Genomic DNA, 60,948 nt, shown 5'->3' with positions numbered 1-60,948 from the left:
TGTTATGTGTTTCTCTTCATACACTGTAAAACTTATAAAATCAAAGAAAAAAACGTCAACAAACAGTCAATCATTCATTAAAAATAAACTCTAAATACAACAAATAACTAAGACTGACAACAACAACAACAATAGCTTTATAAAAGAGAATTTAAAACAGCAATTCTTTTATGAACCACATCAGTTTACAAGCTGCTGGGAACTTTAAATATTACCTTTAATTGTTTGGACAAACATTTAACATAATATTCTTTGTAAGCAACCTATTACGGACTAGCCTAATATTATTCTTAACACATATCAACTATTCCTACTAATAAAACATTGCTCAATTTAATTTTGGAGTTAGATTTATTTCACAGTGAGCGCGCACGCGCAGTGCGAGCACAGACTCCAAGAACTCTGAACAGCGCGTTCTGGTGATGAGCACAGACTCGTGAGCGCGCAGCGGAGCAGCAGGATTAACGGGAATGATCATGCGCGTGGGAAAACTGGTAAGATTTTTATTATAACGCATATTACTGCGATGTGACATGTCACGAGGCCAGCGGTGACGGTGTGCGGTCAGTTTTGCGCTTTTAGTAGTTTTATTTAGTAATAAATGTTCATGTTTGCTCTTTGTGGGTCGCTTTGCTTGTCAGATTTCGCAAGATGCTGTGTAAATACAAACTATTGAACTGTTAGTGGAGAAACACACGATAGAGAACAGAAAACATGAAATATAGCTCAGTATTCAAATGTAAGGTCTGGTTTAATGTATGTGTAAAATAAGTGTTAAGTTAAATTGTGTAATAATAAGAATATCATTCATAATTTATTAATAATCCAGTTTATGGAAGCCAGTTTATAATAATAAAACACACAGCTGTGATCTGAATCTCCTGTAAACAACTGAGAGAAAACTACACAGAGTTTAGAGAGCACAGTTGTTTATTTAATTGTGTGTGTGTGTGTTTTTCAGATGGTGTGTGTAGTAGCACTGTGTGTGTGTGAAGGTTATGTGTTTCAGGCAGGTCAGTCATCAGCAGAGGACACCAGCCAACCTGAACCCATCCGAGGTCTGATCATCTTCATACAGTATATACAGATCAGATAAGTGTGTCAGAGATCAGATCAGCAGCTCTCATGTGTTCTCAGATTTTTCAGGCTCATGTAAGGGGCGTTGCTTTGAGCTAAAGGAGGCGGAGCCACCCAACTGCAGGTGTGATAATCTGTGTAAGACGTACCTGAGCTGCTGCTCGGATTTTGATGAACAGTGTCTCAAAACAGGTGACGCACTTACACACAGATGTAACAAAATGTGTGTGTCTCTGTTGTGTGTGATGTTGTGTGTTGTTATATGTTTGTTTGTGTGTGTGTTCAGCTGGAGGGTTTGAGTGCAGTAAGGAACGCTGTGGAGAACCCAGAAATGAAGATCAGGCCTGTCAATGCTCTGAAGACTGTCTAGAGAGAGGAGACTGCTGCACTAACTACAGATCTCTCTGTAAAGGTCAGACGCACAAACACAAATACACACAATGTCCAGAGAGAGAAGACTGACACACATGTAACATACTGCAGAAAATGTTTTGTACAAACATGAGATACAAACTGATCCTCAGAGGTCTAACTAGACACTATAACTGTGTGTGTGTGTGTGTGTGTGTGTGTGTGTGTGTGTGTGTTTGTGCGTGCGTGCGTGAGTGTTTGCGTGAGTGTTTGCGTGTGTGCGTGTGTGTGATACATCAAACGCTTCTTCAATACATTAATTGATCTATATTTTTATATTATGTGCCTAGTTAACCAGTTACGTTTTTAATAACTTACATATGCAACCAAAATATATCTCATGAACATTAATTAAAACCTTTTGAAAATGACACAATCTCTGTCCCAATTAGGACATTTACAACAACAAACTAAGAAACAAATACACTTTTTTAAATAAAGAAAAATAAATAATGAGGAAAATGTCGCACGAAATCAAGCTTATGATGGCAACAGCCAAAGTCTTTCAGTATTTAGTGCCAAAATGTGCAATAGTGACAAACACTCAGGTAATTAAAAAAATAAACTTTGCTCACTTGCTGACCCAAATATAAACGAAAATGTGCGCTTTGGCAGAAATGTGTATGGAAGTCACGTCAAGGAATGAAAACGCGGAGAGTGTCAAAATAAAAGTACCTCATCCATATTTTATGTCTGGCATTGATGCATCGTTTGTTAGAAATGTAATCGATGCATTAATCATATCCATGTATTTTTACACACCTTGTCTTTATCCGTCTCTTTCATTAACACCTGACCCTGCTGCAATACTAGCACTTACTTCTCTTTCTCCTAATCTTTCCTTTCCTACTCTTTCAATATATATATTATATATAAATATAAAAAAGTGTTTATGGGTTTGTTTACTGTGTTAGGAGACATTTATGCACCGCTGCTCTTTTATTGATTTGATTTGATTTCATTAGCTCATTTAGAAGTGGCTTTGAATAAAAGTATCTGCTAAATGTAAATGTAATGTTTTAGGAGACACTTCATGGTTGGAGGGTCCGTGTGAGGAGATTCAGAGTCCTGAGTGTCCTGCAGGGTGAGTGATGTAATCTTCAGATATTTAATTTAAACATCTATGACGCTGGCACTGATTTGATGTTTTATTCTTGCAGGTTTGTTCGTCCTCCCCTCATCATTCTGTCTTTGGATGGCTTTCGTGCATCTTACTTGAAGAAAGGAGAAAGTGTCTTACCCAACATTCACAAACTGAGTATGCAAAATAATGTCTAGACACACACAGACACATATACAGATGAAGCAGAATGGTAAACATACTGTTACTCAAACAGGACAGTGTCAGAACAGTAATAGGGCAACAAATGCAAAGTGTCAAAAAAGCGTTTGGACATGTAACATGGTATTTCTGTGCCGAATGCACTTCACCAGGATTCGTACAAGTTTCTGAAAGGGGTACACATTTCAGGGGTAAGCCATATGTATCACTTCTTTTTATGGGCACTTCCCCCAGAAAACCACAGCCACGCGTCCATCAGCGGGAGAGCGAGAACTGAGGACGCTAGAAATCACAGGCATCACTTCACGCGACTTTGTTTTATATCAAAACTCAACAATGGCATGAAAGCAGCAGTGTGTTTTTGTATGTAAGGATTAGAAAGACAGCCTTATGGAAACAATGGATATAGTTCAAGTTCAAAGTTTAATTTGCCATTTGCAGTGCACAAAGAAATGTACACATACATAAGAGTTGTACTGCATCACCCTTAGATACACAAAATAGGATATAGTTTGTTTATTCTGCGGTAGGAGTTTGTTTGTTTAACAATGGATTTTATTGAAAAGTCCCAACTGGGTCAAGAGTTGCATGTGGTCAGATTTCTGTGTTATGTTGGAAATAGGCCCATCAGTGCATATTATATAAACAACACAAACATGTAGTGAATCATGTAAAGTGTTGCATGACTCTGATTTGCTCCTTCTGCAACTCGTAACTCCTTCTTCTGATTATTATTCTCACACGATTTCTCAAAAAAGTGAATATGAAAATAATATGATGGGGAACTTGTGGCAGTGATACTGAGAGATTTCCTCGCATTTTTTCTGAACAAATATTATTGCATCGTCACTTTCTCCACCCCCATCAGTGATTATTTTATCTCTCTTTTGTGTGAAAATTGCCGCTTCAAATCCACCAAGTAAATGGACTGTGTTTAGGTCTGCACAGTATATATATTTCTGCCAAACTGAGCAAGTTTGACTGATGTAGCATCTTGGATTATTGTAATGTAAATATGTGAATGCAGGGAAATACTGTACATGCAAGTGAATCGCTGTGATTTAGAAAGAAGATCTTTTCATTTATGAATAGTGATTCTTTTTTTCGAGTAATCATGCAGCCCTCGTATGACATCATACTGAGAAAAAAACCTGACATGAAATGTTTAGTAGCTTGGTTTCAGTACAATCTGTTCTTGGACTGAATTGATTTTTCTGAGTTTATGACCCCTTAACTTTAAGACGGGACATTAATGCTAACAGAGACTCTACGAGCTCCAGCTCGCTCGAATTATCTCACATTAAATATCTGCTGTTTCTTTTAAAGGCGTTTGAGTGTTTTCTGTCTCTTTCAGAGTTTTAAGCTGTTTTGTTTTGTGTAGGATCGTGTGGAACTCATTCCCCTCATATGAGACCCATGTACCCATCCAAAACCTTCCCAAACCTCTACACACTCGCCACGGTATCACACACACGCAGACAGACTGAGTTTACACCTCAGTGTGTTGGATTGTGTCTCATTCTTTGTGTTCTTCATCAGGGTTTGTATCCAGAGTCTCATGGGATTGTGTGTAACTCCATGTATGATCCCGTCTTTAAAGCTCATTTCAAACTGAGAGGCCGAGAAAAACTCAATCATCGCTGGTGGGGTGGGCAACCTGTGAGTCCTGACTCCTCCCACACACGGCTCTGAGCCAATCAAAGAGCAACATTATTTACATACAAAATATGACCTGCACATGTTTTTACCTAATGAAAAATTGTGCTCAGTTTTTCTTCACATACAGTAACAGAACTGAAGGATCTGACAACCGTTTCATATTTGAATTTTGTCTTCTCAGATTTGGATCACAGCAGAAAAACAGGACGTAAAAGCTGGAACATTTTTCTGGCCGTGGTGAGCAATAATGTTTGAGATGAATTTCTGATTATATCTGACGGGACAAACCTCATATGAACCTCATTTATTCTCCAGTTGAGTTTAGAGTAAAGCTCAGAGTGTCACAGCATCACATCTCATGACATCATCAACATGTGATTTAAACAAAGACATTACACACAGACACACACACAAACACACACACAGATCGAGTAAACACAAACACTGACATCTTTTTGTGTGAAAAGAGCCATTGTCTCTAGATGACTGACATTCTCTCTCTCTCTCTCTCTCTCTCTCTCTCTCTCTCTCTCTCTCTCTCTCTCTCTCTCTCTCTCTCTCTCTGTCTGTAGGGTGATCCCATTGGAGAGGAGGATTTTGACTATTCTTCAGTGGCTTCATCTGTCTGATGACGAGAGGTCCTTTATTTACTCTTAGTGAAATCAGATTTATTTTTTATCTCATTAATGATGTTCAGGTCACAGACGGTGTTGTGATTCAGGGCCTGTTTACACGAGAACGCTCGAGGGTGAAAAGTAAAAATATTTTATCAGATGTGCCTTTTGTTTACACAGTGACGGCGTTTTTGGGGCTTAAAAAGGCAAAAAAGTGAAACCACCTTCAGAGTGGAAATTTGAAAAACGATCTACCCTCGCGTTCCCGTCTAAAGGGTAAAAATGCAAAAGTCTGCTTGTTTTGCGTACGCGTTTACATCAAAGGCACACGCCAGTTCAAGAAAATATGTCGGATTATTTCCATACGTTGGACCTTCAAGTTGCCATTGCAGCTGTGATAAATAAACAAGAGTCTTTCCAGCAATTGTACGAAATATTCACAGCTAGAGAAGGTGCATTAATTACCTCCATCAAACTGTTGATGCGCAAACTCGTCGGAGGCAAACCAGACGGCTTTGGACGAGACCTGGGAGAACAAGGAAGAGGGTTGTACGCAGGTTCGCCGACTTGGTGGTGTTGTGTGTCAGTGCTTCACATTGCCGTCTGGAGTGCATACTACATTGAATATCACACACTTTTGCGTCACCATATGCACACAGATTTCCTCGTATAAACACAGAATAAAAAGTGATAATGCCACACCACTTTACCATTTTCTTTTCAGATCGTTTCCGTGTAAACATAGCATCAGTGATGTGTTTGTGTGTTTTTCAGGCCGTACGTTTATGCTGTACATTCTGAGCAGCCTGATGCCTATGGACATGTGCTGGGTCCTCTGAGCAATGAGGTGAAACACACGAAACACATTCACAATGTCTGATCTCTCACATAATGAAATTAGCAGTTAACATTAACCGTATATATTTGGTTATAACAGTGATTAATAAACGTGTGTGTGTGTATTTGGACAGCTGGATAACACTTTAAAGAAGATTGATAACATCATCGGTCAGCTGATGAATGGACTGAAGCAGATGAATCTTCATCGCTGTGTGAATTTGATTCTGGTTGGGGATCACGGTGAGTTGTCATCTTTAGGGGCGTTGATTCCGCCCTCTTCCTTTCCATCACGCATTCGACGTGTCATTCTGAAAAGTATTTTCAACAGTGCGCTTGCTGCCTGGCTACATTTAAAATAACAAAGTGAAATATGAATCGCCTCTTACACCTCATTATGAGAGAAGCAGACAGACAGAAGTGTTTGACATCAGTGAATGAGTGCAGAATAATGAAGTTTGGTTCTGATCTCTGATCTGTCTGTGTGTTCAGGTATGGAGGAGTCTCACTGTGAACGCACAGAGTATTTGGGCTCTTATGACCTTAATGTGAATGATCTCAGACTCATTCCAGGATCCTCGGGGAGAATCGGACCCAAAAACAACACCACACCATGTGAGTACGCACACACAAGTTAACACTCTCTGAAATAATAATACATGATTGAAATGAATAACGCTACTGTAGGAGTATAATAATGAGGAGTAATTTCATAAAACATAAAAAATTAAAGATGACAAACTATTTTCTGTATATAGATGATGTTTTATTTTCTCGTGTCTTTATGTTTCAGATGATTCTAAAGAGATTGTAGCTAATTTAACAGTAAGTACACAACACAACTTCATTACCCAAATCTTTCAGATGAATGATTGTTGAGTTTGTAGAAATCACGTGTGTATAAATGAAGGTCTGTGTAAAATTAAAGGTTACAATGTTATTACATATGACCTTTGACCTTTCACAGTGTAAGAAGCGAAATCAACACTTTAAACCGTACCTGAAACAACATCTACCGAAACGACTTCATTACGTTAACAACAGACGCATTGAGGACGTGCACCTGCTGTTGGAGAGAAAGTGGCATGTAGCCATGTGTGTAACTCAAGTCTTTCATCCTATAAGCCTATAGTCATATTGTGTTGTCATTATAAATATAAAGTTTATATAAATGATTACTGCTGCTGATCACTGGCACACACACACACACACACAATATAATAACACAAGAATCATGTCTGAATATAAACCACAGATCACCTGCCACATGTGGGTTCTTTGGGGATCATGGATTTGACAACAAGATGAACAGCATGCAGGTAAATAAATAAAGCTGTCTGTCTCTTTATCTGTCTGTTAGTGTACCTGTCTGTCTTTCTGTCTGTCCGTCTTACTGTTGTATTTTTGTCTTACTGTTGTTTTTTGTTTTACTGTGGTTTTTGTCTTAGACAATCTTTCTGGGATTTGGCCCGAGTTTCAAATTCAAGACACAAGTGCCTGTCTTTGAAAACATTGAGCTTTATAACCTCATGTGTGGTGAGATTAAATCCTGTTTATATTTCTTACAATTAACTGTGGTAACAAGAATCAGATTTAATCTGAGGTGTGTGTGTGTGTCTCTGTTTGTGTGTGTGTTGTATAGATCTGTTGGGTTTGACTCCAGCCCCTAATAACGGGACTCACGGCAGTCTAAACAGCATGTTGAAAAACCCCTCATACACCCCTACACAACCAGAGGAAGTGACATCACCTAAACCTTTAACCCCACCCACTGAAGTCACCCAAGACTTGGACTGTAACTGTGATGATGAGGTCAGAAACACACACAGACTTACACACAGAGACTCGCACACACACATGCATGCATACACACACATACACACACACACACACACACACACACACACACACACACACACACATTTTCTTCCTTTATTTGGATCCATATCACCAACAACAAAATACAGAATCCAAGATGAAATCAGTTTGCAGAATGCCAGGCACTCATTTGTGCCTACATTTATATATATATACACACACACACACACACACACACACACATTTACAAGTCTTTATATTTACAACATTTAACACTCAAGTATAGACAAAACATCTTTATTTCCATATTTGCATTCTCCCTGTAATGTCTGAAACTGAACAGAATTTTGCAAGGTTTTTTTGTATTGCAGTCCTTTAATCCCATTCTTGTGTTCATGACCTAAACTTTCAAATACTAAAGTTGTTAACTTACAGTCATTATCAAGTTAATGGATGGCTTCAACCAATGGTTGATACTTGAACAGTATAATGTGCTGGATAAACATTTATACCACAGGTCTGTTGAATGCTTTATTCTGATTGGTTGAGAAATATTTCATGGGTGTTGATTATTTTACTTTAAACCGCACACCTGAGCTGTCAAAAGAGTAACGTTTGGTAACCGTGGCATAAGATGAATAATATTGACTCCGGTATATTTGACAATAATGCACAATAATGCTGAATACACACCAAAAGATTTTTTACATCTTATAAGATTTTTAAAATGAGATAGACCACAAACATGAGGATAAAAATCCTAGATTTAACCATTTTTGTTCCTATAGTGTGTGGTGTGCCATGATTTGTCAAAGACAGCACACCACACACAAACAACCAGAGTCTTGACTGTGAACACAGAAAATCGCATGAGACTTCAATAAGCATGGCGGACAATATGCAAGAAATTTCAATGATAGTGTTTCTAAAGATTTTCACAGATAATTCAAGGAAATAAAAGAAAAAGGTTTGGGTCTCTGCTGTCCAAATCAACTTCACTTTGTGCTGCGCCATGACTGCTTCTGTCCTCCATCATCTTGCTTTCTGATTGGATATTGTTACGTTTTACGTTATAATCTCAAGAGCGTGCGTGTGTTTGTCCACACATCAGGAAAATCTGATAAGATAATCTTTAGAACCATTAAGATAATTGGGACACAGCTAGGATTGTCAGAAGGGGGGAAATTGACATAAGATCAGCCCAATTATCTTTTGGTGTGTATCCAGCATAACATAAGTCTGCTTCAAAACGTGCCGCATTGGGTGTGCATTGTTTTAAATAATTCAACGGCCTGTCGTCAATTATTCCTTACATTATGTGCTGTATGTTTAAATAAATGTGTTTTCATGTGTTTTCAGAATAAGATTGAAGAAAATTCAGAGAGGTTTTCTCCAGACGTGGATGAGCAGTTGAACAGTTAAGCTGTCTTCATATCAATAACAACACTATACACATACATAACCTGTCAATCAAATCTCTTTATATTATAGACACATATATTACTGTATGTATATATATATATATATGACCACAGATACATTAAACACTTTTGATTATATAATGCTTGATGTGTCTGTGTGTGTGTGTAGATGTAACACACCTGCCGTTTGGTCGTCCAGCTGTTTTGTTCCACACATCATACACACTGTTGTGTAACTCACATTACTGCAGCGGTTACAGTCATCACATCAACATGCCACTGTGGACATCATTTACCCTAACATCACAGGTAAACACACTTTAATTATCATTTCATTTGTGTTTTTACTTCAGTTAGTGTGTAACGTTGCTGTTTGAGTAGAAACAATTCAGTGCAACAGGAGAATATTTGCTTTAACAGAAAACGCTTCTGAAAAACTACAGTGAACGTCTGGATCGCATACATCTCAGCTTCTTTTTGGTGTTGTGACATCACAATGCCCAAAATTGCACAAACCATACAACCTGGAAACACACTACAAAGGGGTTGAAGCCATGTTGGGCTTCTTTTTATGTTGTACCAAAGATGTAAACAAAGGTCTCTGCTAGCCAGTTAGCTTATGTTAATTCATACTTATATGACACATGCCGAGTCCCACCAGTGAAGTTGTAATGTTGGTGTTTGTGTGTTCAGTGTAAATGATTCATTGATTAGATGATTTAAGTAGTGTTTACTCACACGCTGGAGTAAAGCCACTGGATTGTTTTCATAATGAACTCATAGTTCTGGCCACAGATATTTGGCTACACCAAGACATAACTAATGGTGATATACATTCAGTAGTGACCAACACCTACAAATAATTACAGCGTATCTATAAAGTATGAGATAACTACAAACAAACAACATCATCTTTTGAAATATCTTCCTGTAGGATCTGTGCTTGCACCACACAATCTGTTGACTCAAGAATCGACTAAAAACCCATCTCTTCTCACTTACTAATTCAGAGCTTAATATCTTTCTCGATTTTCCTTCTTATCTGTACATTTCCCGTGAAAAAAAAAACTAACTAACCCTTTGCTATATATACTGTGTTAGACTTGATGAGATGAGATTAGTTCTAGTTATGTATTGCTGGTCTTGTGTTGTTAACTCATTTGTAAGTCGCTTGGGACAAAAGCATCTGCTAAATGACTAAATGTTTACAATACACCAGCACAGACAACTACTCAAGCCAATCACAATACACAGGGACAGCTAACCAATCAGAGCATATTGAGAATTTCTGAGGGAGGGGCTTCATAAACCAGAAACTCAACAGCCTGTTTTTAGGAGAATGGAAACAGCGGTGTAGTGTGAAAAATAATGCATGAACACAACCAAAACAAGATTTAATGTATTCAGTTTTACTTTCCTTGACCCTGGGTTGTTTTTAAATGTGCTTTATACAACATATACATAAATAAAATATAGAAGTGTTTTCCAACCAGGGGCATCAGCAGATTTCCAAGGGGTCCTCAAGATGACTTAAAATTATTAAAAATAAGCTAAAACAAGCAAAAATCAAGATGTTACTCTTTTGGCCATTTTAGTAGATAATATACATCTGTCTAGTCCAGGGGTCTCCAAACTTTTTGTGGGCAAGAGCTACCACAATGGATAAAACAATCTAAAGGGCTACTTTTTGATATAGTCTAACCAAAACCTTTTTGTTTTATTTGTTGATTTTATTTTATTATTTTACTTGTTGATATGTTTTAGTATTGTTTAAAATGTTAACATACATAAACCAAACCAAGCTAATATCAAAATTTGTAATAAATAAATATTACAATTGCTTTGGAGGGCACCTGACAGACTGTGTGCATGCAACCTAGTGCCCGTGGGTACCACGTTGGAGACCCCTGGTCTAGTCATTTCAAGCTTTAATTAATTTTATTTTTTGGAAAAAAATTGAGAGAGCGGAGGGCCTTCAAATATTGCCTTGAAGTGAAAATGGTTGGGAACCACTGAAATGTAGTATAATGTGGGATGAAATGAATACATGCAACTTATATCATTGTGCGTGTGTGTGTGTGTGTGTGTGTGTGTGTGTGTAGGTTGATGTACCGGTGGTGTCATCCAGCAAGTGTTTGAGAGCAGATCCTCGACTTGAATACACACACATGTGCAAGACCTACAGCCAAGAATCTGATGTTACACACGCTTTCCTCTACCCACCCGGTCTGTAACACACACACACACACACACACAGACACACACAGTTGTTGTTGATTTTATCAGGTATGTTATAATTGATTGTGATGTGTTTGTCTCTGCACAGATTTCTCAGTCAGTGATGCTTCATTCATAACAAACACAGTTCCCATGTATCCTGCTTTTAAAAGTGAGTATAAATGACACAAATCACCACTGCTGTCATACAACATTAGATAATAACACAAACACAATCATCCATCACTTATCTGTTTACTGTGAATATAGTGTATAGTGTGATGTAAAGGTCCCTTCAGGAGTTTAGATGATTGTTTGAAGCCTCATACATCAGCGCTTTACTCTTCAATCACAACTGAGCCGGGCCAGAAGCTAACAAACGCAGACCACACTCGTTGCTTTATGGAGTGTGTAACAAAAACTTGTTTATATTAAACAGATTACACTTTTATAAACAAATGTTTTTGTTAGAAGCAGTTAAGTCTTTTATCATCTGTCAATCATCACATCTCCTCTCCCGCTGCTGACTTTTGTTGCTGACGCATCACTGCAAGTTTCCTAAAGCGGAGTAATGAATCGTGTATTTGTATTTAGTGTGAGAATATAAAATGGGATTAATATCTGTTAAGTCGCGACTCATTTATGTGTCCGAGTGTTAATGAAACAAAGTGGATCAGATATCTGATCAGAGAAAGTGTGTTTGTGTGTTTGTGTAGGGGTGTGGAGATATCTGCAGCGGGAGGTTTTCCACAGGTTCAGTCTACAGAATAATGAAGTGAATGTGATCGTCGGTCCTGTGTTTGATTACGACCACAATGGACTGAGAGACACACATGACAAGATCAAAGAGTGAGTGACATCTAACACACACACACACACACACACACACACACACACACACACCATGTTAATGAACAGTTTAATCCTGTAAATCAACACAATAACAAAGCCTCAGTATCATTTATTCATGTGGACTATATTAGTGAATACATGTAGGGAATAGTGAATGAGGGTATAGAGGGATAATAGTCACTAATAATGTCATGCACTTGTGTTGTTGTTGTGTTTGTGTGTTTGTGTTTGTGTGTTTAGGCATGCGCGGGGATCTGTCTATGTTCCTACTCATTTCTACAGCATCATAACCAGCTGTACAGAAGTGAATCAGACGCTGGACAACTGTGATGAAGATCTGAGCATCACCTGCTTTATTTTACCACACCGACCAGACAACTCGGAGAGCTGCAATGTTAGTAGACACACACACACACACACACACACACACACACACACACACACACACACACACACACACACACACACACACACACACAGAACACAAACAGACAGACAGACAGAAAGACAGACAGACAGGTACTCAGATGTAGCCCAGCAACCACCGACTGCTTTAATTTCTTAATGTTTAATTCTTATTAAACTCTATAGTATAGTATTTAATATATAGGGTTTTTTTTGTATTTAGTACCTAATATATGTTATTTATAATATACATTAACATTTAGTCATTTAGCAGATGCTTTTGTCCAAAGTGACTTACAAATTAGTTAAAAATAGAAGCAATTAGAGCAGATATATATATATAGTATTTGATTGATATAATATATAGTATTTGATATATATAGTATATTGTATTTTTTAATATATAGTATTTTTAACAACCACCCACTTACTTTAATTTTTTATTAATTTTTTCTTATTTTTGAATTCTTATATAATTTTCAACATATCATTTAATATATAGTATATCTTCTATAGGATCAGCTAAGTTTTTTCCCCACAGTTTTTCTCCTTTGAGTTTTTTCCACCTCTCAGGAGTCAGCTGACATTAACTTAACTTTGCTCTTTCTTCTATAAGTTACATTATTTAATCTGAGCCGCTATACTTTGTTGATGTTTTCTTTTGTTTTTATTAATGTAAAGCTGCTTTGGAAGAATTAACCAATGGTGAAGAGCGCTATATAAATCTCATTGAATTGAGTGTAAGATAATGCTAGTGTTTCAGACTCACACCAGCAGATGGAGATATAAAACCACTTTAGTTTCTTAAACATCTGCAATCCCTCACAGCACAGGTTTTTATTTTCTCAGTCAGGTGTTTTATGAGCAGATCTGATATATTAATACTTCAATATTACATGAGATCTGTCAGAATCTAACAGTGATTTATATCTCATCTTCAGTCTTTCACTCGCAATCTCATTATATTTTATATGAGCACTTCAGCCCCATTAGATTTAATGTTGATCTCTAATAAAGCAAGAAAGAGACCGGATATAATTCAGTTTAACTCTGATTGTGTTCACTTAAAAAAATAAAGACATTAACATCTCAGATGAAATGAAGGTAAGTAAATATTCACTACTACTAGTTTCATTTTGGGGCTGAACTACTGTTTTAAAACTTGTTTGACGCTTTTTCTAACAGTTTTTTGTTGTTATATTTTTTATCATTTTTGGCGATGGGTAGCTGTACGTCACATGTCATTTAAAGAGATATGATTTTCTCTGGGACACAAACGTGTTGACAGAATAGTTTTTCAATTATTATGTTAAAGGAACCGTGTGTAGGATTGTGGCTAAAACTGGTACTGCAATCACACAGTTGAGGGCTGCAACTCCACTTTTTAAATGACAATATCCTGGCCAGACCACTGTTGTGAGTGATAAAAGTATTTAAAATGAAAATGATTTCTTAATGTCTAGTCACATATCAGGGCCATTTTGTGATTAATTGATATACATTTCTTACATACTGTTCCTTTAAATATTAAGACAAATAAAAATTATAAATCTACACCTGTATATGTCCCCATTTCTCTTTCCCTAGGGAAAAATGCTAATGTGGCATTAGTGAGATCTGTCAGGTGTACATGCACACAAACACACAGTCTGAGGTCAGCTATGAGTCAGTTTACCAGAGTAAATGAAGTAATGTGTCATCTGTGTTGGGAATAATTTAACATTCACATCATATGAGATGAGTCAACACGTCAGTGTGTTAAAACTTCATCTGACAATATGAGCAAATCAAATATTCTCCTGCTATATAACCAGGTGACCTTTCACCCTTTCTGATAATCTCACGTGTCTCTCTCTCTCTCTGCTGTAACCTTTGATTGACAGAACTCTGATGATGAATCTCATTGGGTGGAGGATCTGCTGAAGTTACATACAGCACGTGTGAGAGATGTTGAGATCCTGACGGGTCTGGACTTCTACCGGTCCACAGCGCTGTCTTACACGCGTGTGCTGGCGCTCAAAACACACATGCAGACGTTTGAGGACGACGCCTGACGCACCTGAAGCTTTGACTGTATGCTTTTATGAGCCGTCATATTTATTACTCACCTTCAAACTAATAAACATCAAACTGTCACACGGTCAACTCATGCTCAGCTTAGATTTATCTGTGTGTGTGTGTGTGTGTGTGTGTGTGTGTGTGTGTGTGTGTGTGTGTGTGTGTGTGTGTGTGTGTGTGTGTGTGTGTGTGTCCGTCTTCTGTGTGCATTCATGTTCATGTGACGCATGTGACCACGCATGCAAAAGCAATAGTGAATAAGTGTTTAATGCTAAATGTCTGTCTTCCCAGATATGACAAAAGATTTGGGTCGAGTTTATGTTCTGTCAGAATTCTTGTTGTCATAACGTTTACAATAATTCTGCTGTCATGTGAATGTACAGTAAGAGCGCAGGAAGTGATGTCATCTTACTAACAGGTCTCTGTTCAATAAATCTCCTGTTTACTGTCAGTGTGTCTGTCTGTGTGTTTACATACAACTACACAACTAAAATCACTTTCATCTGGAGTTTATGGCTGGCTGAAAAATAGGTACGTACTCATGTTATAGCTCAAATGTACGAGGACTATGTTAGCCACACAAAGGTCATGGGTTTGATTCCAGAAAAACTGCACATCTGACAAATGTGTAAATGTAAAAGTAAACAGTATTAAACCGTATAGTAGTCAGTGATATGTGTTATATATGGTGTGTATACGTCAAATAAAACACTAAAGTCTTATTCATTGTCTCTGATCTAATGACAGAAGTCAAGTTGATTTAGTTTTTGACTCTTGATCTGGTTTATTAGCAGATAATGGGTTTGATAATAAAGTGCAAAGTAAAACATTAACAGTGAGATTACTTGAGGACATTCAGCTAATGATTCATTGTCATATAAATCTGATTAATTCATCATTATTATGATTGTCAGTCTGCTTCATTCATTAAATAATTAACACAAATGATTGTGATTTCATCATTGTTTTGTTATTTTCCATTGGCAGTATAAAATCTGATGAAGAGATGTTATATGAGGATGACAGAGAGTGATGGTGTATGGACACGTCCACAATATAGTGGTACCAAAGACATAATGAGATATATTATCTTTAATTTTACTAATCACGACTCATAGTCTCGTCTCAAGGCTTTAGGCCACTGACACAGGCCAAAACCCAAAAAATATCCATCTAATATAATTTTATATGTGCAGTTTTTAAGGTTTTATAATAAATGAGAAATAAAAGCACCACAGAACCATTTCAAATCTTAACCTCTTTACTGTCACCTCCCCTTTTTAAGTGCAGGGTGAAAAGTTGATGTCTTGTTTTAAAGAAGACACTTCAGTATTTTTCAATGAAGTGTCTGGAGGTGAAAATAATAAACAGAAAATACTTATAGCAGTTTAAATGTATTTAAAAATCATAAAAATGAAAATGTTTTAGATGCTAAAGACATAAAGCCATAAGTCTCAACTAGCTCTGATCCAAATTTGAAGTTAAAGGTGGGGTGCATGATCTCTGAAAGCAAATGTTGACATTTGAAATCACCTTAACAAACACGCCCCTACCCCAACAGAACCTGGACCTTTTTTTTGATAGACACGCCCCACACATACACAACGCAGGCAACAATGTTGGCATTGGTTCTCAAACGGGGGGCTGCGAATTGGCACTGGGGGCCCCAGTTTTATGACATTTAATAAAATACATTAATTTATTATGAATTCTGTGTAATTAAATCTAAAAAAGAATACGGCTAATAACCAAAAGCACTACTTTGTATAATTTTTTAATTAAAATGTTGAGTTTAAGAACTGTTTTTTGTCATAAATTTTCTTTGGGGGGGGGGCGAAGGAATGCACCGTACACAAGGGGGCTGCACGCTGAAAAGGTTTGAAAACCACTGGGTTAGTAGACACACCCCTTACTGCTGATTGGCTACAAGTGTTTTGATAGGTGGCCCGACTCCCTTTTTCAAAGTGTTTTTTCTAAAATCATGCACCCCGCCTTTAAAATAAAATAAAATTTTCTGTTTCTTTTACCAACAACAGCCATTAGGTGTCATTGGTTTGCTGCATACTCTATAAACATTTAGGAAATTAATCTATGACTTTTTTTTTTTACAAAATGCTGAAGTATTTGTAGGCGTCCTGCTGGCGAGATAGTGACATTTAACAGGATTATCAATATTTTGAGGCACACGCTTTTTATAAATGAATCGCTTACTCTCCCTACATCATTTATTTTATAAAACACTGTTGAAATATTAATTTTAGAGGCTTAGACCGGTCCAACAATATATAGTTTATCATGACTCCATTCAAATTTACATCAAAATGATCGAAGTAAACTTGGTGTCCCGTATACATGAAGGTGACATTTAAATGGTTAATAACTTTTAGACAAAACACTATTTTTAAATTCAGCAATAAACTTCAAAGTGTCTTCTTTTAAATGAGACCAACCTTATGTTTTTATTCCAAAGCATTCATGAGTACACTTATTTAAGGTTGTATAATGCATTTATATGAAAAAGGAGCATAAGGGGTTAAATCTTGTTTAAGTTATTTGTTAACCGCCCTGTTAATGTCGAGGTTGTAAAGTGTGAGAACTCTGATCTGTTGTGGACTTTATGAGAATTGTGTTAGAGTTTACACACAGACACACCTGAGACTGAGTGTCTGTCTGTTCCTCTGGACATCAGCATGGATTTAAAGAAGAGAAAGAAAGTTGTGCTGGTGAGTTCAGACTCTTCTTCATCCAAAGATCACAAATCAAAACAATGACAAAGACTCGGTTAGATTCATCTGATCACATTTAAGAGTGAAAACCTTTAAAGGTTATTTACTAAAGTAAACTTGTGTTTGGTATCAGATCAATCCATATGTCTTTACAATAATGCACAGATATTGATCATTTAAACTCTTATTATGCATCATTTCATTCACATGGATTCATTCTGGATCTTTCAACTGTAGTTGGATATATGCTGGAGATATCCACACACACACACACAAATGCACGCACGCACACACACACACACACACATTCTGGTTTCCATGTTTTGTGATGACATTCAATAGATGTAATGGTTTTTATACTGTACAAACTTTATATTCTATTCCCTTTCTCTAACGTATGTCAAGTATTTGATGTGTGTGCATTTGTGTGTGTAGATTTCAGTGCTGTTGTCCGTCTCTGTGGTCACAATCATATTAGGTTTGGGTTTGGGTCTCGGCCTACAGCTACAGAACTGCAAGAATAAAGGTGATACACACATCAAATACACACAAACATCTCCATCTACACAAACACTGACCTAATGTTTAACTCTGTGTGTGTGTGTGTGTGTCAGATGTGTTGATGTCATGTAGAAACCGCTGTTATGAACCATTGAATGAGAAGTCAGTCTGTCGATGTGATGCTCAGTGTGTGACCAGTAACAACTGTTGCTATGACTACCAGGAGATTTGTCTCCAGCCCAGTAAGTGACGTCTACACCGCAGTACACACACAGGTCTTATAAATCCAATACTTCATCTCTGATGATCTTTCACTGTTTTTAATCAACATTCTGGGTTTAATATCAAAGAGGAACTGAAGGTGATCTGATCAGTCAGTCTGAGTAATGATGCACTAACATCAGACCTTAAACAACTCTAATCTATTAACATGTTGTCTTAAATACAAACTAAAAACAAACAAATATTCAGTTCCTGGACAAAAAGTGATCTTGATATGATTGAGATGATGATGATGATGATGATGATGATGTGATATCTTTTCTCATAGCTCAGAGCTGGGAATGTTCATCTATCCGATGTGGAGAAAGTCGTCTGTCTAACAGTAAATGTCACTGCTCTCATGACTGCATCACTGCTGGAGACTGCTGCTTTAACTATAACATCATCTGTAAAGGTGACTTCATCTCTCAATACACAATACATCTCTCTCTGTTTCTCATCATCTGTAAAGGTGACTTCATCTCTCTTTCTCTCTCTGTATCTCATCATCTGTGATGACAGTGCTTCTCTGTATGTATGTGCTGTAGATTTAACATGATGTGATTGGTCAGTTAAAGAAAAGTCTGAAATAATATCAGATCATAAAACTTGCCTGTATGATCGTGAAATATCTGATGTTTGATCTTTACTGCAGGAGACACAGAATGGGTTCAAGATGAATGTGTTAATATGATCTCACCTCAATGTCCAGCCAGGTAACACACACACACACACACACACACACACACACACACACACACACACACACACACACACACACACACACACACACACACAAGCATACAGAGCACTTCTAACCCTATATATCCATCAGAATATGTGAATAATCAGATGATTTGCCTAAAGAACAGTCTTCATGTTGTAGTTGATATGGTCGTTGTCATCTTTCATTAAAATAATGGTCGTGTGATATGGGGTTGAGAAATAAGAGAAGGACACAATATGATCCAGATTAAAGGGTTACTTCACTCCAAAATGACAATTTGATCATAAGTCACTTATGTGTCGATCTTTTGATTGTCTTTACAACTTATTTCTAGATATTTTTGATGAAAACTGGTAGGCTTGTGTCTGTCCTGAAGACTGCAGTTTAATTTACACAATCAAGCCCAGAAAAGAATGAAAGACATCACCAGAAAGGTCCTTGTGCCATCAGTCAATGGATTATAATATTATGAAGTGATGAAAACACTTTTGTGTGCAAAAAAAAGGACAATTTATTTCAACTATTTGTTCTCCTCCTTCATCGTTCAGTGCGCGTTCACGAGCCGACTACAACGCGTGCCACTGACGTCACCTGATGATGTAGTTGCCCACGTTTTTGTTTTTCCACCTTTTTTATTTAAGCCATTATACAAACATTGTAAACAATACTTAAACAAGCTGTATAAATGCACAAATCACAGTGTATTCTGTGTCTGTATGCTGGCAACTCCGTGAAATCCTCATTTCTGTAGAAGTTTAGCCCAGACTTGTCTCCTTGTCGGGAAGTGCATTTCATTGCACAACTATTCAGTATTTTGGTTAAACCTGTTGATAACAGCAGGTATTTCTCTCCAGCGGGCGTTTTCTCTTAAGTATGTGATGATGACACATGAACCATATCAACACTGCAACCACAGAGTTTCCAAACTAAAACTTCATCTGAAGTCTTTAGAAAAGCATCTGTTTCTAGTGTGAAAGAGTCAAAAACATCAAGAAATCATTGTGATGATTCAAGACTGAGCCACAGTTACTGTACACCACACACACAAACACATCATCTGTTCTTCTTCCTGACGGATGGTTTAAAGGATCAGTACTAGTACTGGGATTTATCCAATAAAACACGCCCAAATCACCAACTCAACTCATATATCTGTCTGTCTGTCTGTCTGTCTGTCTGTCTGTCTGTCTGTCTGTCTGTGGTTTATAATGACATGTTTAGGAAGTGTCCCTGTAAACTGAACATCATAATAATCACACGAAATTATAGTTTATGAAAGATTGTGTGTGTGTGTGTGTGTGTGTGTGTGTGTGTGTGTGTGTGTGTGTGTGTGTGTGTGTGTGTGTGTGTGTGTGTGTGTGTGTGTGTGTGTGCGTGTGTGTATGTGTTTGTTTAGTTTTCAGCGGCAGCCGTTGTTGCTGGTGTCTCTAGATGGGTTAAGAGCTGAATATCTACAGACGTGGTCTACATTGGTGCCAGTACTAGACAAGATAAGTGAGTTTATACCATGGTCTGTTTAAATACTCGATTCTGATTGGCTGGAAGGTGTGCATTAAAACCGTTTAAATGAAGGTAGTTCCAGTCAGTTTGATTACAGTTAGAAATTAATCCACTACTATGAACACTGGTAACTGTAGTAACACAGTTACACTTGCAAACTGAGAGACATATCGTCTAAGTCTCTCTCTTTTAATAATAAATTTAAATAAATGTGATAATTCATTTAAATTAAAGCAATGGCACTACTTTATTTAAAGCGGACGGAGTTTGAGCCTTAACTTAAGAAAATGACAGTCAGTTTTACCCGTCTGTTAAAAAATTACAATGTAAACATTAATTACAGCTTTAACTTGTTTTTAACTTAGTAAATAATTATAAGCAGGATAATCCACAGCTAGCCATGCATTAAAGGATTTTAATGCACTTCGTAGAGGCAACCACCCTCCGCTACGCTACGCATTCTTTAATGCATGGCTAGCTGTGGATTATCCCTTACATAAACACACACACACACACACAATTTATGAAGGGAATAAACTGTACTGTACTATATCTGTGTTTTAGGAAAGTGCGGGACATCCTCACCGTTCATGCAGGCTGTTTTTCCCAGTAAAACTTTCCCCAATCATTACTCAATAGTCACAGTGAGTTGTTTTAAGCTCATCAAACACAAAACATTTCCTGTGGATGTGAACTCTGTGCTTCTCTTTCATTTTCATTACCAGTGAAGGGAAAACTACAGATGGGTTAACCTCACATCATAAGATAACTACACAATTTTATGTGTGTGTATGTTTGTGTTATTGTTTATAGGGTCTGTATGCTGAGTCACATGGTCTGGTGGATAATAACATGTATGATCCTGTGTTTGATGCATCATTCAGTTTGTCCAACAGTGAGAAAGACAATCCAAGATGGTACCAAGGACAACCGGTACACAAACACACACACACACACACACAAACACGCACACACTCTTTCTGCTTTCCATGTTTTGCAGGAACATTCCATAGATGTAATGCATTTTATATCGCACAAACTGTATGCTGACACTCACACACACACACGACACACAGACACAAACATGTGTGTTGCTGATTAGATCTGCTCTGATCCTGTGACCTCTGACCTCAGATATGGCACACAGTGAAGTATCAGGGGTTAAAAGCAGGAACGTTCTTCTGGCCCGGATCTGATGTAGCCATAAACGGCAGTTATCCTGATATCTACATGAAATATGATGGGTGTGTATACAGCACACAAACACACACAGACACACACACAGTGCTGTGAAAAAGTATTTGACCCTTCCTGATTAGTTTTTCACATATTTTGATCCTACAGCAATTGAATATTTTGAAAATGTTTTTATTATGTCCCCCTGTACAACAACTATAGAAAATCCTCCCATCCATTTTGATGTGGAATTGTTGTTAGACGACTTTAATTTCTTGTGCTCTTCTACTCTAAATTTGGTTGCTCCTATAAGAGTTAAATCTGACAAACCTAAAAAAAAGCCCTGGTTCAATATGGCCATTCGGACTCTTAGACAGAATTGTAGAAAATGTAAATGGAAGAGGGATAAACTTCAGGCGTCTTATGGCATTTTTAGAGAATCACTTTCTGTCTATCAGAATTCTGTGAAAGAGGCAAAGCAGCACTTACCTCTCAGGTTTAATTACTAGGAACCATCATAATCCTAGAGTTTTATTTAACACTATTAAATCTGTGATTAGTCCTGATGAGAACGTTTTTACTGACGAATCTCTTGAGACTTGTGAACATTTAAAAAAAAATGTTTGTAGATAAAAATGTTTGTCACTAAAATCAGATCTGAGGTTGGACACTGTAAGGTGGATCCTGTGATTTCAATAATGTGCCCTGTAATTTTTTTCCACTTTGAGCCAGTATCCATGGATACTCTGCATGAGATTGTTGGTCGGATGAAACCTACAAATTACCCTTTGGATAGTATTCCAGCATGGTTATTTAAAAGAGTTTTTGACATCATTGGCCCTTTTTAATGCTTGGTTTCTGGTGTGGTCCTGACGCATGGTCCTGTGGTCCTCTTGTTAGATTCCTCTGTGTTGTCTAAATTTAGACCAATATCAAAACTCCCATTTTTATCCAAGGTCCTAAAGAAAATTGTTCTCAGCCAACTGCAGGATTTTCTGGACCAAAATGGGGTGTACGAGAGTTTCCAATCTGGTTTTAAAACACACCACAGTACTGTTAAGAAGAGTACATAATGATATTTTGTTATTAAGTAATTCTGGTCAATCTGTAGTTCTTTTGCTCTTAGACCTTACAGCAGCTTTTGATACGATTGATCATGAGATTCTGCTTTCTCGCCTTGAGGACGTGGCGGGGATTCAGGGCTCAGCACTTAAGTGGTTTTGATCATTCCTATCACATATAAGTTTTTCTGTTAATTTAGGAAAACTGTTTTCATCATCTGCCCCTTTGATATGTGGTGTCCCTCAAGGAACCATTCTAGGCCCCTTTTTATTCTCTCTATACATTTTACCCTTAGGATTTATTGTTCGAAATTATGGAATTTCATTTAATTTTTATGCAGACGACACACACATGTATATGCCTCTAAGGAGAAGCAATGTAAATGCTCTAGACCCACTTATGCACTGTTTAAATGAGGTCAAAGCCTGGATGACAGCAAACTTTTTAAACTTCAATATAAGCAAAACTGAGCTTATTTGGTTTGACGGTCCCACTTCTTCTGAAAAAAGTCACTGTTAGGTGAGCTGACCCCTTTTTGTAAACACGTTATTAAAAATCTAGGGGAACTGATCAATAACTCCTTAAAATTTGATAAACAGATAAACTCGTCTGCTGACGAGAACTTGCAAACGTGATCATATCTCACCAATTTTGTCGTCTCTGGGCTGGTTGCCTGTCCTGTACCGGATCGACTATAAGCTTTTGATTTTTGTTTTTAAATCCCTGAATATGTCTGCCCTATCTTACCTGTCTGAGCTTTTAGTAAGGCTTATTACACGGCTCTCTGGAATGCTTGATTCTGATTGGTCAGTTGAGACATTTGCAGGTTCGTTCTTTTCAAATAATAACCGCTCCAAAATAATAACGCATAGCCGGACTACTTGTACGAGTAAAATCGCTCCGCGCCAATAAAGATCAATAAAGATTACTGTTTGGCGCCATCTTGTGACAAACACTGGAACATTTTGACATTCATTTTAACATGTACGGAAAAAACAAAACATTTAAACAGTGGATAGAAGAACGAACAGCGACAAGACACAGAGAGCTTACTGAGACTGAACTTGACAAAATAGAGCATGACAGCTACGAAGCCAACACCAAAAAAAAAAAAACAGAATGGGCATTAAAACTTCTCAAAGACTGGCTAAAAGAGAAAAAAATGGAGACAGACAAGTATGAAGCAGAGGATCTTAATAAGGTATTATGATCATTTTATGCATCTGTGCAAAGTTTCGCGGAAGGATATAAATGTTAATTTAAAACAAATATGCCAATAAAATGTTTCAAATTCATATTCATGACCAGTTTTTTTTTAAGTGGCAAGTAGCCATGTAATAAGCGGGATAATGTAGAGGCAGCCGGTAGTTATTGGGAAATAAGCCCCTTCAGTGTGATACAAGACCCTCCGCTTCGCGTCGGGTCCTGATCACACTGTCGGGGCTTATTTCCCAATAACTACCGGCTGCCTCTACATTATCCCTTACATAAAATGACTAAAAAATCTAAGGTCTTCGGATCAATCACTTTTAGCTGTCCAGAGAACAAGGTGCAAACGAAAGGGTGATCGGGCGTTTGCAGTGGCAGACCCAAAGAGGTATAGTCTGCCTTCTCATATTAGAGCATCTCATACGCTAACAATTTTGAAAAGTCGATTGAAGGCTCATTTTTCACATCTTGCTTTTTAGCCTGTAGTGTGTTGAGTTGTTTGTTTTGTGATATGTTTTATGTGTCTGTATGGTGACGTCTGTTTTTAGCTTTTTATTAATTTATTACATCTCTTTGTGCTGTTTTTCTTATGTATACTGGACAGCACTTTGGTCAACGCTCTGTTGTTTTAGTAGTGCTTTATAAATGGATAAATTAAATGAAATATTTGTCAGAATTAAATGATTCAGATCATCAAACAGATTTGTAGAAATGTAGTATAATATAATATACACAGTTTAATGAATTAAAGGATAAAAGCCATCCAAACCATTGGAAAAGTAATTGACATCTGGAAAAGACAACACAGCCATTTCTAAGGCTTTGGGACTCCAAGTCAACCCAGTAACAGCCATTTTCCAAAAATAGAGAAAATTTAAAACAGTAGTGAACTTTCCCAGAACTGGCTGGCCTACCAAAATTAAAATGTGACTCATTCAGGAGGTCATAAAGTAACCCAGAACAACATCTTATTGTCTCATTTATGGTCAGTGTTCATGAAAAAGTCTACGTCAAATTTAAGTGAATTTGTGCTTAAAACGAGCCCCCCCCCCCAAAAAAAAAAATTCCATCCCATTTTTCCACATCAAAACAGTTCTCCATGATGAAGCAGTTAAAAGCTATTCAATCATCGCAGGGTGCGTTTACTTCCAAGTATTCAATGTACTCAGCCCATCAAAACAGAGGATTTCTCCAGCCAGCCTCAAAACCAGGGTACAAAATAGCCAATTACTCATTGCTTTTGAGGTTTTTCAATGTAAAAACCATGCAAAAGTCATAGGTAGACCTCAGACAACAGCATTATACAATAAAAATGACAGATTACCACACCTTTAAATAAATAAAATCATGACTCAAGAACTGCATTTTGTATTTTCTTATGTAATATTAAAATGAGTTTTAAGATCTGAATCATTTAAGTCTAACAAATATGCAAAATAAATAAATAAAAATAAAACCTTAGGAAGGCAGCAAAGCATTGAATGGACTTAAACTCCAACATGTGCTGTCTGAACAATCATTTATATCAACACTTTAAATCAATTCATCTTCTCTCTAACACTGTTATAAATCATACATAATAACACAATCATAATAACACAACTCATCATTATTGCTGTGTGTGTGTGTGTGTGTGCGTGCATGTGTGTGTGTGTATGTTTGTGTTTGTTTTGTGTGTTTGTAGTAAGGTACCATTTGAGGAACGAGTCCTAACAGTTCTAAAGTGGCTGCAGTTACCGGAGGAGAAACGGTAAATCAGATGTCAAATATATCTGTGTCGGATTTCACTGCTTTATATATTTATACATTTAACTGAGCACATTATCAGAAAGTGAAGGCTGTGATTCTCTTCTGTTCTGTAGTCCAGACTTTTTAACTCTCTATCTGGAGGAACCGGACTCATCTGGACATGAATTTGGACCGGTCAGTGGAGGGGTGAGAACACAGTCTATAAACTTTACTCTTTACACAAACAAAAACTCTAGCAAAATAATCAATAATAATAATAAAATGGATTGGAATTTAAATACCACACAATGGATGTAACAAAATTCAATGTAGAATGTATTGCATCAAAGTGTGACCAACATGTTGATGTTGAGGTGTTAGAAACATGGCAGTGACGGCGCTGAATGATATCTTTATATTCACTGACGCATGAAGTGAAACACTTGTGTTTATAAAGATTACTATGTGTCATAAGTGACTGTAAATGAATATGATGTGTCCTACCAGTAAATGTAAATATTAAAGGCAAAAAAAATTCCACCAATATATTTTAAAGCATTTATTTTTAGGTCGTATTGGAAGAAAAACGTTTTATCTTACAAAACAGTAAACATAAAATGTTTGAAAAGATTAAATTAAATATATTTTCAACTACAAAAATATACTTAGAATTTTATATTTTATACAAATGTATATATTTTATGTACGGAAGAGGATTAGGGCCACTGGTGAAAAAAATATTTGAATTCTGACTTTATTCTCAAAATTCTGACTTTAATCTCAGAATTCTGAGAATAAAGTCAGAATTCAAATATTTTTTTCACCAGAGCCCTAATCCTCTTCCGTATTTATACTTTATACAAACTTTATATTTTGGCCAGGAAAAATTTTGAAGGTTAAAAATTTTATATTTTAAACTTATTTTTTTCAAAAGTAAATAAATTTTTTTGCCATATGGGTTATAATGATCATTTTGCAACAGTTTTTGATTAGCCATGTAAAACACGTCTTATTAATTCAAGTAATACACTTCCATTTTAATTGAATATTTTATAAAGCATTAAAAACTTAATTTAAAAGTCATGTAGGAAATGACCAAATGTATAATTATTGAATTTTGCAAAAGTTATTGGTTAATATAAATAGAGAAATGCATTGCTATATTGTACACTTTATTATATTTTGGCACCAATAGAGAGATGATGTATTTTTGTGGGCTAATCGGAGGTTAGCGGGACAACGATTCCCTCACCAAAAAGCCGATTCATTATTCCCATAGATATTTGTCCAACAGGATAATCAGAGATGAACACAACTTTTATGATTTTTGAAGTCTAAATGTGTATTCTAGAAATAAAAGCTTACCATGCGAACTACACCACAGTTTCTCGACATCAACATAATCACCACCAGGCTTTCCACAGCTCTTAGCGTCATGATGTTTAAAGTCCGTGACACTTTAAAAAGTCAGGATTGTATTGGTGGTGTCGTAGAATAAAATGTGAAAATATCTTGGACTTTTACTAACTCGACAACTTACTTAAGTCATTTAGGGGAAATGAAACACCATTAAAAAAACATTGACTTTAGGACGATGGTGTTTAAGAAAAGTTAGGGTTAGGGTTAGGTTTTGCCTACAAAAATATGTCATCCCTGCGGCAGCTGTGATTGGTTGCAGGTGATTGATATATTTGAATATTAAACCATTAATATTGACTATTAATTTGTGTGTTTGTAGTTGATCGCAGCTCTACAGGCTGTGGACAGAGTGATCGGTCAACTGATGAATGGACTTAAACAACTCAATCTTCATCAGTGTGTCAACATCATCATCATCGCAGATCATGGTAACACATAATGAGAGTGTGAGTTTGTGTTTGTGTGTGTTGTACAGATATGAGAGAGTGTAAGATTGTGTTTGTGTTTTTTGTGCAGGTATGGAGGAAACCAGCTGTGATCGTAAGGAAGTTCTGCAGGATTTTGTAGGTGATATAAATCATCTGTATGTTAATGAGGGACCATTCGGACGAATCCGAGCTAAAGATAAAGCACACACGTGTAAGTACAAAACACACTCACACACAAACAAACACATAGCTGTACAGAAAAGTGCTAGTGAGAAAAGTGTGTTAAAATGTCATTGTGTGTCATTGTGTGTGTGTGTTACAGTGGACGCTGCTGGACTTGTTGCTAATATGACAGTAAGTGTTTCACAAACATTGAATCTACAATCACTGCACACTAAACTGAGAAACAGTGACATTGCCCAGCAAGTAATTTTGGCTAAAACAAGGGAAAATTTGTGCTGTCAGTGAAAGTCTAATAAACGTCTGACCATAGCCCAAGAATAGGGGATGTGCTTATACGCTTAAAACATGTAAAGGAGATGAAAGCAAACACCTTAAACACCTGTTGACTTTGTTTACATCAGGGGTCTCAAATTAAAACTGCAGCAGAGGCATTTTAACATTCAAAAGAGCTTAATATTTCTATAAATGTATCGTTTATATTGTATTATTTAACTTATAATAATAGTTGAAAATATATAAGCAGTGGTTTTAATCTTTTTAATATACATTATTTCATAAAAGTAAGTAAATCTTGTCTTAACCGTATCTTAAATAACTGCAGCCTATATAAACCTTGCACTAAACCATCAAATTCAATTTCTGAATACATTTATCAACTATTATTATATTTTTGATGTTTTGATTTATTTTGGATTTTTTTCAGTAACAGTATTGACTTCATTATATTCAATCTCTGTTATTCCACAGTTTAAAGGAATTTGCTATTATATGTGATTAATAATAAGTGAAAGTGATCTTAAAATCTTTCAATGATTCATATGCTAACTGGACAGAAATAAATAATATAACTGCTCTATCATGTGTAATATGTGTTGCATCACATCTACCGCTCAATGCGGTGTCTCCATTAGAAGCTGTGACAGATTTATGTTATATTTCTAAAAGCATACAGTTTGAGACCACTGGCTTACATGTTGGAATATCAGACATCTCCAAAATATTTTGGCATTTAACCAAATTCAAGGTTATAACAGGTAGAAGTGAGTTACTCAAAGCCGGTTTATATTGGGTCTAGTTAGCCGTCTTTTCACTGTGTCTTGGTTTTTGCTTGCTGGGTGTGGCCCCATGACCTCATTATGTTGTCTAGAAATCATGTTAAATAATATTTCCAGATATTTCACTACTTAAGTATTTAGTTACATTCTCCATCTGTAATTTATCAGAAAACTCTGTTCAGTGTTTGTCTTGTGAAAACTTTTACTTCACAACATTCTAAAGCATAAAATCATACGGTTTATTTATTTATATTTCATATAAACAATTATTTAATACCTAATTACATTCAATTGTTTGCTTTTGTACTTTTCCTTGAGTAAAAAGTACTTTTATTTAAGTAAAAGTAAAAAAGTAGTAGATGTTTAATGTACTTAAATATTAAATGTAAAACTCAAACTTGTATTTATGAAACGTAGTGGAGTAAAAATTGTGATAATATGCTTTGGAAAATACTGTGCACTTCTGGAAATAATGAATTGAAATGTTAAACATCTGTGCTTTAAACTATGTCAAATATTAAAGGTGGGTAAAATAAGGTTTGCATGTCTGTTAAAGTACTGTTAAAAATCTAAGAATTTTTCTTGTGTTTAAGTGTTTAAGAAAAAATTCAAGAAAAATATCTTCAACCCCATTGGCAGATTTTCTTTGCTGGTTTTATGAACAAATTCACTTAAATTTGATATTTTTTAGGTCATTTTACTTATCAAGAAAATGTGTAAAAGTGTAATGTTGTGTAACAGTGTAAACGCACAGAGCAGCAGATAAAGCCGTATCTGAAATATCACCTGCCCAAGAGATTACACTACGCCAACAACAGACGAATCGAAGACGTTGCCGTTCTCGTGGAGCCACGCTGGCTGTTTGAGAGGTAAAACACACAAAATACAAACACAAACATCAACACACACATACATCAACACAATCTGCTCATGTGTGTTTGTGTAGACGTCCAGGATCTCTCACTTTCTGCTCAGGAGGAACTCATGGATATGACAATGATGTCTACAGCATGCAGGTTTGTGTTCATTGTGTGTGTGTGTGTGTTTGTGTGATTGATTTACCATTTCATTTATTTAAGGACAGTGCACATTAATTAACATTTCTGTAAATGTCTCAGTGTTAACCAACAGGCTAATTTTCAACTGTAGTCCATTTGGCAAGATGTTATATTATGCACATGGTAGCTTTATTAAACATAAAATCATAAAACCTAATAAATATAACCATACAGCCATACAAATTAATAAAATGACCATCTATCCATCTATTTATCATACATAATATACCATCATTAATCTATCTAATCTCTCTCTCTTTATCTCAGGCTGTGTTTCTCAGTTTAGGACCAAAGTTCCTCTTTCAGACAGAAGTGGATCCGTTCTCTAACATTGAACTGTATAACCTCATGTGTGGTAAGAAGACACAAACCCAACGTAACTCCACACAGCTAAACATCATTCATCTCATTACAAATCTTCCTGACAGATGTGCTGGATATCACTCCATCCCATAATAACGGTACTCATGGTAGTCTGAACCACCTGCTGCGTGCACCACCGCACTCCCCTCATCACCCCGAGGAACAGAGCGGACCGGGCCGATGTCCTCTGAACAGCCTGGAGCCCACACATCCGCTGGGCTGCAGCTGTCCTGCACTGGTACAAACACACAATCTACTCAAACACAATCATAACACAAACAATACAACTCATTCTGCTATGTGTGTGTTTCAGAATGGAAGTAACCCCAACTCACAACTCAATCTCACAGACGCACAAGGTAAACACACATCACAAACACTGATTTATGTTCAGATATTGCGTGTGTTTAGATGAATAACAAATGATTTACGCTGATCATTGTGAAACTCTTTGGGTTCTGATGTGTGACCTTTCTCAAAGAAAAGCATTTGTTCAGATCTTGCACAGCTGTATTGACAGAACTGCTGTCTGTCAGTGCCATTCAAAAACATTTAAAATATGAGATACTAAACATGACGGATCTGATGTGTCAGTGTTAAAGTACTGCTGGAGAGATAACAGTGTTTGTGATAACACATTTATATCCTTTAACAGGAAAAACTACACAATCTCTTAAACCTTAAGTGGTAAAGTTCAAAAGAAAGTTTGGAGATTTGTTGCATGTTTTAGTTAAAGAATGACTACAGCTGTGTCAATTTAAAGGCTGTGACCTCTGAAGGCTGGAGTATAATGAGGCGTACACACCAGATTCAACCATCTGTGCCAGTAGATTACATTTAAATTAAATGCAAAGACCCAAATAGATGTGAACTAGCATGTGGCGATGCGAATGATGTGAATTGGGAACTGCGATTGCCACGAAAACGGCAGTCAGTAAGGTCGTCCTCATTCGAAAGGTTGCTAAAATGAAGCCTCATAATGCGTCCTTATTTCTCCACGCTGTTAAAGGTCACATTCTTCCTGATCCCATTTTTTAAACCCTAGTTAGTGTGTAATGTTGCTATAATAGCATAAATAATAGCTGTAAAATGATTAAGGTCAAAGTTCACTGCCAGGCGATATATTTTCTTCAATAGAATTCCTTTTTAAAGCAAACAGCCGGTTAGGACTACAGCCCTCTATTTCCTGCTTTAATGACGTCAGTAAAACAGTTCGTTGACTAAACTCCTCTTATATCACAGTTATCACAAACATTGCTCTCGTGCCTATTTTTAAGACATTTGACAAGTTAGGTGTGCGTTTTTTGAAAAATAATGCATAACCATGGAACATTTCTCAGCCAATCAGAATACAGCATTCAACAGACCCGTAATATAAAATAAATTCATATTTTTCTGGTTTCATATTTATTTTAATGAGTCAGAAACGTCTGTGTCCTGCTGACAGGCAAGGTGGGCGGGTACAACAGGTTGACGCAAATTTTGGGTCCTCCAAAGGCTGGACCGTCTCATTTTAGGTTTATTCGTGGATCCTGCGACCTTCAAAGAGCGTGTAGTAGCCTAGTACTCATTTTCAAGGACCCAGACTTTGAATTGGGACACAGCCAGAGTCACTTATTATCACCTTACTATGAAAACAATGTTCAAGATATGAAAAATGTAGTATCACACAATGTAGTATCTTCAATGTGTTGGCTTCAAGTGCGTGTGTGTGTGTGTGTGTGTTTGTGTGTGTCTGTGCAGTGGCAGACAGTGAAAGGCGACACATGTTATTTGGGCGGTTGCGGGTTCTACAGAAGGATGTTAAATACTGTATCCTGAATCAGCGTGGATTTATCTCAGCCTATAATAAACACACACACACACCAATGTGGAGTACATTTACTGTGAACAAACCGGTAAGAACACACACACAAACATACACACACACACTCACAGTCATGCATTATTATTCTTTTTCATAAATATGTCAGATTTACACATCATATAGAGACTTGAAGGGCCAATAATCAATCCCCCAAAACAGCCAAGCAACTGCAAAGCACTAAACATACAGCAGCTGATCTCACAAAGTTCCATGGGATAGTCACAGAATTTTTTGCTCATTTTTCTGTGGCATTCTCACGGATCTCTGCCGCCACGGACTTTCTTTTCCGTGGCATTCTCACGGATTGGTTACTCAACTGTTTTGTCCTATTTTCTTACCATTGTCGCTTCGGTTTAGGGTTAGATTTACATAAAATGACATCCCTACCCAAACCCAACTCTAACCCCAACGCCAGGCGACAATTGTTTAGAGTTTAGAAAATATAAAAGTATACATCAGAAATTTTTTTATAAACCAATACTTAAAGTGACATACTAACACAAACACCAAATCTAACCCTAAACCGAAGCGACAATGGTAAGAAAATAGGACAAAACAGTTGAGTAACCAATCCGTGAGAATGCCACGAAAAAATGAGCAAAAAATTCTGTGACTATCCCACGGAACTTTGTGAGATCCTGTTGGCTGTGATGATGAAGAAAGATCACACAACACAGTCACCACTAAATAAACTGTGTGATTATACTGTATATACATGACTAAACATACAGCTGGAGTTTCATCCATATTATCACTCAATGTGTGTGTGTGTGTGTGTGTGTGTGTGTGTACCTGGTAATTATCACGTTGTGGGGACCAATTGTCCCCACAAAGATAGGAATACCAGTGTTTTTGTGACCTTGTGGGGACATTTTGATGTCCCCATGAGGAAACAAGCTTATAAATCAAACAAGATGATGTTTATTGAAAATCTAAGGTACAAGAAAGGTTTTTGTGATGGTTGGGGTTAGGGAATGGGGCAGGTAAGGGGAATAGAATATACAGTTTGTATGGTATAAAATGCATTACGTCTATGGAATGTCCCCACAAAACATGGAAACCAGAATGTGTGTGTGTGTGTGTGTGTGTGTGTGTGTGTGTGTGTGTGTGTGTGTGTGTGTGTGTGTGTGTGTGTGTGTGTGTGTGTGTGTGTGTGTGTGTGTGTGTGTAGGTTGAGGGGAGTTCTTCATCTCCGATGATCTCAGATTGTCTCAGAGCAGACGTCAGGATTCCAGCCGATCAGAGCGCTACATGTGAGCAGTACAATAATGCTGGCAACATCACACACGCTTTCCTGTACCCACCCAGTGAGTGATACCAAATATATTTAAGATTCATAAAATGCATTACAGGTTTTGATATGAATGGGGAGATCGCATGGGTCAGAATTGCCGCTCTAGTCTTGCGTCTCAGTAAAAAGAGCCAATCACTGTATTCGAGAGACCGCATGCACAGATTCGACAGGTCTTGAGTGACATCACTTCCTTTAAAGCAGTGCTTCTCAAACAGTTTCAGCGTGTGGTCCCCCTTGTGTACAGTGCATACTTTCATGGCCCCCCAAAGAAAATGTATGACCTAACACATTGTGAAACTTAAAATTTAAGTTAAACAAAATATTATAAATGATTAAATGTAATGCTGTTGGTTAGAAGCCTTGTTTTTATTTAGATTTAATGACATAAACTGTATAATAAATTCATTTAGCCATGAAGATGATATGCTGTGTAGTTTATATTAGGAGAGGGATCTTCTTATAATAGAGGGAATTTGATTGGGGAAAAGTGAATGCAGTCATCAATATAGACAGTGAATTATAAACACAATATCATACAGATAAAAACTGACATGTTGTGTGTTCACAGATCTGAACAGTTCATCTGAAGAACAGTTTGATTCTCTGACTCTCAGTAATGTCGTGCCCATGTACCCACAGTTCAAGAGTCAGTGCAACACACACACACACACACACACACACACACACACACACACACACACACACACACACACACACACACACACACATAAGAACATATCTGTTAGATTTCTGCCTGACTTGAGATGTTTATTGTGTTGTGTTTTGTGTATTTGCAGAAGTGTGGCAGTATTTTCAGGAGGTTTTATTGCTGAAATACGCATGGCAGTATAACAGTATTAATGTAGTCACCGGACCTGCTTATGATTATGACTATGATGGACGCTTTGATACTCCAGAACAAATACAACAGTATGTATCTGCACACATCTGACATCAAATAACATCTATCACTTAGATTTATACACAGTAAAGGATCTTTAAACTTCATATCATTCAATTTGTATTATATATTAAATATTCATCCTGATTGATTCTATGCAGGAACTTAATCCTTAAGAAGGGAATAATGTTCCATCTATGAATATCAAATTTGATCTTTGAATTTGATGGACCGTAGTTGATGTTGTACAATCCCCTAGCAGTCCCTTGGTAATAAGACACCCAAATATTGAATATCGAGGCTGGTGGATCATAGTTACATTTTAATATTTGAGTTTTGTTGATATTAATTTTATAACCCAAAATGAAACCAAATTCTTCTAGTAAAAGTTTTGGGAGTGTCTGAGTAGGTTGTGTGTTATCAATAAAACGTATGCAAATAGGGCGTTTTTGCTTCCCAGATTTGATTGTTACCCCCTTTATATCCATCGGTTATCTCTGTCTAATCAGTTGACTCATGGGTTAAACACGGCAAAGAGGAGCGGCGACACACAACACCCGTCTCATTCCTCTTTCCAGAATAAATGAATTGGTTTGATCTCCATTTTGATTCTAGCTGTTGGTTTATTGAATAGAGCTGAAAATGTGTCAATAATAGTTGTGGAAGACAAATTTTGAAAGAACTTTATATAAAAATGACCACCTCATAGAGTCGAATGCTTTCTCTGCATCTAAACTTAATGTCAGGGTGTCCAGTTTTTGTTGTGTGATTCGTCTCATAACGTGCAGTGTTTTCCTGATGTTATCTTTTGTCTGTCTTTATTTGACAAATCCAGTCTGGTCCTTCTGTATTAATTCTGGTAATATCAGTTCTATTCTTTTAGATCATATGGAGGTGAATAGTTTATAATCGTTATTTAAAAGACTTACAGGACGGTAATTGCCACAGTCCAATTTGTCTTTCCCCTCTTTAGGTATGATCAAGGACATGAGGGGGGGGGGGTATTTTTATTTTTTCAAAACCCAATTAAATGTTTTTAATAATGTTGGAATAAGTTGATCTTGCATTGCCTTGTACCATTCTTCCTACCGTCAGTCCCTGGAGACTTCCCCCCTTTCATTCTCCTTGTTGATTGAATTTCTTCTTTTGTTATTTTAGATATTCATTTTCCATTTTGTTCATCAGTGATCTGTGGGAGGTTAATCTGGGCCAAAAAGTATTGTTGCTTTGTGATAAGTTTTTAGTGATTATTTCAACTATTATTTAATTTTTCTTTTTTTCTTTTTTAATCTAATGTTCGTTGTCCTCTTTGAAAGACTTTGCTTGTTCTTTCTGTAATCTCTTTAAATCATGTTAAAAAAATTGAGTTTTATTCCCTTCATTTTCTTCTCATATGAGGAGGATATTGTTATTATTTTGCACCTAATCACCATTTTTAATTCATCCCAGAGAACAAGTTGAGGCACTTCTTCATTATTATCTAAGTACAGCTGAATTTTGCTTTTCAATTTCCCTTTAGTAACTGGATTAATCAGAATGTTTGAGTTCAGTCTCCAGAGGTGGGCTGACGTATAGATGAGACTATGGTCTGAAATACTGCATGCTAGCTTTTATTTCACAATTATCCACCCTACAAAGATCTCCTTTGAGCATAAAAAAGTAATCTATGCGTGAGTAGACACTGTGAGTAATCTCGGCTTTAAGATTAAAGATTAGTAATCTCACCACACGTCCACAATTCCCACTTCACACAACCAATTATTTAATCTTCTACTAATATTTATGGTGCAAGGTTTAATGAGTCAATTTTCGGATTAAATGGGATATGCAAATATCCACCACAAAATAAAATCCCTTGAATTTTTGTTGTCAATAGATCAATTATGTTTATAAAAGGACCAGTAAATACACGTTAAGGAGATTCATCACAAATCCTTCTATTTTGCTGGTAACCATAACAAATCTGCCTTCGCTACGCTCTGATATTTGTTCATGGTCGCCACTCCTCTCCTCCTTCCTGATCCATGGCAAGAAAAGTAAACATGATTAAATCATGATTTATTTAATTTGGCATGTTCGAAGTCAATAAGATGTGATTTCTGCAATTTATCTGAATTTTATCTTTCTTTCATTTTGAGAAGATTTTCCCCATCTTGAGTACTCCATTTATATTAAATGATGCTATCTTTAAAGACCTGTTTTGCATCTATTTGATTCCCCTTCATCCCGCTCAGAAACCTGCAAGAACCGGCAGGGAATGAAGGACTAACAGACTTACATAATAATAAACATAAAACTGAACACGACACAACAGTTGCATTGTAAAGTAATATAATTCAGCAATAAGGTACGAGAGGCTGTGCTGTATCGTGAATAAGTAACGACTGAAGGGCATTGTTAGGCATGACGCGAAGCCGTTACTTATTCACGATACAGCACTTACCTTGAGTACCTTATTGCTTTTATAAAACGTTTACCACACAATATTAAAGCAAAAAACAATTTTAGTGCAACTTTCATGAAGTTAAATCAATAAAAACATTCCTTCCGCTAGAAAAAATAGTCCCTGAATGCAAACAACAACATGGAAGCTGAAATAAAAACAACAAACTGTTCTCAGACTTTGTCTCATTATATGTTTATGTGTTGCTAAGGGTGTTGCTAAGGGCGCAGTGATATTAAATAGAACCGTTGGGTGAAGCGGTCATAGCAGTGTTTTATCGTGAATAAAGCACACCTATTGACCAATCAGAATCAAGGATTGGAACTAACCGTTTTATAAGTAGTTAAAAAACAGAAAAGGGATTTAAAGGTGAAAAGTTTGTCTCGAATGAACCAGTCAATCCTGTCATTGAATTCCACCTTTAATTACAATACAGTTCAAGAGATTTCACAATTAATTTCCCCGTCCTCGAGCTTTGGATTAAATCCTTTAGATCCTGGAGGGGGCCGGTGATGGTGTCCTGAAGGTTCAGGGATTCTCCCTGGCATGCATGAGTGTGTGTGTGTCCTTCCTCGCTCGTCTGTCCACTCTTCTCCATGATAACCGCTGACCTTCTACCTCGTCCAGTCTGGCATTCACCTTCATCATTTCTTCTTTTATTGTCTTTATTTGTTCTTTATTTTCTTGGCAAAACTCTCTTAGTTCTCGCAGAATCTGCTCCAAGTCAGCCATTTCTCCACGTTGTTTGCTAGCTTAAACCTTTTAGCTGCTAATGTTGCTTTCAAAAGTGTACTTCTACAAGTGAATATCCTAATGTAATGCCTAATAGAGTTCTCAACGTGCCTGAAAATTACAACCTGACCCAGACCATGGCTGTTAAAGCCTGGATTTGATGTAACCCGACACATCATCATGAATTATCTGCCCAAACCCGACCCGTGGCCACCACCCCATCCCCCTTTTTTTATTCTCACATGTATTATCATGACCAGCAGACAGCAGGGCTTTGAACCAGATTTTTCCCCAATTGGTTCGTTTGGAACAGAAACAGTATTTTAACTTTTCTGGTTTAACTTTTCAACCCTAAAATTGACGTTCCTGAACCGGTTAATAACGTTCCATGTCAGCTGTGGGACATACAAATCAGTAGGCTGATCATTAGGACATTAAACTTAAATTATTAGTCTACATCATTTTCTTTATCTTGTCATCAAACATTAAAAAAGGCTACATTATGTAAGCGGCATAACTGTAATTCTGACATGCCTACATTTGTTTCAACATTATACATGAATTAAGACAAGGACAATTTCTGCCATGTCGTTTTTTTGGCAAACAACTTAAACAAATGTTTTTATTAGAAAAAGAATACTGTGGTATTTCCAGATCATTTTATTTGTATGTGTCCTGTCAAGAACAGAAAGATTGTTCTCTTGCTTTTTGAAACACGTCTCTCCGTGTATGCACTTTTGAGTGCAATTAAACACGCGAAAGATGCAGCATAAACAGTCACTTAACATAAAGTGAAAATGACGTTGTTTTTCATTGCTTTATTCACCATATGTATTTTAATGGACTACAGTATGAGACACAATAGCACAACTCTCTTTCAATACACTCCGTGTTCAATTAGGCAAATTCCAAAGGAACATCAGCTTCGAACTATTAAATGCTACAGGCTTCAGAAACTATTAAAAAATATATTTTAGGTGGAGCAGTTGGTGAAACTATGGCAGCTATACAGCGAATCTCACTATTTCATTTGTGCATTTCATATCCGTTTAATCTTTAGTCTACCTGCTATTTTAGCTGCAAATAAATAAATCAGATAAAAATCTCATGCCACGAGAGCACATTCATCACAAAATCATAATTGTTGATTTTTCTAGTTATGATTAAATTCGACTTTGCGTCAAAGTTTTTTTTAATATTTTATAACTTTGAGGCAACTGCATTCAAAATAAACTGCTCCACCTGATTACTGCTTGTACAGTCTTAAGGTCAACAAATTTTCCACATAAAAACTAATCAAAGCTAAACTCTAAAGCGGTCGTAATATATATTTTTATATGTTATTTTTGAAGTAGACAGGCAGGCTCCAGAAATGTATCCATTAAGCTTTATCCGCATTGTAAACGCGCTGCTTGCGCATCCAGTGTCCAAGCACAATAAACGCGTGAACTAATGAACAACAATTTGTTTTTATATATTTTAAGTGTAATCCACAGCCAAGCCAGGTGACTTGCACGACCCACCTTATTTCCCTGTGCAACCCACTTATCGGGAACCCCTAATATAAATGATCTTTTCAAGTGAAGGCATAGCGGATGCATTGGAGCAGTTTATGCATGATAAGTTTGGAAATGAAGTTGCGGGTTTTGCACGGGTTTGATATAAAATAAAATATACAAGGTTGAATTTAGTTGTTTGCAATTTGAAATATTTTTACAAGATATTCCTCATAAATTTAACTTGAACTATTTCTGAAATGTTTCTTAAATAAAGAAAACCGCTATCTCATAAAGCAGCAAAACTATTACATAAAGTGAATAATTGATTGTCGAGCAATCGATATCAATCTATTCAGCACAATCGCCATGGACAGCATCTGGTAACGTGGTACGTAAGAAAGTATACCTTTAGAATCCCGCTAAGGTACAGTTCGGGAAACACGCCTAGAAAAGGTATACCTGTAGTAAAGATTTAACTTAAGAGTCTTCGTAGCGCGCTAAGAGACAACGTTATCGGGAAACGCAGCCCTGATCTTTTAAGGGCATAGGGATAATCACGTCTGACTGGACCTGGACCGAAAAAAGGCATCTGTGCGTACAGAAAATTGTTCACTTTAGTGCTTTTTTGTGGTTAAATTGTTTAAAATCACTTAAATGTTAACATTTGCAAGCCTTTGAAACACGTACAAATGATCAACTTTCACCCTATTTAAATTTGCATATTAATCAGCGAATCGCATGTGAGCCGTACCATGAGTCGTGATCTGTACGGATCATCTGCGATCCCTTACACCTAATTAGTAGTATTAAAAAAACCAACATAGAGATACTTAGTAGTCTCCAATATTTCCCTCTTATGATTGAGCATTAGAGACTTGGGCTTGAGGGCTTGCTGTAGGCAAGCTTTTTATTTCTCAGATGAGTCAGCGACGACTGTAAGTGAACTTCACCGAGTCACATTAGACGGAAATCTTGTCAAAGAACGAAAAAAATAACGGTTTTAACCGGTTACCATTATTGTAAATAAACATTTCTGTTCCAGAACATATATTTTTGAAAGTTTCTGGTTTCGTTTCTGTTCCTTTCAAAACATCAAAAGTTTCTGGTTTTCGTTTTCATTCCGTGAATCGGTTCAAAGACAGGAATTCAAATCAACCCTTAATGTTCACGCCTTTTAACAATAAACTTTAAATATATAAATAGGCTATATAAATATGCCTTCAATAAATATAAAAAGAGCTCAAACATGTACCCAGCCAGCAGCTACCCCTCCTGTAGTAATGACCGTGATTTGACCTGCGGCAAGTTTACTTTTCTTCAACTCAATCTTCTTTTCCAGGCAACTTTTATTTAGTCTGTATTGTTTGAGTTTATATCCTGTAACAGTGACTGTGTGTTTAGATTTGTCTCAGGTACGAGCGTGCCAATCCCCACACATTATTTTGCGGTTCTCACGAGTTGTGCAGATGTCAGACAGACAGTTAGCGAGTGTAATGCAGAACTACAGACGGTTTCTTTCCTGATACCTCACAGACATGATCATTCAGAGAGCTGCTCTGTGAGTAAAATACACACACACACAATCACAACAACAACAACACAATAAAACTTCATTATATCCACGCACTTGTGATTGATTGATGATAGTGAACATGTGATTGTGTGCAGAATGATCAACCTGAGTCACAGTGGGTGGAGCCTCTCCTCTGGATGCACCAATCACGTGTGAGAGATGTTGAATGGATCACTGGATTGGACTTTTTTCAAGACAGCATCCGACCAATCCCTGAGCTCCTTCGTCTTAAGACCCGCCCCACTGCTGCTATTCATCCCAAACCCTGAAGAAGCACTTTCTTCTGTCAGACACTGACCCGTGTGTGAGATGAGTTTGTTATTATTTGGATTGATGAAGAGAGGACATCAGTGCATCTGGTCTTACATTAAAACTAATGAACTGCTCTCATGATAAAAACATCAGCTTCACTTTCACTATAACTCTGTCAGACTGAGATTGTTTATCTCTACTAGAACTGACGTACACACTTTCATTAAAACAAACTTTCTCTTTCATTGATGGATTTGGCCCATAAAAACATCTCATCTATTTAGACAGCAACTCTCCTTATTGCTCACTGACAAAACACATTATACACACACACACACACACACACACAACTAGCCACACAAAGATCATGTGTTTGATCCCAGAAACACACACACATATATGTATAGATTGAATCGACTGTAAGTCTCTTTGGATAATGTGATGATGTGAGAGAGAAAGACAGATAAAACACTGAAACATCTCCACAGAGAAACCTCGGACCGCTTCAAGACTAATCATAACTGTTTTAAATATGCTAATTGTTCTTCACTTAACTTAAACACAGATTACTGCTTTAACTAATAGTGCTGAACTCAATGATGACACACTGAAGCTAATGACATTATAATAACACTTCTGCTTTCACTCTTAATATAGACAAACATCAGTGTTTTTGTTTTGAGATGCTCATATGACTCTTCACATGTTTATTGTTTACTCACAGCCCGAGGTTCCAGTCAGGTCATTAATGTTTTTATTTTGACAAACACAGTCTGACACATAATAAACAACACTTTACACCAGTATTTTACTCAGGAAAATCTCATTTACTCTCATTTAAAATCACACAAACACACACAGCCGCAAGGTCTCCCTCTCTGCCGTGCGCATATTCACACAGCTTTTCAAAAACCGGGACAATCACTGTCCCGGGAGAGTTGATACATTTCCTGGGACAGGTTATTAAAAAGAAGGACAACCCTAACCCTAGGGTGGCAACCCTAACACACACATACACGCACAAACAAACAAACACACACACACACACACACACACACACAAACACATACACACACAAACACACATATAGTGATATTAACACTAGTGATTTCATACAATATGTACTGATAATTTATTAAAAAATTATGAAAGATTGACTGAAAAAGCTGTCAGTAGATTTTGGAAACACATTCTGTAAATGTTTGTTCATATCCTCAACATGGTGAAATATTTGCTGATATTTGTACAGATATGTAAGAGAAAATAAAATGCAGCATAAAGTTAAAACAACTTGAATCTTCAACGTACTATTTTAAGTTTTGTCTTGTGAAAGGTTGACATAATCAACTTGAAATAGTTTAACTTTAACATAAAAATATATGTTGATTTGACAAAAATGCTGCACATTTGTTACAGTGTTGAAACTGAGTAAACTCATCACATGTAAAATAATACGAGTCATAAAAATACAAAACATCAGTTTGAGGGAAGCTGAGTGATGTGACAGAAACAAAAACTGAGAAACATGATGGAAATAAAGAATAAATGATTCATGTTCATTCCCAGCAAGGAAAAACCAAGACGAAATGACAGCTAACTGTAGACCCAATATAGTCCGGCTATACAAACCAAATAACCATGAATGTGGTTAAACACCATTTTTGCCAAAATAACTTGAAGATGTTTAATCATGTAAGCAAAGTCAACAGGTGTTTATGGTGTTTGCTTTCATTTCTTTTAATGTTTTAGGCGTATATACGCATCATTGATTCTTGGGCTATAGACGTCTATTAGACTTGACACTGAAAGCCCAAATTTAACCTCGTTTTAGCCTAAATTGCTTGCTGGGTAATTAAGCCATCAGATTCTTTAAAAAGGTTCTGTAAATCTTACAGTTGTTTAAGGTGACAGATCTGAGATCAGTGTTTGTGGTTAAGATAGCAGATTAAACATTCATGTTATCAAAGACCTGCTTTAACAAATTATATAAAATTTTTCATTTGACTTTTATTTATTGAAATACTTTTAAAATAAAAATGTTGTTTATCTCTATGAAGCAGGACATTGATCACATTGATTAATTTTTACAGATGATGTCACAAATTAGAATCGAAAGACAGTAAAAGAAACCAAACATAATGTGTGTGATTGTGAAACAGTGGATTATTTTTGAAGTTAATGTGAAACGATGTAGACTCATTTCCTGAACCTAAAGACAAGAGAGATGAATTAATGTGTGTGTGATTTCTTTATGTCAACAGAGGGCAACATTTCATTCATTTACTGTACATCTACATCTACTTCTCCTTACACAGACACGTGTTAATGAAGAAATTCCCTCATCCTTCACTTTCATGTTGTCTTGTTTTATGTTGTAATAATCCGTGTAAATGAAAAGACTCACGTCAGCGAAAGTGAATCTGAGAACATCACACGCTTACACTGTTATTTATACAGTAGATTAACTTTTATTTCAGAAAGAGTGGATTCAAAAGTAAAGTTTCACTATTTTTATGCCCATTGTCCATCCCTATAATTTTATGCTGTTGGTTTTTTTTTGTCTATATAATAACAGTCAGAAATCTGTAATATCATTACTGATCCAGTCATCTCCTGTACTTACAGCACATTTACTGCAACAGGTTGAAACAATTATAAAAACAGCTCTCATAATTGCATTTATTAAATCTTCTGAGAAGAAATGATTCAGTGTTGATTCACTCAGAACTGTCGGTCAAACCTCAGACCTAAATCAGTCAATAATGTGATGAATCTGCTGCCCTGTGCCAAACAATCTTAATATTTATATCTACACATTTAATTGAACGACAATTGGTGATAAGAGAAATAGATAACCTAAGATTACCTGTAGCTTTTCAATAAATAAAACTATCGGTAAGAGAATCCTTGAATATTAGAATCAAAGATGAGGTGATTGATCAAGAATCAGAGGAATAATATCTTGGCATAAAAAGTAAAAAATGTAATTGCATAAAACAATTAAACAGGTTAGTTTTGTTAAATGATCCTGCCTTTCTGTTTTTAAATTCAATGATATTATCACAGATTCAATCTCAGACAAATCAATCTATCATTAATCAGATGAATGCCTCTGTAAATCTCTAAACACCAGTGCGATGGAAACTCTAAAATGTTATTTTGTTAAACATCTTTTGCTCAGACTGCTCTCTCAGTTAAAGGTGTCAGATCGGATTATTTCAAATCAGATGCAAGTTTTAATAAATCTTTAAAGGAGCTGCAACATTTTTATGATTGTTAGAATATTTGGGATATTTCATAAGGCCAGGAGGTTGAGGTTGCTAAGCACCCCTGAACAAATGTCAATACACCCTCAGAATAAATTATTATTATCATATATGCAAATCGGATTAAAGTCAGTACACACACACACACACAGAAGAATCAAACATTCATCCTCCATATGTTGTCATTTGATTGATCTCATTAAACATAAATTCAAGATCACTACAATCAATATATTATAATACACGGACTGAAGGAAGCCCAAATGATCAGATATTTATCAATTAATCTGTACTATTAAACTTCACCCTCACCGCTGACACCTGTGGAAAAAGAGCTGTCAAACTTGATGTCTCCACCTTTAATGTTTTCTCTTATGTTTAAATTTTAAAATGTTGTAAAAGCCAAAACCAGAAGACAAAGAAGAAAAGTGCTTCTGTTTGGTAACATTATTGTTCATTTACTAAACACTTATTTGTTGTTAACTTTGTACCTTGTATAATTTTTTGTTCAAATTCAAATTAATTATTTAATATTCCTGAATCACATGCCTAATATTTAAACTAATACATTTCCAGTGGATAATACTGGTTTAGTGGTAGGCTACAGAATACAGATGGATGAAGAAGAGAATTATGTATTAATTGTTATATTAGTGATAATTCTCAATGATTCAGGATCTGTATTTATTATATGGTGTTGCTAGGCTGTTTTAGATTGGTATTGTTACCTGGTAAAGCCACAGGTGAAGTGTGTACAGTATATGAAGCGTAAAACAGATTCCTGAGAAACAGACGTCACAATATAATCTCCAAGAAATGTGCGTACTTGGATTACAGAATCTGTTGGTTTTGCAAATCTTCCAAAAAAAATCTGTGAGTAGTTTTTTGATGTCTCTTACATGTATGACAGTTATATGAATAACTCATGGAGGGTGTGATCATCGAACGCGCGTAATATAAAGTGAGCTCGCTGAGCGCAACATCACTGAAGTCTGATAGATGAAACGCGCAGAATGGTGAGTGACATCAGATCTCCAGTTCCGATCATCATCAGATGCCTTAAGTCTCATCTTATCTCATGTCATTTCTCTCTCTCTCTCTCTCTCTCTCTCTCTCTCTCTCTCTCTCTCTCTCTCTCTCTCTCTCTCTCTCTCTCTCTCTCTCTCTAGTTTTTCTTTACAGTATTGATGTTGCCGCTCCTGTTGTGCCCCGGTTCGTCAGAGGAGCGCACGTATCAGCGAACGGATCCGGTAACCCGCCAGATTCTCGTATGCGAGCGATGTCCGCCGGGCTTTCGTCTGCGCGCGCACTGCACGAGCTCGCGTCGGACGCAGTGCGTCCCCTGCGTCGAGGGTCTGTATACGGAATTCTGGAACTACATCCCCAACTGTCTGATGTGCGACGCGTGCGCAGACCTGCAGCGGGTCGTGCGGCCGTGTAACGGGACCGTGAACACCGTGTGCGAGTGTGAGCGCGGACTCTTCTGGGATCAGCACTTCTGCCGGAGACACGCGACGTGTAAACCGGGACACGGAGTTAAGACGCCAGGTAGGGTACTCATCATCATTTAACCAGGGTACCAATAATGACATAGACGAGAGACAACATTAACCAGAACTAAAACACGACCCGTTTATTAGTCCTAGTGCGGACTGTTTATGGTTGCCAAGCAACGGAGTGAGGGAGCGTAACGTGATTCGTGTGAAGTCAATTTGCTTTTTCAAAAACTTCATTTTAAAGAGCACCTATTTCATTTTAAAATACAACATTATTTTGTGTATTTGGTGTAATACAATCTGTTTGCGTGGTTTGTGGATAAAAAGACACATTATTTTCCACAAACTAACCGTAAATTATTGTTGCTCCTCTATGCCCTGACTCTCTGAAACGCGTTGATTTTGAACAAAACTCTTCGTTCTGAAAAGTGCAGTGTCCTCTGATTGGCCAGCTAATCTGTACATTGTGATTGGCCTGAATACCTCTGACGTCGCTGGAAATCTGACGCTCTTTACCATGTTTAAAAGATTAACTCCCAATGCAAGGCTGACATGAGTCTATACTATCAATAAGAGCTGAATCTGATCCAGAAAATTCTTATCGATCAACTTTACCAGCGTGGCTTGATCAAAACATAACAGATTGGTAAGGATACTAAAACATAAAACCAGGTCTGCGTTTGTGATCGTAGAAACGACAAACAACAAGTGCATATCATTAACATGAACTAATACACACATACACACCAAAGGATGTATAAAATCGGATAATAGGTGTTCTTTAATGCCATTTGTACGTTTAATGCATGAATATTCTTGATGATCACAGAATTGATGATTACAGAATGGAAATAAAATGATAATTAATATTTTTAAAATGTAAAAAAACCTTATGTGTGTGCAGGGAGTCCACACAGAGACACAGTGTGTGAGTTGTGTCCAGATGGACAGTTTGCTGACATCACAAAAACACACTCGTCATGTGTCAATCACAGTGTTTGTGTGATGAACGAGCAGCTCGTGATACAGGGAACCAAGTGGCGTGACAACGTGTGTACCACATGCGATCACATCAAAACTCAAGGTGAGAGTACAACACACATTTCATCTGAGTTTAATAGCAGAACGACCACATGTCAATCATATCAATAAACCATCTGAAAACAGACAGCCAATCATAATCATCATTCACATTCAACCAAATGATCCTTGTCTTTATCCCTTAATCTCTATGTCCAGCAAACAGTTATCCAATGTTCAGTAATCTCTCTTAACCAGCAAATATTCAACTTCAAGTCTGTTTTATCTACAAGCTTGTTTGGATAAACTCTCTTATTCTGGTTAGAAGTATTATATTAGTTAACTTACTGGTGAATGCTCAGATGATGTTTTTTCTCTCAGGTTGGCTGGATTTATTCAGGCCGATTGTCTCCGGTCTGTTCGTCCACCAGAAGATCACCCCACAACGCCTGAAGCGGTTCGTCGATCAGCGACTGCGCAGGCACACGTTCAGATCCGAGTGGAGCACAGATGATCAAGCCGAGCGGATCAAAGACTGGATCGGTCGAGCATCAGTCAAAGAACTGCTCAACCTGCCTGATATGCTGAAGAAATCACGTCTGGATCCGCTGGCAGAAAAAATCGAAAACAAGATTAAGAAATTTCAGATGTTTGCTGATCACTGCAAAGGCATGAATGTGATCTCATAAAGCATTGCTGTGTTTGACTACTGTTACACATGTCAAATATCACTGTAGGATCTGAAGTCCTTTTCTTAAATTATTTCTAGATTGTGTTTTCACTGTTGTTGAATTTAGGCAGAAATGAGTTGGATTCAATTTCTTTAAAGCTCGAGTGAAACTCTATGGATGTCATATTTGTGCACTTCAAAATGTTTTAACGCTTTTTAATGTTTTTATGTTCAATTAACTGAAAATGCTCTCTTGATGAGGTTTATACCACCTTTGACTGTAAAGACATTTGTAAATATCATTTTGAAAAAAAGATATGTTTTATCATTTAAAGATTGATCGTCTAAAATGTTTTGCTATTTATATTAAACAAAATAGTTTTATTTATTTATTTTATTTAAACACTAAACTACCAACACTAAACCTAACAGCAGGTCTCTTGCAGCTGTGTTGAACTTTTCAAATAAACATCCAGCACATTGAACGGATGTTTTAGTGGATTATTTCTTCATAATTGTGTTTGGGGATTGAATTTATGGGAGAAAGAAGAAAATGAAAATTGTGTAATGAAATTGTGTAATGAGTTTTTTTAAAAGAGGACTTGATTTTGTTGATATTTTTATACAGTACAGTACAGTACTAACATTAGACTCCAGTGTAAATCTGTGTTTTACTCACTCACTTCATTTCAACCAAATAAACACTTTACATTTTTTAGTTTACAAAAGTGAGTATGAAATACTCTACCCAGAAATACTTGAACAGGTTCTGCTCCTGGGGTGTATTACAGAAACTTTCCTAAAATATCATAGGCTACTGTATGTTCAATTAGGACTTTTTGCAAATTCATATAACAGAAGCAAATCTGAAGTTGATTTAGGATTCTCATTTTATATTAGCAGGAAATCTTAAATCTCTTATGGGAGTATCTGGCACTATAGTGTAATTAGGTAATGTGTCATTTTTAAACAACATGCCTTACTAAAAACTAGTGCTGGGCATAGATTAATCTAGATTAATCTCATACAAAATAAAAGTAATTTTTTGCATAACATATGAGTGTGTGTAATTATTATGTATATATTAATGCACACACATTCATGTATTTATTTAAGAAACATTTACATGTGTATATATTTATTTGTATTTTTATATATTCTATATTATATATAAACACAAAAATGATATATAAATAAAACATTTCTTAAATGTATATATATATATATATATATATATATATATATATATATGTGTGTGTGTGTGTGTATGTATGTGTTTCAATTTACAAAATATTTACACACAGCACAAACTTATATTATATTATATAAAAAATATATTATGCAAAAAAAATCTAGATTAATCTATGCCCAGCCCTACTAAAAACATTACTTGTGAGCATTTTGAGACAAAATAAAGGGCACTGATGTATTTTAAGATATGTCAGTGCAAGTTGTTTAGACAGCTCTTACATTTATTTTAATCTAAGACTAGTCTAATCCCTGTCTGGGAAACTGCCCCATATCATTTTCAGCTATCAACTAAATAATTGTCCTTTTTATTTCAATGGATCAGAAAAAGAATGTTATTCAATTCAACAAGAAATGTTATTCAATTCATTGTAATTATATTTTTTATATATGTTTTAATGTTTTAATTTCCATTATAAAATAGTATCTGATATATAATATATCCTCTATAGAATCAGTTATGTCTGGCTTTATCTCAAGGGTTTTTTTCACCCTAGTACTTTTTTTCTACTGGTTTTTTTCTCCTAGGAGTTTTTTCAACCCCCTTAGGAATCAGCTGACATTAGATCTCTTTTCTATAGGTAAGATTATTACTACACTCGCGAGTATGGTTTAATCTTAGCCGCTGAACTCTGCTTCTTATGTTGTCCAATGATTTGTCTGTGTTTTCTCCTGTTTTTTGTTAATGTAAAGCTGATTTTAAACAATTAAACAATTGTGATAAACCCTATATAAATAAAATTAAATTGAATAGTCTGTTTTCTATTATTGTTTAAGCATCAATGTGCTGCACATCATCTGTGAGTTACCATTAAATGCAAACATTTAGCAAATCTGAGTTAAAAAAATCAGAAAATGATTTCTCCTAACGTGTCTTAAAGTGCTAGGATCCTACTGTATATTTCAACATTTAATCGAGACGTGAGAAGAAATAGATGCAGATTGTACCGTATTCATTATGACCCTAACAAGTGTTCACAGATAAGATAACTTAATTATGAGGGATGACAGAGATTGAAAGATTACTCCACTAGTGAAAAAACATTGAATGTAAATAATGGGAGTGATGTAGTGGATATTTGTGAAGATAAAAAAATTAAAAAAATAAACTTTATGTGCAATATAAAAATGTCATCAATGTCATTCCCCGCAGGTCCATCATGTGATTGTTCCAGCTGGCTTTACTCAAAAGTTAAAGTTAAGTTTTAGGATGTTTTGTCCAGTTAGGATGCTTCTCTACTATCTGCAGTTAAGATAATGCACTAGGAAATGTTATTCTGTATAGTAGCTTTTGTACTAAATGAGGTCCTAACTAAAATGACCAAACAGAAAAAAAATATCTAAAAAGGAACCGATCTTTCTGTAACATTTCATGTGTACATTAACTCATGTGTACGTCACATTCAAATCCTGTGTTCAAACATGCAAATCTCCTTTCTTATTTACATGTAGTAGCGTGTCTGCTATACACAACACTTATCTTTAATTCACCTCAGTTCCCTGAACAGGAAAGATGTATTTGTGGAAAAGACACAAGAGCCTGAGTTGACAAACGAGAAGGAAATGGAAAATCTGTAATGACTGAAACGTGAGAAACAGTCAGATGTAAATCACATGTTTAATAACATCATGCTTCCCGTTTTTATTAACCTATAGTTTTAAACACACACACAATGATGTGTTTATGGTATAGACCAGTGCTTATATAGTTTTGCGCCCGTGGGCACCAGGTTGCCCACACAGAGTCTCTGAGTTGCCCGCCAAAGCACATTCTATTGATAGCCTCAATTTGAATATTTATTTATGATATATTTTTATATTAGCTTGGCTTTTTTTGTTAACATTTTAAACAATGATAAAATATATCAACAAGTAAAATAAAATAAAATCAACAAGTAAAACAAAAAGGTTTTGAATAGATTATATCAAAAAAGTAGTCATCCAGGTTTTTCCATTGTAGCCCTTGCTCATAAAAAGGTCGGAGACTCGTGGTATAAACAGACGTACTTTAGGGTGAGTTAAAAAAAATGTTTGCACTACTGTTAATGTTTTCAAAAGGAAGATGAGATATAAATGCGTGTGATGACGACACATAAATGATTTCATGTGATGGTTTACTGTAATATGTTCCTCCAGAGACTTCATGATGAACTGTCACTGCGTCACTCGCTCGCCTGACTTAATTTGTTTAGTAAATGTGTCTGATGTCATGTTCGTCTGACTTTATTCATGTGTTTCCATTCAAGCTTATCTGTATGTTTGCAGAATGACCAAAAATCCAGTTCACGGAATGACTCATTTTATTTCACGGTAACAGTATTGTTTTTGGAATGTGCAGAAATGTGCCACTCACTATAGTTTTTAACTAAATGCTCACCACAGTTCTAAAATATGGGATAGTTAAAGCTAGTGTTAAAGTAAAAATGTCCAGAAGATAACAGGCCCAATCCCATTTCTCTGTCTTACCCCAACCCCTTACTTTTGCACGTTCACGTGAGAGTAAGGGCTATCCCAATTGGGCCTTACTCTCACATGAATGTGCAAAACTAAGGGGTAGGGGTACGGGTAAGACAGAGAGATGGGAGTCTTGATAGTGATGGATCCTAACTTAGATCCTCATGTGCAGAATGTTTTTATTATTGTGTTTTTTTTAGTTTATTCCTAATCATTTATTTACATAATCATCATAATCATTTTATAATCATTAGTTATCCATATAATTGTTTATTTGATTATTCAATATTATTTTTATTATTATCAATTTCATTATTATCATTTCTATTATTGTTTATTCATTTATATTGTCTATTCATTCATTATATTTTATTTGTCTTATTAATTTCATTGTTGTTATTTGTGAAGTCTCATGAGCTGTCCTGTCTGTCTGTCTATAAAGAGAATGTTTATGGCAGCTCAAGGTTTGTGGGATGATGCTTTTAAGCAGTTTTGGTATATGTTGAATTCATTGTGGTTTAGACGAGGTTTGAACATTGAGAAATATGCAACTGAGATTGTCCATCAATAAAACTAATTTCCTATTTTACCATCATAAATTTTGTCTCATGTTTGGCTTGTGTTCTTCTCTAGCTTTGATCGATCAACCTCTTAACTTACAAAAGACGTCCGGTGCTGGATCGTATATTGTCTGGGGTGGAGGCCTGACCTAACAAAAGACAGAATCTTGTTTTTAATTGAATTATTCATTGTGTAGACTATTTTTTTTTTTAGTAATTTTAAATATAAAAACATAATGAATATAGCAGTGGATCATAATGTCTCCTGTAGGCTGTGTATAATCAACAGTGAAAATCTACATATATATTAATCTTTGGTGTGGATTAGAGATGCATAACCATTAATCTCGATTAATTTATAGCAGAATAAAAGTTTTTGTTTACATCATATATGTGTGTCTGAACTGTGTATAATAACTTTGCATGGATAAATGCACACACATGCACGTATATATTTAAGAAATGTTTACATGTATATGTACATTTGTATCTTTATGTACAATTTATATTATAAACTTATGTATGTATAATTGTATAAATATGAATAATTTATATGTTTAATTTATATATAAATATACAGAAAATACTTAATATATATATAAAAAAATTTCTTAAAATGATATATGCATGTGTGCATATTTATATATATACATAGATAGATAGTCGTTATTGTCCCATAGGGATATTCATTTCCACACATCATTTTCTTCTTTCATAGCACAATAAAAAACCATCAGATATGAACAACACATAGAACATGTAACACACATAAAAACATAAAGGAAAAAAAGAGAGGTAATATTACAGTTTGTTCAGCACTGTGATGGTGATGTATTTACGACCGGATGGGAGTAGTGTAAAGAATTTATTCAGGGGATGGTCTGTGTCAGCTACTATTGCACGTGCTAGGCATGTGATGGCTGTGTTATTCATGTCTGATAAGTACATGCATCATTTTTATGTAAACAAAAACTTTTATTCTGCTATAAATAATCCCCTGCTAAAAACAATAGACACCATGACAGAATTCTATTGGTTTTAATGGGAATTTTTATTGGTTCTAATGGAATATGGCCCAAAACACACTACAGTGTATTGGTTTTTGTTGGTCTCTAATGGTATGTATTGGTTCTATTGGTTCTTTTTATTGGTTCTAATGGAATATGGCCCAAAACACACTACAGTGTATTGGGTTTTGTTGGTCTCTAATGGTATGTATTGGTTCTATGTATTGGTTCTAATGGAATATGGCCCAAAACACACTACAGTGTAGTGGTTTTAATGGTAAAAGCTAATGGTTCCTATTGGTATTTTAATGGTAACCATTAGAATTTTCTGTAATGGTTTTATTGGTTTTTTTTCAGCAGGGTCGTTATGCATTCCTACTTAATACATCAGTGACATTTGTTTTGCCTCAAAATGCACACAAGTAATGTTTTTAGTAAGGCACATTTGTTAAAACTAGTTCTTTTTCTTATTAAATTAAGGCTCAGTTCTGGCTTAAGATAACCCCTGTCCGAGAAACCACGCCTAAATTGTCTAGTCAAATGAATGCCAACTAATCTATTTTAATACCAATGTCAGCACACATTACAAGCTTCAGAGAGCATTCAGTGCAGTGTACCAAACACAATTACACAACATTATTCAAACATCTCTTAACTCAGACATCTTCTTGTTATTATTAGGAATATGGGACACTAAAGGTACAGGATCAATATATTTTCATTCATTAAATCAATGAATCTATGAAGCACATTACTCCAGATATCACTCAAAAGTTTAGCTAAACTCTTATTCTCATTTATTCTGATGATGAGCATAAACATGAAATAAACCAGTGCCAATTAATCCTATAAACACTTACACTTTATCCAAAATCAATGTCCTTCAGCATCAATCATTGTTCTTACGTTTTAATATTATTTTCGTTTATTTTTATTTCACTATGACACTATGATTGTCACATCTGCTTTCAACCAACATTTATCATTCTTTACCACAGTCAGTTTACAAAATAATATAAAGTACAGTATGAATGCATTATTTACCTTAAGCTATAAATGTTACTGCTCAACGATCACATATGAGACAGAGCACTGAAATATTCGCTCTATAAAACTTCTTTGATTCAATTTAGATCGGAAAAAGCGCTTTACTCGATGCAGCGCGCACACGCACACGCGTGGTCTCGCAGCAATGACGTCACACTCACATGGCATTGCAAACAGCGGCGTTCGACATGAAGCTTGCGAATTGGGGGATGACGTCAAAGTACCGCGAGAGCCACGGCTTTGATTTCATCCACCGATCGGTCTGCGTCTGCGCATCGCGACTTTGTGTAAAAAAGCATCAGCACACAAAAGAGTCATGCTGCCATCTGCTGTTCACAACATGAATGACAAACAAAAATGAACATCAATGAAAATGATGATGATGTAAATTTGTCATCATAAAATGCATTTTAGATAATAGATTTAAAAATTCAACAATACAGACGAAGTCTGAGTGATCAGACAGCGAGTCAGTGTCTGATCTACATCTGTTTTTTTTTTTTTAGAATAATGATGCCTTAATTATTAATGTTTATATATAATATTATTCATACAGTAATAATATTAATATATCTTTAGGACACATCCTTAGGGTTTTAAAGCCATCGTGACATTACAGTAATTTTAATTGTAAAGCGTTACTTTCCTGTTTCTTGAATCGACAACTAACAGCGCCTCACCTCCACCGTTGAGGTACTCGCAGTTTTTTACGCATGCGTGGTATCTGAAGCAACCTGAAGGCAACTTATCACAATAATTAAACAAAAGTGTGTTAAATGTAATGTAAGGTGTTTAGAAATTGTGATGTTAGCACGCGATTGTGGAGATTTTTTTATTTTTCAAGATAGCGAACGATCAAAGGTCGTACCAGACGAGATCTTTCAGTAAAAGACACGAGATGTTTCATGATGATCTGCTGGTGAACAATCCGTGGACCAAACATCCTCACATTCCTATTCAATCTTCAGTTCAACTCACTTAACTGTCATATTTAAAATAAAAGGAAAATTGTAAAGTAATGTTTTGTTTATAAAGAGTGTGATTTTCAGTAGTTTTACTGTAGATGTTGTGGTTGGTTTCTTCAGATGGGTGGTGGGCGGCTCTCCAGATCTCCTGAGGGGTGAGATTCCTCCTCTCTTCCGGATCATTCCTAACACAGATCCTTTCACAGGTCTGTAGTCACCTGTATAGATATAATTCTGTTTATTATGAAGTGATGTGATCATCTTTATGTGAGGATCTACTGAACAAACTTCAACACTTGGCTGAATTGGGTTCGGCTGTAAACATGAATCCAGGAGATATTCCTCAGGATCTGATGGGTAAAATACTTCACTCTTCACCATACAGTCAGTCAATCAATCATAGTTTAAAGTTTTTCATACTAATGTGACTCTGTGTGTTTGCTCGGTACTTGATTTCTGTTTTCAGTATTTATATTTATTTAATGTTTTGTATATTTTTATATTTTTATAATGAATTATAAGACAAAGTGTGTGTGTGTGTGTGTGTGTGTGTGTGTGTGTGTGTGTGTGTTGTAGAGAGTGTGCAGGATGCAGTCGGTCAGCAGGTCAAGCTGTGTGTTATCATGAAAGTGAACCTAGAGGTCAAAGGTGAGAGGTTTGAGAGCAGAATTCTGGTGAGTATTGAGTATTTCTTCATTTATTATAACTCATTTTCAATTCTTTCTATGTTTTGTTGTTGTATTTGACCTCATTTCTAGATGTTGTTCATTTCTTTATCAATATGTCGTCTTGTTTTCTATTGAAATAACATAATGTGATACAGATAAAGAATTCAGGAGACTATTTCACATTGGTTTTTAAGTATATATTTATTTTCTAAAAGAATGTTTTTGCTGGAAGGCAATCGAAAATTTTGATTATTTTGCAGAACAATGATTTGTTATGTCATTAAATTCCTGTGAGATGTTGTGTGTCTGAAGGATCAGAGATCTGGACCATGATCTTCAAGTTTTTATGTTGTTATATTTAGAGTTTAATATATTAAATTAAACCTCTGTTCTCTGTTTTAATCTTTCGTTGATTTGTTTTAATGTTGTTGTATTTTCTGTTTTATTCTTTCTGTGTAACATTCTGCTATGTCTGTGTTTACACACGCTTACACCGGTGTGCCTGTTCTGACTTGACACAGATCTCATATGGGCAGAAAAAATGTCAAACACACACACACACACACACACACACACACACACACACACACACACACACACACACACACACACACACACACACACACACACACACACACACACACACACACACACACACATACACACAAACACACACACACACACACACAAACACACACACAAACACACTTTTTGCATTCCAGGAGGCTTCAGGACTTTGCAGATGTTGACTCCTAGCGTTTAAAGTTTTTTACCAGTTAAAAAAATAGAAATAATAATAATGTGTGTTTGTTTGTGTTTGTTTGTGTGTGTGTGTGTGTGTGTGTGTGTGTGTGTGTGTGTGTGTGTCTGTGTGTCTGTGTGTCTGTGTGTCTGTGTGTCTGTGTGTAAGTAGATCTGATTTCTCTTCTTTCTTCACAGGCTCTTGCACTTCATCGAGTGTTTTTACTGAGTGCACGAATTCCAGCTAAAGTGAGTTTGTGTGTGTGTGTGTGTGTGTGTGTGTGTGTGTGTGTGTGTGTGTGTGTGTGTGTGTGTGTGTGTGTGTGTGTGTGTGTGTGTGTGTGTGTGTGTGTGTGTGTGTGTGTGTGTGTGTGTGTGTGTAAGTTTGTGTGACTTGCTTGCTGTAACATGCAGTTTTTCTGCATGTATCTTTGAAAGTGCTTATGTGTGTGAGCTCCCCCTGATACAACACATATGAAACGTTTTTAATATCTTAATGATTTTCTATTAGACAGTAATCAGATTAAATTGTGATCAGATGGAGATTTGTACAGTTTTTTTAAATGAAGACCTCTACATACACATCAAGTCATTTAGATGAATAATGTAGTGTTATGTATTATCTGTTTATCTCTGTATGTTTCAGATTGAACAATCCTGCAGTGTTTTTGACATTCAGAGAATCTGTAGCGTGAAACAGAATCAGGTAAGTGTGAGATTTAACCGATGTAAACATACAGCATTGTGTTTAATAATTCAACATAAATGAGTGCAGAATTATTGAAACGGATAGTTTTTAGTTTTAAAGTCTTCTGTATGTTAATGTACTTGTATAAAACAGATAAACACACAGACAGCTTCTGAAAACACAAACCATAATATGGTGTTGAGAAACTAAAGACACACAGTGGACATATAGTAGTTGTGTTTGTGTCTGATTTTTTTGTATATTCATTTGTAGTTTGCATTTCAGATTGTTAATTTATAAGTACAAAATTCAGATGAATCATGCAAAGTGATTTACTACGGTTTGCACTTTTCACTTTATTGATATTTCTGCCATTATTTAACACCCAAAGCATTTCTTATATTGTGTGCTCATTTTGAAAATTAGATTTTTGCACCTGTGTTCCTTTATGTGCATATTATCAGTAAATCACCTACAAAAATATCCATTCCCATCAGTGATTTTATTGGAATTGCTCGTTTGCACTTCAAGTAAATCTGAAACTTAATGTTCACTAAAAAACAAATCAAAAATCTTAACTTATGTGGAGTTAAATCAAAACAACTCAATCCAACTTGAACTCAAATCAAATTTTTTTTTCTTTGTGTAGTTGTTGTTGGATTATGATAAAGGACAGATGTCTCTACAACTTACACCTGACCAGCAGACCGATGATATTATTGCACAAATTGGAAGAAACATACAGGAGATTTGTCCGGGACTCGATCCAATGTAAGATTCACAAAAGCACACTCTTCATAATATACACATAAAACACGTGTAGCTGTGTTAATTTTATCTATATATGTGTGTGTGTGTTTGTGTGTGTGTGTGTGTGTGTTTCAGGAGAGTGCTGAAGAAACTTGTGTTAGAGCCAACAGAGAGAAGCATCAGTTTACAGTCCATATGGAAAAACCACAGTCCTACAGATCCAGGACCCTGCGGTAAACACACACACACACACGCGCATCTTAATATCATGTTAAAAATAAAAATACAATTATATATATATATATATATATATATATGGCAGAAATTTAATAATTTTATAAAAGCGAGCTCATCACTGATGCCCGTGCATGCTATATTTTAGATTCCACGTAATATAAGAAGTCTTGCCGCACAAGCAAAAGAAGCAGGTGAGAGAGGATGCAGCACGAAAGTGTGGGACAGATTTTTGTGCGTGCTGTGAGACACACCCCCGCATATGGGATGGCATGCGCGCTCAACGATTAAAACGATCTCGCAGGCTTTTGTGCTTTTCCTTGCGCACAGATCTTTTCAGAATAACAATTTCGTGTGGGTATCAGTGATGCACTCACTTTTTATTGGCACAAATATACCATATGGGGAATATAAGTATTTAACACATCAGCATTTTTATCAGTAAGGGGATTTTTAAGTGGGCTATTGACACAAAATTTCCACCAGTTGTAGCCATCAAGCCAAATATTGAATTCATACAAAGAAATCAGAACATTTAATATACAAGTTGAGTCATAATAAATGAAGTCAAATGACACAGGGAATAAGTATTGAACACATACAGAGAACAAGATGTAAAATGGCCTAGAAAGCCAGGAGATCACCTGAAATCTGTCAGTATTGAGAGAGAAACCCTGCCCGCTATCAGTACTAAATAATATCAGCTGCTTTAGTCCTAATTGATGGCCTATAAAGGCTTCTCATTACCCAGGAGGCAAACAGGAAAGACTTCATGATGGGTAAAAGTAAAGAACTCTCTCAAGATCTTCGTAATCTTATCGTTGAAATGCATTTTGATGGGAATGGTTATAGGCGCATTTCCAGAATGCTAAATGTTCCTATGAGCACTGTGGGGGCCATTATCTGGAAATGAAAAGAGAATCACTTCACCATAAACCAACCACGATAGGTGCTCCATGTAAGATCCCTGTCCGAGGAGTTCAAAGAATAATCAGGAGAGCCAAGAACCACTCGGGCAGAACTTCAGGAAGACCTTGCATCAGCAAGTACTGTACTGTTGTTTCAAAGAAAACAATGCACTGAACCGCCATGGCATCCATGCATGCTCACCACGCAAGACTCCATTGTGGAACAAAAAGCATGTTGAGGCTCGGTTGAAGTTTGCGAAAGAGCATTTGAAGAAGCATGTGGATTATTGGGAGACTATAGTATGGTCAGATTACTTTTTGGCAGTCATTCAACACACCATGTTTGGAGAAGAAATGGCACTGCCCACCACCCCAACAACACCATACCAACAGTTAAGATTGGGGGGAAGCATCATGGTTTAGGGCTGCTGTTCAGCAAGGGGTACTGGCAGACTTCATATTATAGAAGGCCCATAGGCCCACCTGACCTAAATCCCATAGAAAATCTATGGCGAGAACTGAAGATCAAAGTTCATAAAAGAGGCCCAAGGAACCTTCAAGATTTAAAGACCATTTGTGTGTAAGAATGGGCCAGAATCACTCCTGAGCAATACAGACGACTGGTCTCTCCATACAAGAGGTGTCTAGAAGCTGTAATCACCAACAAAGGCTTTTCTACGAAGTATTAAATAAAGTGTGTTCAATACTTACTCCTGTGTCATTTCACTTTATTTATTATGACTCAACTTGTATACTTAAATGTTCTGATTTCTTTGTATGAATTCAATATTTGGCTTGATGGCTACATCCTGTGGGCATTTTGTCTCAATAGTCCACTTAGAAATCCCCTTTCTGATAGATATTATGATATATATTCATAAGTTATAAGTTATAAAATAAACAAAAGAATAAGAACAAGAAGCACCTCAACTTATTTCCACCTTAATGTTTGTTACTATTGTGTTATTGTATGTTTCTTGTTTTATGAATAATGCTTTGGCCATATTGTAAGTGACACAATCGTGCCAATTAAATTAAAAAATGTAACTTTCTCTCTCTCTCTGTTTCTCTGTGTGTCTCTCTCTCTCCCTCTCAGGTGGTTTTTCTCGTATATACTGGTGTGTGTGTGATCAGTTGAATGTTCCCTATAGAGATGAGGTTCAGTGGGTGAGTACACTTTTAATCTCTGATGATCTCTGTCATCTTGTGCTTTATTCTCACACTTGTGTCACACTTGTGTTTCTGGAGGATGTGGACACAATCTATCTGTCTCAGGACTCACGAGAGCTCTGTCTACAGGACTTCATGCATCTGGACAACAGGTAACACACAAACAACTGACCGCACAAACACACACTGTGCTGGTATAAGATGTTATATATACTGTAAACTATTGGAGTGAAAGATTAGCACAAGGACTAAACAGATGTGGTTTGTCCAAAGCTGTGATGATATACACTGTTGTGTGTTTGTGTTGATATGATGCTGTCTGTGTTCAGGGATTTGGTGGCGATCATCGCTGCTCTGGAGTTCAGTCAGTGGTTCATCAAACTCTCCATTAAAGACATCAAACTGGTGACTGTCTCTAAAACTCTACACTCATCTGATACATGTCCTGATCATACACTGATCTGTCTGTCTGTCTGTCTCTCTCTCTGTCTGTGCAGACAGCCGATCTGTGTGAGCAAATATTGAGAGTTGTGTCTCGATCTACAAAACTAGAAGAGCTGACTCTGGAAAACACAGGACTCAAAAGGTTTGAACGCTCTTACAAACACACACAGACACACACAAGCACTGGTCTGTTTAACTGTAACTGTGTGTGTGTGTGTGTGTGTGTGTGTGTGTGTGTGTGTGTGTGTGTGTGTGTGTGTGTGTGTGTGTGTGTGTGTGTGTGTGTGCGTGTGCGCGTGCGTGTGCGCGTGTGGGTGTGTGTGTGTAGTGATTTTGCAGTTAGGTTTGCCAGTGCTTTAAGCCAGAATCCAAACTCTTCTTTACACACAATCAACTTTTCCAACAACTGCCTTGAAGACAAAGGTACAAAACACAAACCACTGAATGCTTCTCCACATGTTTCTGAAACACAGAACACTAGTTAAGAGTACTAGTTAGTAGTTAAAGTTGTTTAGGTTTTGATGATGGATTGGTGTGTGACAGGTGTTGTGGTTTTGAGTTCTGTGCTGTCTAAACTGACATCAGGACTTAAACAGATGGACCTGTCCAAGAATTCACTGTCACATAAAGGTGAACACATACTACATTACAAACATTACATAATACAAGAGTACACACAGTAAACACACACTACAATCACAGGCATATATTTGTGTTGTTGTCAGTGTGTAATCATGTTTATGTGTGTGTGTATTTGTTGTGTCAGGTGTGAATATTCTGGCTCAGTGTTTTTCTTCAGACACACTCACACACCTGTACCTGTCTGGAAACACACTTAAAGGAGATGATATGCCTGTAGGTAAACACAAACACACACACTATAACACACACACACTGTAACACACACACACATGTACCTGTCTGAAAACACCCATATATGGAAACAACAACTATGACTTCTTTATCCTGTCAATCTTTATTTGTGTTGTTGTTGTTTGTAGAAC

General features: G+C 36.3%; 4 protein-coding genes across 6 annotated transcripts in view; all 4 read left to right on the top strand.

Annotated features, from left to right (window-relative positions):
• Nucleotides 1-351: 351 nt before the first annotated feature.
• On the top strand, nt 352-15,102 carry enpp2l (ectonucleotide pyrophosphatase/phosphodiesterase 2-like). The gene is made up of 25 exons (XM_065283574.1): nt 352-494; nt 962-1,058; nt 1,138-1,269; nt 1,364-1,489; nt 2,512-2,572; nt 2,649-2,746; nt 4,152-4,231; nt 4,310-4,429; nt 4,611-4,666; nt 5,002-5,067; nt 5,818-5,890; nt 6,015-6,123; nt 6,373-6,495; nt 6,674-6,705; nt 6,848-6,975; nt 7,136-7,199; nt 7,329-7,416; nt 7,523-7,692; nt 9,058-9,115; nt 9,289-9,428; nt 11,222-11,345; nt 11,446-11,508; nt 12,053-12,185; nt 12,429-12,582; nt 14,477-15,102. Exons 1-25 carry the CDS (start codon nt 471-473, stop codon nt 14,645-14,647), a joined length of 2,490 nt encoding a protein of 829 aa, XP_065139646.1. The 5' UTR covers nt 352-470; the 3' UTR covers nt 14,648-15,102.
• Nucleotides 15,103-17,215: 2,113 nt separating this feature from the next.
• On the top strand, nt 17,216-42,531 carry LOC135773772 (venom phosphodiesterase CdcPDE). Its single transcript, XM_065283558.2, has 25 exons — nt 17,216-17,374; nt 17,813-17,903; nt 17,992-18,120; nt 18,429-18,554; nt 18,795-18,855; nt 20,263-20,360; nt 20,931-21,010; nt 21,180-21,299; nt 21,501-21,610; nt 25,498-25,563; nt 25,676-25,748; nt 27,280-27,388; nt 27,477-27,599; nt 27,711-27,742; nt 29,368-29,495; nt 29,573-29,642; nt 29,952-30,039; nt 30,113-30,285; nt 30,361-30,406; nt 31,791-31,945; nt 33,086-33,221; nt 33,777-33,854; nt 34,006-34,138; nt 40,185-40,341; nt 40,452-42,531. Exons 1-25 carry the CDS (start codon nt 17,342-17,344, stop codon nt 40,623-40,625), a joined length of 2,589 nt encoding a protein of 862 aa, XP_065139630.1. The 5' UTR covers nt 17,216-17,341; the 3' UTR covers nt 40,626-42,531.
• A 2,127-nt stretch (nt 42,532-44,658) lies between these two features.
• On the top strand, nt 44,659-48,031 carry tnfrsf11b (tumor necrosis factor receptor superfamily, member 11b). The gene is made up of 4 exons (XM_065281461.2): nt 44,659-44,890; nt 45,044-45,422; nt 46,275-46,454; nt 46,772-48,031. Exons 1-4 carry the CDS (start codon nt 44,888-44,890, stop codon nt 47,077-47,079), a joined length of 870 nt encoding a protein of 289 aa, XP_065137533.1. The 5' UTR covers nt 44,659-44,887; the 3' UTR covers nt 47,080-48,031.
• Nucleotides 48,032-54,514: 6,483 nt separating this feature from the next.
• The window catches only part of LOC135773779 (F-actin-uncapping protein LRRC16A-like), an 18,430-nt gene continuing 11,996 nt past the window's right edge, over nt 54,515-60,948 (top strand). Inside the window, exons 1-14 of one of the 3 annotated variants that reach the window (XM_073812714.1) lie at nt 54,515-54,698; nt 54,918-55,015; nt 55,949-55,999; nt 56,397-56,456; nt 57,088-57,209; nt 57,324-57,421; nt 59,427-59,497; nt 59,579-59,652; nt 59,830-59,905; nt 59,998-60,086; nt 60,273-60,367; nt 60,488-60,574; nt 60,711-60,799; nt 60,946-60,948. The exon at nt 60,946-60,948 is cut by the window's right edge and continues 75 nt beyond it. In XM_073812714.1, the coding sequence (XP_073668815.1) occupies nt 54,665-54,698; nt 54,918-55,015; nt 55,949-55,999; nt 56,397-56,456; nt 57,088-57,209; nt 57,324-57,421; nt 59,427-59,497; nt 59,579-59,652; nt 59,830-59,905; nt 59,998-60,086; nt 60,273-60,367; nt 60,488-60,574; nt 60,711-60,799; nt 60,946-60,948 (1,047 nt within the window). In that variant the 5' untranslated portion in view covers nt 54,515-54,664. The remainder of the gene's footprint in view (nt 54,699-54,917; nt 55,016-55,948; nt 56,000-56,396; nt 56,457-57,087; nt 57,210-57,323; nt 57,422-59,426; nt 59,498-59,578; nt 59,653-59,829; nt 59,906-59,997; nt 60,087-60,272; nt 60,368-60,487; nt 60,575-60,710; nt 60,800-60,945) is intronic. The other 2 variants (XM_073812712.1, XM_073812713.1) reach the window with 2 other exon arrangements.

Source organism: Paramisgurnus dabryanus, chromosome 19, assembly GCF_030506205.2.
Source record: "Paramisgurnus dabryanus chromosome 19, PD_genome_1.1, whole genome shotgun sequence".
Taxonomy (NCBI): Eukaryota; Metazoa; Chordata; class Actinopteri; order Cypriniformes; family Cobitidae; genus Paramisgurnus; species Paramisgurnus dabryanus.
Note: the sequence above shows the minus strand (reverse complement) of the source record. Positions and strands in the feature narration are given on the sequence as shown.

Excerpts from the sequence above, each read along its gene's own strand:
- enpp2l (XM_065283574.1), top strand. The coding sequence starts at position 471 with ATGATCATGCGCGTGGGAAAACTG. Across the intron at positions 2,747-4,151 it reads ACCCAACATTCACAAACTGA|GATCGTGTGGAACTCATTCC; the intron begins GTATGCAAAATA and ends TGTTTTGTGTAG. Across the intron at positions 4,430-4,610 it reads GCTGGTGGGGTGGGCAACCT|ATTTGGATCACAGCAGAAAA; the intron begins GTGAGTCCTGAC and ends TTGTCTTCTCAG.
- LOC135773772 (XM_065283558.2), top strand. The coding sequence starts at position 17,342 with ATGGATTTAAAGAAGAGAAAGAAAGTTGTGCTG. Across the intron at positions 25,749-27,279 it reads TTGGACCGGTCAGTGGAGGG|TTGATCGCAGCTCTACAGGC; the intron begins GTGAGAACACAG and ends GTGTGTTTGTAG. Across the intron at positions 40,342-40,451 it reads ATCATTCAGAGAGCTGCTCT|AATGATCAACCTGAGTCACA; the intron begins GTGAGTAAAATA and ends GATTGTGTGCAG.
- tnfrsf11b (XM_065281461.2), top strand. Across the intron at positions 45,423-46,274 it reads ACACGGAGTTAAGACGCCAG|GGAGTCCACACAGAGACACA; the intron begins GTAGGGTACTCA and ends ATGTGTGTGCAG. Across the intron at positions 46,455-46,771 it reads CGATCACATCAAAACTCAAG|GTTGGCTGGATTTATTCAGG; the intron begins GTGAGAGTACAA and ends TTTTTCTCTCAG.